A 72,089-nucleotide genomic window follows, 5' to 3' on the forward strand; every position below is an offset into this window, starting at 1 on the left:
TTAAATCGAACGTTACTTACATATTAAAATGTCTATGCTAAGTCAGGAATATGATAGTTGTTATCCATTAGTTTGATATATATTATTGAGCTTTTGATTTTACCATTTCATTAATGAATTTCCGTTATGAATTTTTGTCGGCGTTCGGTGTTTTTGTGATTTTACATATTATTAGTAGATAATTAGATTGATAGTAATAACGGATGATGCTGCTTGACGACACCGATTTCCTGTTGCTAGTCACAACAAAACAGTTATCATTGCTTAAGTGTATATGTTTAATGTTTTATTTTTTGATTGTTTACACATTATTGAACATTTGAATTCCAGTTATTAAATAGTCTTATTGTCAATACAATTAGCTTTTAGTTTTTAATGGAAATATTCTTTGGGATTTATTAAAAGTGTTTGATTTTCATTTATCATTTCATTTTCCCCCGTATAAATATTGGAAGACCAGTAATGATCGTGGGCCGTATTTCTTTTTATATCTATTTAGTTTTGTCACCCGGAATGTTCAATTTGAGGATGGTACGATTTGAGGTACCAAATGATCAAAACTTGTTTTTTATCACTTTCCTCTGTTATGTTCTCTTTGTTGCAGGTAAGATAATTATTTTTTTTTAAAGAAAAAGGCTAATTTTTTCAGACATGCTTGAATTTCCTTAAATTCGTCATTAAGGGGCAATAACTCTTGTAACATTGCGTCTGTAATAGCAATAACTTAAAAAAGTAGTTAAATTATTCCAAGTCAGGAATATGACAGTTGTGTTTTATTCGTTTGATGTTTTTGATCTCTTGATTTGCGATATGATTAGGAACTTCCCGTTTTGTGTTTTCCTCTGAGTTCAGTATTTTTTGTGATTTGATTTTTTCCCTATCCACTTTGATCTATGTTTGATATTTGTCTCATTGACAATCATACCACATGTCTATTTCGTATACCTGAGTGTTAGTATAATTGCTTTAACATTTTCGATTCGAGTATCACTATGGTAAACAAACATGCCACGAAACCAATTAGAATATAGTTTTACATGTGACAATAAAAAAGGATGTCTTTCTTGCAGGGCACACCAGACACATATGCCAGTTTGAATGGGGCGCCGTTTCATGCTCTATGTATGGTTCTGTTTCGACGATTTTGGTTGATAGCGCCACCTATGGGCGATATGACGGAACAACCTGTGGAACGTCTTTTTTTTCGTCTCCATGCTTCGAAAATGCTACAGAATTTTTTATCAATTTTTGTCAGGATAAGAAGAGCTGTGATGTTTACCCGAATTTTATTAAAACTGACCCATGTTCAGGTTTACTCAAGTATCTATCGATTTCGTACGAATGTTCAGGTATATACCTTTAAGATTAAATAGCGTACACATATGAATATTTCCAATTACTGTAAACTAACTTATTTTCGCGGATACTTTATTTCGCGTTTTATCCTTTCTTGACCACTTCGCAGCTATTCAATTTCGCGATTGTCTGATTGACTTGATGAAGTTAATTAAGAAAAGATCCAAGTTGTTCACATCGATTTATATTCGCGTTATTATTCTACTCGCGAAAATAAGTTGGTTAACAGTATTGAAATTTTTATTTTGATTTAAAGTTAATGTTCGCAATTGCATGCTTTGGAAAAGAGGACGATACATTTAAGAATAAAGGACATGCAGTTTTTGAATTTTCCTTAAAGATCGATATTTTTGTTATTTTACTTTTCGATACAGGTTTATTTATTGCAAAATTGCTATTCGGCAAGATTTAATATAAAACATCACAGAGCCAAAAATACGTGAAGTTTATTTCGTATGAAAAACATACATTATCTGGAATCAATAGACAAATTCAGTGTTATGCTTATAATTGTATAACAACATAATAAGAATATTCAGTGTTGCGCCAATAATTGTCTAACAACATACTAAGAATATACAAAAAAACCTTTATCTTTCATTCCACATTTTGAAGCCACAAAACGTTAGCTATGTAGTAGAGAATTGATAAGAAGTAGTTGATTCGAAAACATCGAATCAATTCTCTAGCTTAACCCATTTTTAGTAAAAATCTGTTTCATGATCTGACAATGAATCAACGGAATTTCATGAAAATAATTTCGTTTTTTTGTCTTTTTTCTTCTCTAATAGCTAGAAATGATTAGATCCACATGGTTCACATTTATATTTAACTTAATATAAGTTCAATTTAACTTAAATGTGTTGTTATATCCCCTTTTTATTACCAGAATTATATATTTGTGAATAATTATTTCATTGAATGTTTAATCATTACAAATAATAAATATTGATTAGATTTTAGTATTTATAATTCATTCAAAAAGACATATAATTGATAGATGGATTTTTTAAAATCTTGTTTGGAAAGTTAAAAGAAATTAATTACCAACATTTATAAACCTTTAATAATTACATAAATAGTATTTAGCAACCTATTGAACAAGTCATTGTCGTCAATATGTCTATTTGTTTGAATTTACTACACACAATTTAAATGACTATAATAATTTTACATCTAAATGAAGTGATAATTTCATAATAATACCACTTCACTAGACACCAATTGAAGATAAAATAGATACAATGATTGGTCTTAATTGAAAAATTATATATATAAAGTATTTGTAAACTGGTTCTCTATCATTATGGTTTGATTATTTTAACGTTATTACATTTGGCATCCATTGTCAATCAGTTAATGAAATAGTATTATTTGTGGTACGCATTCTGAAACTCAAGCAGAATTGCTTTTGCTACAAATGTACAATGTATAATTATGTCAATTTTGCAATGTAAAATGTAAGCTGTTCATAGCCGTGATCGTCTAGTCGTTGGTACCGAAAGAAATAACTGTGATATTAAACAGTGCCAAGTTCAAGCCTAGTACACGGAATGATTTTTTTAATTATGTTTTTCTACCAAAATATTGTTTTTAATCTTAGAGGTATCTATATTTTATTTTTACTATAAAGTTGACGATTTTATTTCTGGTTTTACCGTCAAAGAATTAGTTTTACTGTCGTAGCTTATCACACTTTATTCACATAAAAGTCAGTTAAATGTTGATTTATATTTGGACCATTTATAATCAAACAAAAAAAAACTAAGTGATCATAGTATGATATCATTATAATCCGATAACCAAAAGTAAGCATTTGCTATGATGAAAAGGGAAAGGCCTTGCACGTTAAAAGTGATAAGTGTAATGTGTACATGGATGTTTATTTTATCAAGGAATTGTATTAATAAGTAATATTTACAATTCCTTGATTTTATAGTGTTTATATATTTTATTCAATAACAAAAAGCCAGACATACAGTTTATTGACATGCATTGACAGATATACGCTATACGAGTGATATTTAAATAATAATTAATATCAGCACTCGTGTTCTAGTGGTATCATGCATAGACTACAGACTTTACTGTTGAAAATACGCGCGAGTTCAAACCTTTCATAAGTCACTCGTTTTTGAGAGGATAACATATCGTAAGCTAAAAGTTTAAAGTTATGATATAAGTTATCTTAAGTTAACATGTTAGTCAGTGGATTCTTGAAAAATAATCCACTGTTAGAACAATATACTGACGCGTCAGAGAAATGGGTTAAGTACAGTCAGAGAAATGGGTTAAGTACAGTCAGAGAAATGGGTTAAGTACAGTCAGATATGAGTCAAATATCAAGAAGAACTTGCAATAAAAAAGTCCTTATTCGTTTTCCTGTTACTTCTTTTATTAGAAGCCGTGCTGAGGTACTGACATCAATAAGGCAGTTTATGAATCAAGCAGCCAAGCATCATATTATTACTGTGATGTCAAAACATAACAAATGAATCTCAATTAGATTTGTTTGCGTTTGAAAGAAGTAAAACAAAAACGAAAAAGATTCATTTGCCCTTTGTTTGGTCATATAACCAGTATTGGTCAAAGTCTCAGTTATAGGGGCATGCAGTATAAAAATAACATTGTATAAAAAAATTAAAACAAAATTATCTAATTCGTTTGTTCGATGCACCTTTATAGATATATTATCATCACATTTGCTCAAATAGAAACATATTAAAAGCCAAGGTGTTGAAAATATCCGAAAATGTTTGGATCTGTATGACAAAAGAGACATACAATTAAAAAATAAAACAACAAAAATATCGAACTTCAACGATAATTCTAAGCGGATAGTCTTTTATGGAATGGCAAAATAAAATGCTCAAAAACATCAAACAAAAGAAAAATAACACTGACACTTCCTTATGTTTATGTAGATGGGTTAGACGTGTTTGATCGCTAACTTAACCTCTTACTGAATGACAGATAAAAAGTAAAATCACAAAAATACTGAACTTAGAGGAAAATCAATTCGGAAAGTCCATAATAACAAGAACTGTCATATTCCTGACTTGGTACAGGCATTTTCAAATGTAGAAAATGGTGGATTAAACCTGGTTTTATAGCGCTAACCCTCTCACTTTGATGACAGTCTCATCAATTTCCGTTATATTTACATTGATGCGTTAACTAAGTTAAATTCCATTACATTGAAAACAATATGTGAATAATCATCTTGGCTCAACAAAGCCTGCAGTATTTGTTTTCAATTGTGAATGTCGAATAGTTTTACAAATAAATCAATTGTAACAAAGAACTATTCCAATTCGTCTATTTTCTCCCAAAGTAAGGCACTCTGTCGGTCTGACTTACAAAAACGTCGATTGTAGTACGAAACGATTTATCTTTATCTATGTTGATAAACTTGACTACATGGGCATTGCTATTAATACATGTAATAGAAAACAGTTAATAAAATTATGTGATCTTAATTACTCATCAAAACAAAACAAATAGATTAATGTTCCCTTATACAAAATGTATGAATTTTAAAAGCAGGTTCTTATTCTCAAATGTATAGATCCTGTGGACGATTGCATATCAAACCCATGTCAAAATGGTGGAGTTTGTAACGATGGTATTAGAAGTTACAGTTGTATTTGTCCTCTAGGATTTACTGGAAACAATTGTGAAACAAGTAAGATGCAATGTTATGATGATCCCTTAAGGAGAACAGTAATCACTAAGCGGATCAAGTTGTATACTTGTTTGCGTGCTTTAACATACAATTGTTTTATGATTATCTTTTTTAAACATTGCCTATGTTATTACAATGCCTTCTAATGCATGTCAAGTTATATATATTTCTAATTTCACTTTTGCCGTACCCGAGTTTTAGTCCTAATTCCTTGGAAAGTCGCGTGGTGTTTCCATAAAATTGTTTTAAAATGCTGTAAAGGATGATAAAATGGAGATCAAATTCCATTTTGAAGATGGTCTTTTGATTATGGTTCTTGTTTGATAAGCAATGTGTACGTTGTGTCGTTTCCATAATTACCATTAAAAATAGCATTCAACAAATCATAATTAAATATCACTATATTAGTGTTGGAAGAAAAATGGTGGTAAAATTTTAATGATGTTTTTTCATTTTTGTCAATCTACAGTTAAGTTCAGCCGATTCATTGCATTAAATCGTATGAACCGTTAGCCTGCTGTTTCTAAAATTCGAATGTTACATTATTTTGTAATACAAATAATCAGCTGCGGTCAATCTTTTATTTATTTTTGTTTTTTTAGCAATGTTTAGACAGTAAATATGTCCTATGCAAACTATTTATTCATATTATCAATTGCATATGCTGTACTATGTTACATACTGTCATTTCAGGAAATTACTTAATTGATGTACGATACATAAAACAGGTACACACCCGTGGCAAGCAAGTGCTGCAAACTGTTGATGCTGTGTCAGCCTTAGATTGTGCAAGATTGTGTACCCTAACAGTCGATTGCTATGGGTATCAGTACAGTAGTATTGTCAAAACATGCCAGAGAGTTTCATCTAACCAATCGTCTTTGTTTGAAAACGTGACCTATTTTGTTAAAACAATATATAATCATTCTTTATAACTAGTGAAATGTCCGATGGCATTCATCACTTTTTACATATTTAACACATACTTTGTGCGTTTCAACAATATGGATATTATAATATTTTTTTATATTACATTATCATCAAATTTGGTTTTGAAAACACGATGACATTGAGGTCAGATGTCATTTAGTATTAAAATAGCATAGAAAAAAGTCAGATCACAAAAATACTGAACTTAGAGGAAAATCAACTGGGAAAGTCTATAATCACATGGCAAAATCCAATAACAAAACGCATCAAAAACGAATGGACAAGAACTGTCATATTCCTGACTTGGTACAGGCAACCACCCTAAATCACTGTATACGTTTTGATTAAACAGTCATCATGATGTCCACTAAAATAATTTCAATGATGATGATTATGATGATACCCATATAATACTGCTTGTCATTATCGTAACATACCTTACTTCAAAATTTACTTGTCTTACTCCATACCATATCCTGAGCTAAGTTAAGACTTCAATCAAGAAGAAATTTCTCACTTATGAGGTGATATTGATCATGATTCAATACGTGTTTCCACAGAATGCATAGGATGCTAATTAAAAAACACATTCGTCAAAATAAAAAAAAAAAAGACACACCTTTGTACAAATGAAAAAAAAAATAATACAAAACCGTTAACAAAAGAAAATAAGCCACCACACTGGTTAAAATGATGGAAAAAAATCCAGACAAATTCAGAAACTGACAATACCGTAGACAAAAGAAGACGGACAACACCGGGGATATAAAAGAAAATGAGACAATACTGTGGACAAAAGAAGACGGACAACACAGGGGATATAAAAGAAAATCAGACAATACCGTGGACAAAAGAAGACAGACAACACCGGGGATATAAAAGATAATCAGACAATTCTGTGGACAAAAGAAGACGGACAACACCGGGGATATAAAAGAAAATGAGACAATACTGTGGACAAAAGAAGACGGACAACACCGGGGATATAAAAGATAATCAGACAATTCTGTGGACAAAAGAAGACGGACAACACCAGGGATATAAAAGAAAATCAGACAATACCGTGGACAAAAGGAGACGGACAACACCGGGGATATAAAAGAAAATCAGACAATTCTGTGGACAAAAGAAGACGGACAACACCGGGGATATAAAAGATAATCAGACAATTCTGTGGACAAAAGAAGACGGACAACACCGGGGATATAAAAGAAAATCAGACAATACCGTGGACAAAAGAAGACGGACAACACCGGGGATATAAAAGAAAATCAGACAATACTGTGGACAAAAGAAGACGGACAACACCGGTGATATAAAAGAAAATCAGACAATACTGTGGACAAAAGAAGACGGACAACACCGGGGATATAAAAGAAAATCAGACAATACTATGGACAAAAGAAGACGGACAACACCGGGGATATAACAGAAAATCAGACAATACCGTGGACAAAAGAAGACGGACAACACCGGGGATATAAAAGAAAATCAGACAATACTATGAACAAAAGAAGACGGACAACACCGGTGATATAAAAGAAAATCAGACAATACTATGGACAAAAGTAGACTGACAACACCGGGGATATAAAAGAAAATCAGACAATACTATGGACAAAAGAAGACGGACAACACCGGGGATATAAAAGAAAATCAGACAATACTATGGACAATAGAAAACAGACAGCACCATGGACAAAATAAAAACTGACAACACATTGGTCAAAAATGAAAAACAGACAACTAAAAAGAAAAACAGACAACACATTGGTCAAAATAGAAAAAAAAACACAATAGATTGGTCAAAATGAAAAAAAAGCAAGAATATCGTCAAAAAATGATAACACCGCGGACAATAAAAAAACAGACAAATCGTGGACAAAAGAATGACAGAAAAATAACGTGGAAAAATTAAAACAGACAACACATTGGTCGATACAAAAAAAAAAAAAAAAAACCAATGACGCAAACAAATAAATAAAACAGCAACAGCACAAAAACAATTTAATAATTAACAAACACCGAAAAAAAAATGGAACAGAACTAACCATCGGGTATTGATGCGTATGTTCCGGACGAATAGGCATTTCTTTTATCTGCTACAAAGATAATGTTTTCTTACAAAACAATTAAATGATGTGGGACTATACTTATTGGAAAACAAAATCATGGTATTTCTATTTGCCCTGAAACTGAAAAATAAACACATTAACGTTTAGCTTAATATTAAAGATAAAATTAATCACATAAATGATGAATACTTGTTTTTGCTGTAAATTTTGATTTTGTCGTGGTGAACACAACATAAGCATGATGTTTTGCTTAACCTATCAGTATGTTCACATGTTTGAGTGACTTTTTGAAATAGATATAGAAAAGATGAGGTATGAGTGCCAATACCACGAACAAGATAACACTCAATCCAAGTCACAATTTGTAAAAGTAAACCATTAAAGGCCAAAGAACGGCGTCTAACACGGAGTCTTTGCTCGCACCGAATAACATTAAATATTGATGCGAAGCATATCTATTGATAAATCATGTTACAGTTGATATAAAGTGAATTCGCAAAGAGATATTTGTTGTAACTGAATCATAGATTAGTTGGCACACAATCAATTAATACGTTAATTTCATGTTTGTTTCATGAATTTTACAATTTTCTTATGTAAATATTTAGATCATGACAACCTTTATTTCAGGAATATGTCATAGACAATTAAGAGATAACTGTATTGTATTTGAAGCTTTAAGGACGTCCATCGGTAGTTTTACTGTCGCAAATTTAGTTTACCTGGCGACGCGGAGCGGTATTTGCGACAGTAAAACTACCGATGGACGTCCGCAAAGCTTCAAATACAATACAGTTATCTCTATTCTAATGCAAAACAAGTTCATAATTAAATTTCAATCATAATTTCAGTGTAAAATCTTCATTAAAGAAAATTCCGCGAAAAGATGTTATCTTCTTTGGTCCCCTACACTACGTGATGTCATAGGTATGCTTCTGGCGTCTAACATAAACACCGGGCGTTTTCTGGCTTCTGTGCCGCTTCAGAATGTAATAAAATTTGATAAAAAGAAGATTTTTAGGCGCAACAAGTGAGTTTTTTGTTTATTATTGTAGAAATAACATGTCAATACATTCCGAAATTCAAAATGTCGACTTCCTTACATTTGTAGTTACAGACAAGGAGATAGAGAATTTTACGCTTGCTGTCATCCAATCAAAACAATTGTTACAAAATAATTGCATTAGAATAGTAGATTCGCATTACTTATACATAGTACATTTCTATCAATGTCTATATTTGTACATATTTGTAATATCTGCTTAAAAACGATATCATATCATACGTCAAATATATTTTAAGTTATCATACAGTTTGCAATCTTATTCCAAACGCATACATTACCTTATACCTTAAAAACTTCAGTGATTAAAGACTCGATGATGTCTCTTCATTTTAAAATTGGCTTTATATTACTTATATCAGAAAAAAAAAAGAAAAATCGGGAATGTTCCCGGATCGTCACTCTACTAAGACATGTAAGAGTTGGGAATAAAGTTGATTGTAGATTTTGTTGAAATGATTTAATGACGACTTTAAAAGAAATTTATAAAAAAAGACAAACATATACTAGTACATTCATTTATATATATAAAAAAAAACAACGCATATGCTGAAACTGAAATATGACCATTGAATATTATATCAACTATCAGGTGTCGCCCATCATTTCTCTGCTCATATTTGCTTGTTCTGTTATTTTTGTGACTAAACCATAGTGACACTTATAAAACAGTTTGTTAAGACATATCCTCTTCTCCCACAATGAGAATACACATTGGTCAGATACTTAATTCAACCAAAACATTTATTTTATTAATACAATACCAGAGTGTTCAAAAGACATAAATCGATTGAGACAAAACATATCCGGGTTTTAAACTGAAACCGAGGGAAACACATTATTATAAAATGAAAACAACGGAAGATCAAAAACGTTAAAGTGCAACAAATATAAACGCCATGGTACAGACATAGTAACGAACTATTTGATAACAACTGACATATTCATAACTTTGTACAGAAAATGTAAAGATATGCATGCAGTAAACACTTTGGCTTCATTGTATCAGTTCGTAACGTAACAATGTGTAAATACTGGGCATTTAGTCTTACTTTATAGACTGGAGATGAACTCAATAAAAAGGAAGGGTGTACTTAAGGATGAACTTAGGTGACGTTTTGGAATAAGTGTCAAATGTTCGAACTCCTTGGTGTTTTTCATACGATACAAGTTAAAATATATTGCCCCATAACACCTATTTATCTTTTAACATAAGACACTCATAAAAGGTCATTTGACAAAATTTAAGCAGATTCTTGATTTTCTTTCTTTTGATTTGAGACCCGAATAAAACCAATGCAAATATAAGGTAAAAGTCCGAGTCAGCCTTTTCCCGCCATATTTTATAAATCAAATATCTCGAAAAGGAGCTCCATGACCTATTTATATTTTTTTACTTATTTTGATCTTTAACTAAAACTCTTCCAGTTTAAAGTATCAATTCTGAATTCTTGATTTATTAAATTTTACCTTAGACCACCTAAGTACATCCTTAAGACCCCGAATACCATACTGATGCCAAATTTGTTTCTTCTGCAGCTCAGATGATTGACGTGATGGATCCTAGACATGATACAAATAACATGCACCCCTTGTATTGAAAGTACAAAATAAGTCGGTAGTAACTTTTATATGTGTCAGCCAAATGAAATCAGTCACCATTGTCATGTTTCTTTATGTTATTTGCGCAAACTCTGCGATCGAGCGTTAAATTAAATCAACGTTCTATTAATTATTTATAGTTTTCATATTTGTTTTTAATTTGCCTTATGTATCTTAATTTCAAATTTCAGGTTTACAAAATAAGAAATATAACAATTAAATCTAATTAGTCAAAACCGCGTACACAAAGAAATAGTTAATATCACACGTCGATTTTTAAGAGGAGTTTATGTTTCATTATATTGATATTTTTTTTTTATAATTATTGAACATGAGTTCACTGCAATCTATGCTCTAAATTATTTTGTCAGTCTTAATTATAAACAAATAATGGGTTGAATTGAATTTATTCATATAATGATGACGATCATTATAATACTAGAGTCGAAAGTGTTTCAGAGAGATATAGTTTGGGTGAAATAGTTTCAATTTCATTTTACCTTTTACATTTAAATATGCAAAAGTTTCAAAACTTCATCTAATGTCTGCTGAGCACAATGAATAACTTATGGAAAATTGTATAACCGATTAATCTTTTTACCTACCAAAAACCATTCAGGAAAAATAGGGAGGACGTGATAATTAAAAAAAAAAAATAAGAATAAGATAGGAAAACTGAATTTTGATTCGTCATAAGTTAAAATGTACAACTAAAGCTCTCAAGAGCTTTTAACCGAATATAAAACATATACATACAATAGGAACAGTCCAATTTGACATATAAAACAACATGTACTACAAAGTTGAATCTCAAACATATAGCAAGCAATATAAATAGAGCAACAAATTTAGACTGACGTAAAACATGTTTGACCAGAGGAATGAAATGCTACATTAACAAACTAGCTCAAGAATTATCTGCAAACAGAGCATCGACATTCCTAACCGTCCCAGGACTGAATAAGACTTTTAAAATGTGAAAAACTATATTAAGTCTTGAGGTTGAGGAAATATGGATTCAATCAAGAACAATGAACAGCAAGAATGAATTGAATTTAACTTTCTACGTGCCAACAAAAGGAACAATGATATACGGACAAAATTGAAAAAAAGTTCAATTAACTCTGCCGTAAATGATGATAATTTTGATTGAATAAATATAAAAGGAGATTTTAACGACAGACTGGTAAATGTAGCTACCTCCAAATGATCAATATTTATACAAGTGTCGTATTGACGATCTTGTTCATTCTATTGAAAGTCATCAGAACTGATGATTTTAATGTTGTACACTACTGTGGAGTCTGCAACCACTATTAAACCAAACAAGATATCACTGTCGTGTAATGTGGTTAATACCTCAATTAGTTGTGTTTATTCCATAATTAAAGTAGCACAGCTCTATTTTGTGCAATGTCAGTGTTATCATGGCTCACTTTTTTCTCAATCAGGAGTTCATTATAAATCGATGAAAACAAATTTGAAATTAGTTTTACTATTTCAATAGCTATCAACATGATCAATGTATTCACCTTAGTTGCAGCATAAAACAATATTACTGTGGATTCATTTTTATTCGTGGTATACCAATTTTCGTGGGTTTCGTGGGTCACAGCGAACCACGAATTTAAGAATTCAACGAAGAATAATCCCGATAAATGTGTATGGAGTCGGATGTTTATTTCCGGTTATGTTATGCAGTTCTAGTATAGTGTTGACTAGCGATAAACATTGAAACATAACACTTGTTTTTTATTGAAAGAAGATACAAGCAGTTTAATTAATAAATCAATAATAAATATATCGAATATCAGTGATAATTTACTTTTTAAAATTGATTAAAACTGTTCATGGAAAATAACTGCAAGTTGTTAATTACCGTGTCATAGTTTGGTTTAGTAGTGATTGACAATCAATAGGATTAAGTACGGGGATATTGCCCGTAGGTAATATTGTTTATGACAGGAACATTTATTTTTACACCTTTTACTTATATGACTGTTTATTATATCGTGATTAGGGAAATGAGCTTTCAATCATTAAGTTTTTATTGCTTTATAGAATTCCGACAAGCATTTATAAATTGTAAAACAAACAAATAATTTATAGTTGTCTTTGTCCATTATTGTAATAGAAATTTTCAATGAACACTTTAACCTAAAATGACCAACCGAGGATTTTGACAATTCAAAACGTTTTCAATGAATTCCTTCTTTTTTGTTTGTTTTATTATTGATTAAACCAAGGAGGTTATATGATCTCCTAAATCAAAAACAAATCAACGAATTATGTATCTGAATTTATTTTTTTTTTTGTTATCAGCGATCCACGAATTTACGTATACCACGAAACGTCTTTTTTCACTATCCACGAAAATTGATACCCACGAAAATAAATGAATCCACAGTAGGTCAATTTGAGAAACATATAAACTTTTTTGTATTCGGCACATACTCGGCGAAGGGTTTGGTACAACTTCGCCCTAGTCAAGTATCTTAGCCTCATACAAACATGTTTATACTTTTTTTTCTTACATTGACCTAGCATTTTTTACAAACGCACAAACAACCTGTTTGTTTGTCATTTAAGGTGGTACCTAACACTACAGGGAGATAACTCTGTAAAATCAGCAGAACGTTTTAATGACGTTGTGTTGTTAAGGGAATTTTAAGCATCTCAATGATCAAAATAAGTGTTTGTCAAACTGCTATATAACCAGTGTAAATTTTCTGATTAAACGGTTGTTTTTATATTTTTGTCAAAGGTTCAAAGTAAATACTTTATCAAAATTTTAAGAAAATTAAACGAGCCAAATTAATTTTAGTAAAGGTGTTAGGTACCACCTTAAAAGAAGAAAAATAAGCGTCGGATAATGGCCAATAGGGATCTATATATTTGCGCTAAGTTATATTGATTAAATGTATTTACATTCCCTATAACGAGTCAACAACTCATAAGAAAATAAACCTCCATTATTTAATTTGTTGCTGTTCGTGAATCTGTCCTTCCGCCGGATTCAGTTTATAATTTGTTTTCGCTTAATCAATTTATGATTATTGAAAAGCGGCATACTTATATTGCCTTCTTTTTATTTACTTGACATAAATAATTCAGTGCAATTCTTGACCATTTTCTTCCGTAACAAATCTACAAGTACATTACAGAAACCGAAAATAATTGATCAATAATTGATCATTTCAAACCTCATCACGCAAAATCAAAGTACTTTATTTTAGCTGCACCTGTGTTGAAAAAGCCTCAGCTATTTAACTCAGTATTTTTATATCTCCTTTTAGTAAACTACTTCAACTCGTTTGTTCGTTTACATATTTTTAAAGTGCTAAAACAAAGTCATCCTCGTATGGGGTATGGATACAAAAAGACATCTATAAATCGACCAGTAGTTTATATCATATGAAAACGTACATAAATATTTGTTCTATTTAAGTCAAAATTGAATTGTTATTAAGTGAAAGAAAACGTAGATTTGTATTTGCTATAGATTATTTTTGTACTTTTCTAATGTACATCAAAACTGCGACACACCTTATTTCAGAAATTAGTCAAAGACAATGCTACATTTGCACAACTTTTAAATATTACATTGTCAACACATCTTTGTTTATTCTTGCTAAAACTGACATCATATTAAAAGTCAGATAAATAATTTCAGTTTACTTATAATTGGCAATTTCATTCAAACATATACATTAACTACCACGTTAAAAATTTCTGTGACGGAAGACTCAATGAAGTTGCTGTATTTTACAGTTGGCTTTATATTGCCTATATCTGGTGAGTACGCAGATCTTCATTACAAAAATAATTTAAAATAACGTTTTAGGGGCACAAAATCCAAACATGAACATACATTTATACGAAAACAACGCGAATGCTGATACATCTACTGCGTTGCTAAACAAAATCTTCAAATGTTGTTAAATCCATGCAAGATACGTAAACCTTAACAAAAAACTGTGTTTTGTGTATTTAAGGGGGTAGGCCTTGGTAACACCAACATTTTCCTATGTTTAATTTTTCTTATATATACATCATTGAAAAGGTAGGGGTCCATGCATCATCTGACAAAGTCTTAAGGAAATTGACCGTTTCATTTTATGTTTAGGGTATATTGAATATGACCAGTTTTGTGGTACACTAAAAAACGGTCGAAAACAATAGTAAGTAAAAATCATTGAGTGTTTTTTGCACATGTTGTCATTAGAAATACCCCTGACTGTTAAATTGCACAGAAGAAACATATCTTAAAGTAAATCTGAAACATCATGGTTATGTAAACAGACTGAACGTTAAAAAGACCCGGTTTTTAATGATTGATACGGCGAAAGTCTGGCCAGCTCAGATAAAACATTTTTTTTTTCAAATTTAGCCAGAACAAAATTTTGTCGTTTAATTCCTGTAAAAATGGTTTAAACATTTATTTGTAATTAATCTTTACAATTACACAAAAATTAAGGATTTAATTAAGACAATCAAAGGCAGGTATTCCTATATTTTATCACTTTGTTGGTTTTATGATTAATCGACGTTTTTGTTAGCTTGATTTGAAGAAAAATCGTTTTTCACCCTATCATATATTAGATTTTTCTTTAGAAAATAACACTTGCTGAATCTACGGATATTGCAAACTTTATTTTCACATCTGTACCTAGTGCTCAAATGTATAGCATTCTAAATGAAAACTAAAATCCACCTAGTTCTTTTCCTTTTCATAAAAGTGAAGTGTACGGGTTAAAACTATGCTTCTAATATGCGTGGCTGCACAATTTCCCAAGCACTGTCTATTCAACTTCACAGGACAAAATTTATTGCAAATTTTGCGTTTTGTTCACTACTGACGATAACCCCGGACAGTTTGTTAAAAAAAAAGCACGTTCAGAACTGGGTAAAGCAAATGGTGAATGTTAATCTCACAAACAAACAACAAAATACCACCAAACAGCCTTATTAAGATCACAAAACTTTACCAACACACATGATAAGACGCGGCTAGAGAAATAGATGCAAGGAGTGATACAGCAATTGCAAAACGGGTAGAAACAATCTGTAATTAAATAATCAAACTAATCAAAAGTTTATTTAGAGCAACTGGATGAACAAAAAGTGTGCCATTTATTGAAAAGCATATGGTTTGGTATAACAAGAAATAAACTCATCATAGATACCTTCTAAAAAGATACTAGAAAACTTCTCTATTGTTCAAAACATTTCTCTCCCCCTTTTTCGCTTCAAGCTCTAGATATGCGCCTGAGTCATGCTTAGAATTATAGTTCTAGTTAGCATTGAGTTTCGTTTTGGACTTGGAATTTGAGTCACATTTAAAGACAGAGGTCTAGTTACATCTTTGAATTTGAGTCACTTCTTGAGGTAGAGTTTGAGTAAGATCCGGCTTTTGCTCGGGCTTTCGAAAAGAGGGCTCCGGAATATGCGTACTAAATAAACAATGTTGCAGTACACAAAATGCAACAAAGGAGTTGAAAAAAGTTCGATCTGGTGTGATTGTCAATGAGACAACTATCCACCAGAATTTAAATGCATCATACACTCCGTATAGTCAGCTATGAAAGGCCACTGTGCACTATGTGAAAAAAAAAATCTTTTTTATAACAGATTTCAGTATGTCGTTTGTTTTATGTGCTTTGGATGGGTATCGCCAGAATTAAAGTGCAAAGTAATTTAAAAGTTCGAGTGGTTCTTCAGAGTTATTGGTATGAAAAAGGGGAACGACAGACAATAATAAAAAAAAAATAAAATCCTTAAATTTTTACAGTATTTCGGACATAATAAGGATATTCGCAAACCACTTGATCCTATTATTTGATCCCAGTTCTCTAATAGAAGCAGTAGTACAATAAATTTGTAAAATAGTCCACGAAATGCCGTGTCTCGCCTGATATTGCTGCTTTCAGTGTAAAAGGGTAATGTTGATCGGCTGTACATTCATTTTTAAAAAAAGATGAAGAAAAATGTTTTTCTCTAGATACTTTTTCTTGATATTGAGGAAAAACTCCGATACAAATTTTAAAAACACTTCATGGAGGTAATAAATTTATCATGTCAAAACAGTTTAATTCGGTTTTATTTAACTAAAACAAAACTGTATGGTTTTCAATAATGAACAAAACCCATACGGCCACACCCCATAGTAAGCTATAAAAAGCCCCGAAATGACGCCACTTTCGACGATGTTGTTGTGTCTCACTGCCGCTACATTGATGTCAAAGGCTCGACAAAAATCAAAAGACTAACAATTTTTTGTTAAAAAATGAGATACTTCAAATCAACTCACACTTAAGTCACAGGAAAATCGGGGAGGGGAGCTCGAACTAAGCAACAAAGCATCAATACTATAAAATAAGAATTCTCTGATTTTTTTAGCGTTAATGATCATTTGAACATATATACGAATATCAATCTTATACTTTTTTTTTGAATTCTCTGATCTACCTAGCACTAATTGAAAAATAAACTTTTTGAAATCTCTGTTTCACATGTGACGACGAACATGTTCCAGTTGTCGTAACCATAAGACCATTAAACCATCTTTTACCCGAATGTGAACTTCCTAATAAAACCAAATCACTCGGTTTGTAATTTCGCAAATAACACGACGATTGCCACACGTTGAGCAGAATCTCCTTATCTTTCTGGGGAACCCGAGATCACACCGATGGATTGAAATTACCCAGTCATACCGATCTATTGAATCAGCCAATTGAAACAGTTTTTTAAGCCACCGCAACTTTACCGCAACTGAAAGTTGGGGGCATAGTGTTTAACCTCTGTCCGTCCGTCCGTCTTTTCGTCCAATTATGGGTATATAGTTATTTCGCATAACTCCTCCAACAGTTTGAATCCTAGGAAGTTTTCTGTTTACTGTTTGTTTGTACATATATATTGAAGGTGTGCTGCATGTGGTCAGAGTTTAAATGTGATTAATATGTGCCCTTTTGGAAGAAAGTTGAACTTTGTAATTTTTGCATAAGTAGGGTGTTTCCAGAAAACGCCTCCTACAGTTTAAATGCTAGGAATTTATCACTCTGCTAGCTGTTTGTACATGTCTTGAAGGTGTGCATGTGGTCAGGGTTTTTTTTTTTTTTTTTTTATTTTTCCACTTTTGGGAGAAAAATTGAACTTTGTCCTTATTGGGGTAAAAGCGGTTAAATGAGTGGAGTGCGGGGGCATCACTTTGTCCAGTTTACATGTTTTTCTCATGCTGTGCTGTTTCACTACTGTTACAGTCCGATATTAAACTCCGCCACGTACTCTTTCTTTATGTACCTGCCCCAAGTCAGGAACATGAAGTTCAATTGTTGTCATTGTATACATATGTGTCATATTTGTTTTTTTGTAAAATAAGACTATTAGTTTTTTCGTTTGATTTTTTTTTTCACATAATGCATGGTGGCCTTTTGTAGCTGACTATACGCAGTGTTGAAGGCTGTACGGTTGCCTATTTATGATTTCTTACATTCACTGCATTTAAACTCTGATGGATAGTTGTTTCATTGGCAATCACACCACATCTAACTTTATTTCAACGCCTATGTTGCGTTTTGTATACTGCAATATTGTTTATTTAGTACGAATATCCCGGCGGCCTCTTTTCGGAAGCCCGAGCAAAAGCCCTTGTTTCGCGATAGAAAATTTAATAACGAGCTAAAAAAGACATATGAAATAGCTCGAATTTCAATTTGAAATCTTAATTAATCTAAATGAGACATAAATTTGAATCTTACTCAAACTCTACCTCAAGAAGTGACTCAAATTCAAAGTTGTAACTAGAACTCTGCCTTTAAATGTGACTTAAATTCGAAGTCCATTTCGAAACTCAATGCTAACTAGAACTTAATTCTAAGCATGACTTGAATTCGAAAACTAACTCAAAGTTTAACTCAAACAGTAACCCAAACTTTAATTTGAACACTAATTAGATGGATGGCCACACGCATTTAAGGAAAATCTATCTAAAAATAGAACAGATTTTTCCGATTGGTCACGTGGTTTTACCTCATCAAGTAATGGGATAACCACATCAAAGAATGACAGGACCACACCAAATTAAAGAATGGCAAGACCACATCAAATAATGAAATAAACACATCAAGTAGTGTAAAATCGTCAAATTGTGGAACATCATTACGTTATGTTAAAACCATATGAAGAATAGACAAATCATCATTACGAAATAACAAAACCACATCACGTAATGAAACAACTACCTTACGTTAAGTCACATACACATCAAGAAATGTTAAAACCACATTGACTAATGACACAACCATATTAAATAATGGTGAAACCACATCGAGTAATGACAAAACCATATTGAATAATGACAAAACTATATCAAGTCAATACGAAACCATGTCGTGTAATATCGAAATATCATTAAGTAATGACTATTCCATATTGAGCTATATCAAAACCATATTAAATAAAGACAAAATATCATTAAGTAATAATAAAACAACATAAAGTAAAATCAGAGCTCCACATAAGACAGCTGTGGCGTTCCATATAAATCATTGTTTTAACAGTCTGTCACAATCTAAGTACTATCTTTGTGTTAATGTAGATTATCTATTATCATAATCTTGTACCAGGATTGATGTTCAGATCATATCTTCTAGAATATAGCCTCTTATATTGGAAAAAAACCCAAACACAAACAGTAAGTACAAACTCTGTATCAATGACTTAGCACTAAAACCATATTACTTCATTATTTACTTCATATGTTCAAACCTAATTTCCCAAAACTTCAAAGGTTTTTTGCTAAATGATGCCACAAGGTCCTTTAATCAGTAAAGTTACTCCAGAACATCTCAGTTCATTGCCATTGTTGTTAGCTTACTGGTTCTGTCTGCATTATTCTCACAGCCAAATATAAACAACATAAATGCTTGATCACTGTTTAATATACTGCTATGTTAAAACGCACTAATGACTTTAAATACATGTGTAAGAGTTGTCTCCCATATACCTGGTCTACCCCCTTAAGATATATTCAAAATAAATAAAATAAATCTGTTCACTCTGAAAAAGAAAGAAACATGTTAGATAGCTTTTTATGTTTGGATTGTTGACCTAAATAAATCTCAACTTTTGTAAAATTTCCTTAGTCATACTTCCAATGCTGTATGGTGAGGCACCCTGGAAAGCAGTTAAGTAAGGTGTTACCTTTGTAGGTATCCAGTCTGTTTGTACAATTGTTAATTCAAACCCAAAATGATCATTTTGTATCATGAAGTTGACGTTTCGTACCATGATGATAAATTACTATGTACCATACGAAATCATTTCGTACCATATTGAAAAAAAGACTTACCATTTCGTACCGTGTGGAAAAAATGCTTTTTTTGGGGGGGGGGGAGGGATTGTGTTAATGGTTTTTATAATAGTACGAAATATGTGGTACGTAATAGTTATGGTACGGAGTTACCACGATTTAATTCGTATATGCACGGCAAATAAAAAAGTAGAAAATGCAATTATTTTGTATATAAGCATTTTGTATAATCACCACAACTGTATGTTATTGCTTATGTTTAAAACATCATTCAATAAATTTCGACTGTCCAGAAAAAAGTAAAATCACAAAAATACTGAACGCCGAGGACATTTCAAAACAGAAAATCCCTAATTAAATAAAATCAAAAGCTGAAACACATCAAACAAATGGATTACAACTATTGTATTCCTGACCTAGTACAGGAATTTTCTTATATAGAAAAATGGTGGATTGAACCGGGTTTTATAGCTAGCTAAACCTCTTACCTGTATGACAGTCGCATTATATTCCAGGTGATTTCAAATCACAAATTACTATTTACCGCTGCCACACATCGATTATAGATGTCTTTTACAATTATGCGTGCCGTGTGCAGATATTATTTTTCCTCTGTTCGATGGACAAACTTATTTAAATTGCAAATATCAAGCAACATGAAATATAAGATTGTTTACAGAACATTGAGAAGTTTGACACCAATTTTCCAAATGGACTTATCGTACACGTACACCATCCTATAATCAAGCTATCAATATTTGAACAAAATGTTTTTGTGACAAAAAAAAAAAAACAAAAAAAAACAAAAAAACAAAAAAAAAAACAACAACGGACTGAGTACATTTTTTAAATACTATACTGGTCATGTCTTTGTAGTATACAATTACTGACAATTGTAAACAATCAAGGGACAGATTATTTGGCTTGCACATATATGTATTGAATTAATTAATAAAATTCATTATAGATAAAGGATTAAAATTTTTATATTTACACCAGACGCTTTTTTCGTCTACTAAAGACTCATCAATGACGCTCGAATAAAAAATGTTTAAAAGGCCAAACAATTATGAAGTTGAAGAGCATTGAGGACCAACAATTCCTAAAAGTTTTGCCAAATACAGCAAAGGTCGCAAATTGCGAAAATTAAAACTTACCAATTCTGAAACTTATAAAAGCCTTAGTATTTCAAAAATTCAAAGTAAACACCAAAACGATATGCTTTTTGTTGTTGAAGGCCTTATGACATAATATCATTGATTATATAATTTTCGTTAGAACTCTGATTGATAGATGTCATCATCGTTTATTGGTATCATACAATAACTTCTTATTATCTTTTTTTTTTATTAAGATGTCAATGTTAGTGGTTATGGATAATAAATGATAGTATTGATAAACTAAAACTTCTGTTTACGTTAAAAGCACATTGACTTTTTCACTAGACAGTCTAAAATATTTTTCAAGTTTTGACACTTTTGTTTTAAGCTTCCAGCTAATCATCAAACGTGTTTTGTCAATTGTTCTTTCCAGTAAAGATTTGTAATTTAAATGAATAGAAGCTTTTAGTGTTCATTGGACGATTATGTTTACCAAGAAAATGAACGAATGCCAAGTATGTAAAGTTTATACTTCAAGATGATACTTCATCTAATTTAATGATCTTTAGGACACAACTAACGTTTGGAGAAGTGTATGAATGTACATTTTTTATATTGCATGAGTGCTAGTGAGAGGAAAAAAATATCAACCACTAGAAAACATGCGGCCAATTAAATGTAGATAATGATAAAGAACATAATTTTCAAATTTTGTTTGTAGGCCTTGAGCAAATTATTTGTAACGTGGATACAGACACCATAGCATGTGACTTGTATTCAGTTATGACAATTACTAGTTCAACGTATGGGAGAAATGATGGAACAACATGCACTGGTAGCCATGCACCATACTCCAGTGGGTTTCCATGCATCATTGACTCAACAAATTGGGTCAGACAACATTGTGAGAACAAACAAACTTGTTCTATTTGTCCATATGACATTGGTGTGGACCCATGCGAAAATTATTTTAAATATTTGACAGTTTGGTTCACATGTTCAGGTAAACCATTTTAACTTGAATGGACTTTTATTTTAACTTAAATTTGCAGTTATTAGATCAAAATTCATGAAAATCATAATAATAAAAAACATTATTTGATAAACACATGCCATAGTGCATAGTAATTGATTAGTAAAGTAAGCAGTTGATTGATTAGATAATTACTTTTTTGATTGACAGTTAATTAATTGCTTTGAAAACATTGTTTTCATTATTATTTCAGTTTAAATAGTATTACAGTTTCTTTTTGCACAAATGTTATGGTCATGTAAAACCTCAATTTGCTGTTCTAATAATGTGCAATCATTTGGAAGTCATTAATTAAAAATCAATGTATGATATTTATATGATAATCTGAAAATTCTGAAACTTACAAATAAAAGCAGAAATGGATAAAAAAATAGATAATTAAAAATAAAATGACAATAGAGGAAAATAAAAGAGACAAATACACGTATAAGTAAAGAAAACCAGAATAGGTTATATTAATGAAAAACAAATCACACAACTCAAACGATAAAATTTAGTCTGTATGATATGACTAAACGATATGCTTCTTGTTTCAAGATACCTCAGGTGTAAAAAAAGGAACGAAAGATACCAGAGGGACAGTCAAACTCATAAATTGAAAATAAACTGACAATGCCATGGCTAAAAATGAAAAGGACAAACAGACAAACAATAGTACACATGACACAACATAGAAAACTAAAGAATAAACTACACGAACCCCACCAAAATCTAGGGGTGATCGCAGGTGCTCCGGAAGAGTAAGCAGGTTATCTTAAATAATGAAGGCATATTTACCCAGGCACTTGTTTCAGGAACAATCCTAAACACTCTATTATGGTTTTTGGTGTTTTCCATGTTGTTTATTCTTTAGTTTTCTGTGTTATTTCCTTTAATGTTTAAATGAAAAAAAGAGTGTTAATGACATTGATGTAATTTGAAAATTTGAGTTAAAATAGAAACTTGTAACTTATTAGACAGATGTCAAATATCACTTGCTAGAATTGTTTTCACTGAATCGTATACAAGTTTACTGACTTGGTCATAAGTTCTATTTAGACAAGAACAAACATTTTGTTTTCGATAATTTTGATAATTAATCTTTCACTGCGTGTGGTGTATTTCCAAGCTGGTGTAGTTAGAAGAAATAATTACGGTTGACAAATTTGTGTAGGCCTGTTGCAGATGATTCAAACAACAAAACTAGGCGTGTTATACACAATTGTGTAGAAAAATCAATTTAGATTTACGGCATAACACGTTTTAGTGTGGTTGACAACCGAGAAATCGGCATATAATTGATTTTCGCGATCGGGTGACATTTTTCAAAAATGCGAGTTTAGTACCTTGTGTTGCATATTAAGGTCTATAGGGAAAAAAATTCTGAGACAAGTGCATGTGCACCTATCATGAAAATATAAAATTATTCGTTAAAATGATGTATATTTACATTTTACTTATCAGGAACAATGTTGCTGCATCATGTGGTTATTACGATCATTTATGTATTTTGTGTGATCCAAGTTGACAAAATATTTGATTCTCTCAAATTTTATATCAAAGTTGAAGAGCTGATATAACGAGGTAATAACAAAGCCTCCAGACTTTTGGAACTATGGATAATGATACACATTCTTAATTATAAATGTTTTGAAACTGTTTTTAAAAGTAAATAAAAACATAAACAAAAACACTTTGTAAAACGTTAAATGTTGAAGAAAACAATTTCAATCTGTGAATTTATGTCCCGATAACACATGATTGGTGACGTTTTAAACCCTTTTCAATATTTAGGTAATTATGGATATTTAAATTGAATTTTCCAGGTTTTAACTATAACTGATCAAATGCATTTCACTTTCAGATATTGATGAATGTGTTTCAAATCCATGTCAACATGGCGGAGTGTGTACAGATGGAATTAATGGATACACTTGTACTTGTGATTCAGGATATGCCGGTGTAAACTGTGAAGACAGTAAGTAATACGACCAGAACACATATAGAAATTGTATGCTTATAATGTTCTGTGCTAGCGCTGTGAAAGCAAGACCGGTTAAAAGTAGTCATTACAAAAGCTCAAAATTTATTAGAGGTTCATATATTATATATTAAAAAACAAAATTGCTGCTAAAATGAAGATATCAATACAAAATGTGTATTTACTTTTTAATTTTGTAAATGTGAACAAAATGCAACTAAAACCAATTTATGACGCACAATGTATTTAGAGTAATCATATAGCCATGCTCCTATGAATTTGAGATAGGAAAAAGTAAAATCACAAAAATACTGAACTTAGAGGAAAATCAATTTGGAAAGTCCATAATCACATGGCAATTTCAAATAACAAAACGATTATTTAAAACATTCCCTTTAAAATCCGTAAAATATAACTATATTCAGAATTATTGACGCGATTTTCGTCTACAAAAGACTCATCAGTGACGCTCAATAAAAAAATATTAAAAAGGCAAAATAAAGTACGGAGTTAATTTCTTAGTTTACCAAGTACTAAATGTAGCAGATAAGAAAAATATTGCATTATCATAATGAAAAAAATCATCTCACCGTTTAATCTCAATATAAAACAAAGCAACACTTTTAAACGTCAATAACTACTAGTAGTCCGTTGCTAATCTGTGTTGGCATCGTCATTTTGCTTTAGTTTCTTCAGATTACCCTTTCTGACATCAGATTTGAACTTTTATTAATTGTTTTTTTTTTGTTCATATTGCGGTGTGTTTGATTATTCTACTTTGACCAGAGTTTTAGGATAAGAGTTTAGATCTTTCAAATAATGTTAACACACGCTGCTTTTTTGCGTCTCTATTTGTTTATTTTCATACATAAGACACGTAGAAATGATTTTGATAGCAAAAACCAATATAATCATGATAGTTACACTCTAGTTAATATACATATAAATTTTAAAGCAATAATAAAAGTATATCAATGCAATATACTTATCGCCGTATTTTGATTTTTTTTTCAAATTATATGTAGACAGCTGATTGTTTGCATACTATGAGAAAAATATTTCACAAAATTAAAAAAAAAACAAACTAAAATATAGGAATAACCAATGTTTCCTGCTTAATTTTTGAAAACTTTGTGAACTTTGTCAAACTTGATAGTGACCAATAGTGACCACAAAAGAAACACTGCAAAATATGCATACATTCACCTAAAAACACAATCAACTATTTATGTGTATATGATCAGTATAACATATATGTGCTCAAGCGTGTTATGTTCATGTATTTGTTCAACTGAAACTAGTCTTTGGGTAATCATTTTTTACCCAATGTTTAAAATATGAACTTTTTGTTAAAGGGATAATTCGCGATTTTTCACTTATCATCTTATTATGTTCAAAATACCATAAAAAACATATTCGCCAAGTTTTATTTTGAGAAGAAAATTGGAAATTAATAATTTTATTTATCCAAACTTCCTGACTTATGTGACGTAGTTTAAGTCTTTTTGCATGCCGGGAGTGAAATTAATCTCATTTATGTCTTTTCGTTAACCATCTAATAACGCGATTTAAAGCTCATCGACGACTTTCGTTGTAGCTATAAACCAACTAAAGATAGGTGATAGCCATGCAACTTTTAACATTAGATTGTAGGATTTATGTTTAAATGATTTTTTATACGAATTTTAGTAATAAAAGTAAATCATTCAATAAAACATTTGTATGATTTTTTTCCTGACAAAAACCGTTGAAACATATGAAACTGACATGATCGATAGTGTATAAAAAATACTTGTTTGTATTGACCTTTTTGCTTCAGTCCAGCAAATATTACTTGTTGTGTGGAAATACAATGTGTATTGTTATGTGACACTTAGTGAATGTTGAATGTGTGGTTAAACTCAAGGTAATTAAAAGATTAGCATTCTATAATTGTAATCTGTGAATTCTAGCCGTCACGGTTTACCGCTCCAGGTGTGAACAACATTTCGTATAGATGCTACACAGACAGAGAATGTAAAAAAAAAAGAATTAAAATAAATCTAGTGGAGTAATAAAGTCGCAAAACAAGTGGATAGTCGTTGTATATTTTTATATTTTGCGTAAGCTCACTTTTAAATGAATTATGACCACCGATTACTTTTGTAACGATGAAATTCTGAATAAATTTAATTGAATGAATTTATAAATAATCCGTGTATGAACTCAAAATTGTGCTATTTTAAATTAGAAGCGGTAACCTAGAATATTTGAAACAGATCATTACCAATTGCAATTATAGAATTTGGTCCATAAAAAAGATCTTTATTTACATAATAAGGAATTAATGTTCTCATCAAAATATTTTAAATCTCACAACGCATAAATACTTTAGCTATTTCAAAAAAAAAAGATGTTTAAAAAATTGACAAAAAAAATATAAGGATCTTCTTGGAATGGAATCGAAATATTACGAACAAATATTGTTTTCAGGTGTGAAAAACATCAACAAAATTTATATATAATCGGGGATGTCCCTATAAAATAATCTTCGTCCCACAACGTATAATACTTTATCTTTTTGACCAACGATGTTAAAAAGAAAGACAGAAACAATTTATTGTCATCTTTCCCTATTTTTGTATATTATTATATAAGTCTGTTTTAACTGTCAAGAATACCCCATAGCGGACAAGCAGTTTATTCTTTAAATTTCTGTTATTGAAAATATAAATCTGTGATTTTATTATGTCCATAACTTTGATGAACTAAAGCAAGTTAGATATCGACCTGTATTTAATTAAAATTGGTTCTCGTCTTCTTCTTCTTCTTCTTCTTCTTCTTCTTCTTCTTCTTCTTCTTCTTCTTCTTCTTCTTCTTCTTCTTCTTCTTCTTCTTCTTCTTCTTCTTCTTCTTCTTCTTCTTCTTTTGGTATACATTAGTCCATCGACACCCGATAATTACATACTGTTGGCATACATGGAATAGTATATTTACAAAACATTTACCCCAATTTAAACAAAATGTATGTTTCTTTCTTATGTTCAATGTATACATGTACATTTTAAATTGCTACTATCTATAGTACCGTAACTTTCTATCCAGGTGTATAAACGAATGATCGTCGACAAGTGCGTACATTTTTGTTAAATCAATACTTCTTGTATGTTTTAAACTGTCCTTCACTATTGACAACGAGTATATACTTACATTTTGCAAAATACCCTTGGAAAAAATTTGTAAACAGATTTTTTATTTTATCAATTTTTTTAATTATTTAGATTTTTGTAAATAATATTCTTCAACCAGAAATTTTATTTATAAGCAAGCGTATGAGTTTAGTAATGACTAGTAAATGTATATCACTATCGGACACGCAAGACAGAGATATATATTATACACCTGATAGTTCAAAAAAGAAAGTTACAAGTTATAGGCCGTGTACACTGATCAATACCATCAGAAGTCAAACGATGCATGAACATGCAAGCCCAACAGGAAATCGCTTGAATAACTGGACGTGTCATCCCACAATACTTTTGCGAGTAATACCTTTAGCCATGCTTTTGATCAGATAAGGGAAGGTTCAAATTTATTTAAATAAGTTTATTACATATTTGAATTATGAACAAATTTGATTTTCGAAAATGATTTTCACGGAACACTTATTTATGATCATTAATGAATTTGGACTTTGACTTTTTAGCTAATTTCCATATAAACAGTTTAAAAACGACAGACCATGGTTATTTATGAAATAATAACATTTTCCGTATCAAGTTAGTAAGTCGGATAAAACAACCGTACGATTGACAAGATATCGACACGCAATTACGACTACATTAGGTTACTGTAGTTTTGGTCCTTTGTGGTTTATAGACATATCGTGGTTTCAAAACGGAGAAGATATAAAAAATGGCGGCATGCAGAGGATTAATACTCTAATTTTTAAATCGATGGTGATCTCTTATCTAGCAGAATAAAACTTTGATATTTATGAATTTTAGCCTTCTTATACAGAATGGACATAATATAATTTTTTGATTTTTTGGGCGAAGTTTCCCTTTAAAGTTGTAACGTTTGAAAATTTTTCTCTATAAACCTTGTATACAATTTAAAGAATATTTATAAGTCCGCATTCTATTTTCATCATCATTTTAACTAATATTCATAATGGTATTTTCAGATATTGATGAATGCGCTTCAAATCCATGTCAACATGGAGGAATATGTACAGATGGAATCAATGGATACATTTGTACTTGTGATTCCGGATACACAGGAAATAACTGTGAAGAAAGTAAGTATAGTGCTTGAGATACATTTTTGATGTGAGGTTTAAAATCATGCATTCTAATTAATTGTTCTACTGAATTCTGAAATGAAACATTGAAGTTGTTTGCCTAGTTTTTCAATTTGATTAACATGCATATTGATTACATGCGATATCAATTATCTATGTGATGGTATGTAATAGTTGTACATATGTTTTATCAAGTTTTTTTATCTGAAATAAACTTAAATTAAATTTGTCTCGTTGAGTATTGTTTCTTAAAACAGTAATAAAATATTGATACCGTTCAAATGTATTTTAATATGGATATAACGTTTCAAGGAAAGATTGTGACAGTAACCATTTATTTTACGGAAATAACTAGATCAAAATGCAAAAACAAAAACATCATGACTTGTAGTTTTTATGTGCTATTGTACATTATGTTCAAAATGTACTAATAGAATGTGTAATTTACATGAAAGACATAATAACAAAAGTTTTGCATCAGTTATATATCAATAATATAAACAATGTAAACAAGCCTTATTCTGTACAATTTTCAAATGTACCTTTTAGATTTTGATGAATGCGGTTCCAATCCGTGTCAGCATGGTGGTACTTGTACAGATTTGATAAATGGATACACTTGTAGTTGCTATCCGGCATACCAAGGAACTGACTGTGCAGAGCGTAAGACATTTAGTTTATAAATATTTCTGCAACGTCTACATAGAGTGTATGACTGTTTCGTATAATCGAACTATAGTCATGACTGTTTGAATTAAGCCCAATAAGTGTTTTGTCGAGTGTTGTAATAATGAAATGACAATAAATAAATACAGTTAATCATAACTGTAATCATACTAGAAAAGAAACATACACAATAAAAAAAAAAAAGAATGACCAATCAAGTTTTCCCTTCAAAAGCTGTACTATACATAAGGGACAAAAACAAATCATTGTCGTAAAAATTCCTGACAAATCAATAATAAAGGAACAAAAAAAGAGATGAAATATCAATCAATAGCCAACGAAATATTTATAGAAAATGAAGTTCATCCACAAGAATTACGTTACGAAATACCTGCAAATATCCATCGTGTATAGCTCTTGTTTTGTTTTGCTTAACAAAGTTTAAATGGGTATTTGGATAGACTATAATTTTGAGCATCACTTTAGAGACAGTAATTGTCAAAATGCTCAAATGTGGTACTAGCATTTGTTCCGTAAATATTATTCAAACATTTGTAGAGTATTCATTAAATAATATTAAAAAAAAAAAAAATAGTCACAAGTCCAAAGACTAGTGCCATCTTAACCTTCTCTGTTTACCTATTTGTGTTTTGTTTCTCGCTTAAATTCATATTTGTATTTGCAGGTAATGATTTATTTGATGTTAAGTATATACTTGAGGAGCACGAAAGTACCCATTTTTCTATCAAGGCTCTTTTAGTGCTTTCTCGATTAAACTGTGCCAGAATGTGCACTTTAAATAACGATTGCTATGGATTCGAGTATGATGTTATTGACCATACATGTCAGATGATTTCAGCAATTTCAACAATAGCATTTGGAAAAGTGCACTATTATGTCAAACAATTTTAAATGTATCTATTAGCTAATAAAGGAATCAATAGATATGTGGTATATTTGTTGTTACTTTTATTCAATTCACGCCACTAGAAGATTAGGGATCCTTGAATGTTCTGCCGAAGTGTTGTTGTAATTTCCTATTGCATTTATGTATAGGGTAAATAGAATAGAAGACCAGCTTCTGGTTACCAAAAAAAAAAAAACGGTTGAAAATACTAGAAGGCATATCTGAGTGCACGCATTTTTGCACTGTAAACATGCGTAGTAAAACATATTAAAGGGCAAATGTTAAGGTGATATTGTAGCCGGAATGTAAATGAATGATTGAAAATTACTGAACAAGTCGTAAGGTTGACAGCGAATATTCCACATTTATTTTGGCAAACTTAGCCAATTTCAAAAATAACATCTTCGATTAGTGCATCTGTGAGCCAAAATGTGTGCCTTTAAAAAAGGTCCAGTCAACTACTATCACAGGAAGTATGTTTCTTTTTTGCACATATATTTTCTTTATAATTTGTACAATCTCTATGAAATAAGTTCCACACTTTACCTGATAAATAAGTGCTAAGATTGTGAAAATTTGTACTAAATCTTGTGACATTGAGTTCTTAGTTTAAAAGATTTGTTCCTTACCTGGTAAATAAGTTCTTTGTCTGGAGATTTGTTCTTTACCTGATGAACATGATGAAATATGTTCCTTATCTGTGTAATGTGTTCCACTGGTTAAACAAGTAATCATATATACTGAGAATTTATCTTAAGTGAGTTTAAAGTTATCATTATTTCACATTTTGTAAACAATTAGTTCCGGAAATTTTTTTTTAGTGCTGAAACATATTTTCTGTGATTACAATTCCTGTGAAACATATTTTTCTCGGAAATATGATACCTTTTCGTTGTCATTATAATAGAACTTGATGCGAGTCTCATACATGTGAGAGGTTAAGCTAGCTATAAAATCAGGTTTAAGCCACCATTGTCTACATAAGGAAATGCCTGTATCAAGTCAGGAATACGACGGTTGTTGTCCATTTGTTTGATGTGTTTGAGCTTTTAAGTAAGGGAATTTCTGTTTTGAAGTTTCCTAGGAGTTAATTTTTTTTGTGAGTTCACTTTTTCATCAGTGTTTCTCGGTTTTCGTTTATCTTTTTTTAATAAAGATTAAACTGTTGATTTTTCTGTTTGAATGGTTTTATAGTAGTAAGTTTTGGGACCCTTTTAAGTTTGTTGTTCGATATGAGTCAAAGTTAAGTGTTGAAGGCCGTACTTTGACATACGATGGTTTACATTTACAAATTAAGACTTGGATAGAGAGTTGTTTCATTCGCACTTATCCTACATCTTTTGAAAGTATGTGTTAAAAAGTTTTATGTTTATTAATTGGTTACGGTAACACATATGTTTGAATCAGTTCAATAACTATATTCTATATTCATTGCACAGATTGTTAGACTAACTATATTGTAAAAAAAGATATTGTATCACTGTACCATCTTTTGAATGAATGAAATAACATCTGATATGTAGCACTCTTTTAACACATGTTAAAAATATATATTTCCGGAAAAATTGCTCGATTATGTTTTTCAATTCCGGCAACATTAATGAGTCGTATGAAGGCGAAATGCATGTCTCTTATCCTCAATCAGAAAACAAGTCTGTGTTATTCAGTGTTAACTTACATATACAGTTAAAGATAAAAGTCTATAATTCTGTTTTCATTTTCAAACAGAGCATCAAAACATTCTTCACATATTTGTCTAACCCAAATATAGCCTTGTAAAACGTTTTCAAAACAGAGTCGAAATATACCAGAGGGACAGTCAAACTCATGAATCGAAAATAAACTGGCAACGCCATGGCTAAAAATGAAAAAGACAAACAGACAAACAATAGTACACATGACACAACATAGAAAACTTAAGAATAAACATCAAGAACCCCACCAAAAACTAGGGGTGATCTCAGGTGCTCTGGAAGGGTAAGCAGATGTGTAATACCTTAATTTCATTTAAACATATAATGACTGTTACAAAACTATAAAGCTCAGTCATTATTTCCCCTCTCAAATAATTTATTCAAATAGACACGCCAAGAATTTACATTCAGTACAAATAAGATTTCATTATTGTGTGTTATGTATCTTGATCGAAATAGTTTAAGAAAGAAAAAGGGATAAAAAGTCCGATCAGACTCTAGTTTTTTAGTTGTTTACAATATTGATCTTAATGAATCGGAATAATACATTATTCGCAATTAGTCCTATTTATTAAATAACCATTAAAACCCTTTGCAATTGTTTGCACTTGTCCTAAGTTAGGAATCTGATGTTCAGTTGTTATACGTTTGTTGATGTGGTTCATATTGTTTCTCGTTTCTCGTGTTTTTATATATATTAGACCGTTGGTTTTCCCGTTTGAATGGTTGTACACAGGTAACTGTTCGGGACCTTTATAGCTTGTTTTTCGGTGTGAGTCAACGCTCCGTGCTGAAGACCGTATCTCGACCTATAATGGTTTACTTTTATAAATTGTAACTTGTCTCATTGGCACTCATACCACATCTTCCTATATCTATGATAAAGATCTACATCGCAGGACAAAACAAGACAAGGATGATGATAACATTAGTTTTTTATATTCGGTTTATTCGCAACCACGCGATTCATTTTATGAAAACCTAGGATTTTGTGGTGCTTATTCAGGAAAAATCGTCCTACGTGAGACTCTAACAAAGCATATTCACTTACGTTGATATCGTCAAAACATAGGATTTGTTTACAAACAAAACATATTTAATGTATATATTGCGCTAAGTATATTCATATTTTAACAACCAGCTTATTGTTCATTTCTTCTCGCTGAACTGTTATAATACCCATATGAAGCAAAACATACAAAATCTTTTCAAAACCTAACAGGGTAATCGTTTATGTTTTATTATGTCACTTTCAGATATGTCGAGGATCCCTATTCCCATTTAATCAAAACTTTAGTATAAAACACTAAACTTGAAATTAAACAAAGAAGACTACATAAACAAAAAGCTCTGTTTGTTGTTATATAGACACTTCAAACTAGATTACATGACAGACGTGATGATTTTTTCTTTCCAATATTCAACTTTGCATTCTTAACAGCAAACATAATACCATTCCCATAGGACGACGCTTTTCATTTTATAAATAATGTAAATAACGCTTTTGTGTGTTCAAAATGTATGAACTGTATTAGCACGGTGTGTTTCTTACATACCACCTTTTACAACATGGTTATAACATGTATAAGGAAGAAAAACTTAAATAGACGCGAGATAATGTAATATGATTATCTCGTTTTGGTTGGTACTTCTAATATGCTTTTATAAGTTTACACTTTAGTAAACGTGTGTTGCATTAATAATTAGTTATCAAAGGTACCAGGATTATGATTTAATTCGTCAGACGCACGTTTCGTCAACATAACACTCATAAGTGACGCTCAGATCAGAATGATTTGAAAACCAAACAAGTATTAAGTTGATGAGCACTGAGGACACAAACTTCCAAAAGGTTGTTCTAAATACGGCTAATGCATTTTCATCAGTTTTGCTTCACATAATTTTAAAAGATTTAAATCATATCAGTATGCCAATTATGACTGTAGTAGGACCTATGTTGATTTTTATTATATCATCACAAATTTTTGGATTTTCCTGTTAAATTACTTGTCCTTTTGAAGATTTGTTTTTTTTTCTTTCTGAGTTATTGATAGTTTCCCACATCTATGTCAATACAATTTTGATTTACTGTGAACTAGTTTTGCTTCGCATAATTTTAAATGATATCAGTATGCCAAATATGACTGAAGTCGGACTTTTTTGCTTTTTATCATATATTTAGAAGTATATACAATAGTTTTGAATATTTGATAAATATTCTGCTGTTTAATCCATATCGCGCAACTTCGATGCGCACTCTTTATCATACCCTTTATTACACCCCTATCCGTTATCACATCACAGTAGTACTGAAGGTAACCAACAGGTGCTAGGGATCAACAAGCAGTTCATATATACTCTCCTGTTGAAATATATGATAAAGTGTATAAAACATGGCAAAATTCATGTCACATACCGTATCACCCTCGACCAATATCATCCCTCGGGCCTAAAGACCCCCGGGCTGATATTGGTTTCTCAGGATGATACAGCATATGATACGGATTTTGTAATGTATTATTCTCTATTTATCATAGCAATACAACTTTTCTTTATTTTATTATTATATTACTTGTCCTTTTGAAGTTAAACTTTTATCTGAGTAATTGATTTTGTCCCATATCTATGTCAATACTGTCTTAATTTACTATGACAAAGAATACTTATTGGCTTTAAATGTATACATTAATGATATTGGCATCAGTAACATTAAAAAAGTGTTTTACTTTGCTATTCAACACAATCCACTCCTCTAATTAATTCTACTAATGTACATACAATGTCTTAACATAATTGTCATGAGAAATGAAAAACAAAGTTGACTGTCCAAATTACTGTTTAAAATATCATTAGTAAAATAAAATAAATGATTATTTGGATTGAAATGTTGTGAATGAAATTATTCTATCATATTAAATCCCTATAAAACATATTAAAAAAGTATATTAGTAATATAGAATAATTTTTAAAAACAGATTATGACAATAACTGGAAGATTTAATCAATATTTCATGATATAAAAACACAATGCAATTCAACAAGATAACAATCCATTCTTAAATTCAGAACCTATTTATCGTCAATGTTTTAAAGTTTGATCAATAGTCAATAGATGAACTAAATAAAATCATTAATATCAATCATATGTTCATTTAATTAATAAAATCACAGACACATAGTTAGATATCAACTCAAGTATAACTTAATATTTATATTGTTGTCAAGTAGCCAATTTGCAAGTCTTGAAATAACATTTCATAAAACAATACTTGCATGGTTCTAGCCAATGTTTATTTGGTAGTGGATAAATAGTACATGCTGATAACAACACAATGATTATTATTACATCTTATTGCGATTCATATCTTAAGATAATTATTAACATTACAAATTTCTTTCTTAGATTTAAACCTTAGTATAGTTTTATTAAAGGCATTTCCATATTCTTTATCGAAAAAAGACAAGCTATCCAAAATCGTAAAAGCAGTCATTTACTAGGTAATTATACACCTTGTAAAAAATAAGTCTTTTTCATAAAGTAGCAAGAACTTCAAAGTAATATTGTATCAACTGAACGGCATGTGTTTAATATGCACTAAACGTAGAAACTTAAATATTCCAAGTTATTGATAAAAAATTCTAGATGTTTTGTTTCGAGAAAATGTTGAATCGAATATAATATAATATATACTTCTTATCTTATAGGAACTGCACTGATTAACACAGCGCACGTGTAACAATTAGGTGAATTAAAAGAATCATTTTATATTTTTCATGCGGTTCCTTTTGTTTATTAATCTGAACCATAACAGTGGATTCATGCTTTGTTGAGTAAGAGTGTTTTAAAACGCCCGAAAAAATTTTGACGGGAGCATTTATGGGATACAAATTTCCGATGTTCGTTAATCCGTCTGTCAAGCGTAAACAAGTCGCCCAGTAACATGAGAACAACTCATTCAAATTCCATGAAACTTAACATGATGGTCAAACGATCTGTATACTTTTTTGAGAAAATATGATTAATCTTTTTTAAATTACAGTACTTTGTAACTAAAACACATGAGTTTTTTTCACATGTCTCCTCGTATATCAAAAACGATTTATGATTATTGCTTAAAACTTTAAATAATTCTTAGTAATATATCTAAAGATCTCTATTTTTTGGTGATGATTCAAAATTTTTAGAGTTATTGTGTTTTACGAAAAAAGAGGGAGTCACATGCCGCACCGTATCTCAAAAACGATAATTGATTATTGCTTAAAACTTTACTCACTTCTTATTTATATTAGTCTAATAATCTGTATACTTTTTGGTGATGATTCCAAATTTTACTTTGTAGTAATTGAGTTTTTTGTAAAAAAAAAGGGGGGGGGTTAACATGTCACGCCGTATCTCAGAAACTATTGATGATTATTGAATGAAACTTAAGACACAAGACCACGGGCGTATGATGTGCTCGTCGCTCAGCGGTTTATCAAGAATCAGTTATTTACCTTCAATACACGTGTGTAATTATTTTCTCACGAGTGTCTCCCTCACAATTGTACTTTGCGCCAGCCGGAGTTAAAGATAGAGATATCGTAGTTAAGGGTACTGCCTACGAGAAAATTTTGGGGATTAGTTCACAGGAAGGCAATAATGTAAATGCACTACATTCAGCAGATTTTGATGAAATATGTAGGATTTTCCATCACCAGAAAGTGAAGAAAAAAACACTTGTTACGCAGTTATATTTAGCAATTCAAATAATCAAAACAGTTTCAATTTTGGTGGTTTCATTATGATATATGACTTTTATAGGCAATCATAATGTTCCAAGGACACAGTTATCGTCCTCAGATAGTCGTTGTCTACACATATAGTTCTTAGTGTGGACAGTGTATAACTAGCATTTTGTCCATACACTTTTTGAATCTATTTCTTTAAATGTTATGCTTGAATTACTAAGTAAGGGGATGAAATAAAATGTTAAACCAATTGAGTGCTGTATTTTTATGTCAAGTAGTGATTTGGTCCAGTTGAAAAATATTAAAAACTAGTATCTCTGAAGCTGTAAAACTGAATTGTAGACCCCCTTTACAAAGAATTTTCAATATTTTGAATTAATGATGGCAGAAGTTTCTATTATTTTTTGTATTATGTGTCCCAATAGTAGAATTGTAAACAGTAACCATTATCTTGAGATAGAGCAGGTGCGATGTTTTATTTTTATTTGAATTGATTGTATACAAAAAATGCACTGAACAATAATTGTGAACTGCATAACTTTTCAAACGTTTTCAATTTATTTTTATGAATTTTACTGTTCAATAGAAAGTAAATACATGCCTGAAAATTAATTACAACTTTATTCCAAAATCAATTTGAAAATTACTGAAATTAGAACACTTTATTTCAAATATTTATTTTGATCTTCTGATGAAAAAAGAATATCACAATTGTAGAAGACTAACTAATTAGGAAGCACCAATTAAGACTAGACAATTTGGAATCACCAATTAAATGAATCAAAAACCGTTTAGGTATAACGATTTTAATTTGTATTTGAATTTAATTATAATTCAATAATTCCGTATAATCAATATAAATAAGCTCTATAAATCTAGGATTAATTAACATCTTTTTCACTTTCTTGAAGCTTTGTTTATAGCATTGTTAAACCAATTTTTTAAGGTTTTTACCTTATATTGTGACCATGCAGTTTTTATGGATTTTCTATTCTATACATATATATGTTTCAATAATATATGGTAAGCTTGTGCTAATCTTAATTATTTCGTGGATGAAACAAACATACCTAATTTATAATGGTTAAAAAAAATCAACATGTTTCAAAATCACGAAATAAACCGACTTTTTGAAAGGCATTTATAATCAAATCTTTAAAAATCTTCAATTTTCCTCAAAAGAGATTTCTTGAAAATAAAGAAATTGCGCCATAGAGTTAACCTGTTTCTCGTGTATCATTGGTCTAAGTACACATTTTAGGACACATGTTAATAATGTTTGACGGTTGTGCTTTATAAATATTTTGATGTGAGCGTCACTTATGAGTGTTATGTAGACGAAAAGCGCGTCTGGCGTACTAAATTATAATCCTGGTACCTTTGATAACTATTTACACCACTGGGTCGATGCCACTGCTGGTGGACGTTTCGTTCCCGAGGGTATCACCAGCCCAGTAGTCAACACTTCGGTGTTGACATGAATATCAATAATGTGGTCATTTTTGTAAACTTCTAGTTTACAAAACATTTAATTTCTCGAAAAACTAAAGATTTTCTCATCCCAGGCATAGATCACCTTAGCCGTATTTGGCACAACTTTTTGGAATTTGGGATCCTCAATGCTCTTCAGCTTTGTACGTGTTTGGCTTTATAAATATTTTGATATGAGCGTCACTGATACGTCTTAAGTAGACGAAACGCGCGTCTGGCGTACTAAATTATAATCCTGGTACCTTTGATAACTATTTACACCATTGTGGGTCGATGACACTGCTTGTGGACGTTTCGTTCCCGAGGGTATCACCAGCCCAGTGGTCAACACTTCGGTGTTGACATAAATATCAATAATGTGGTCATTTTTATAAATTTCCAGTTAACGAAACATTGAATTTTTCGAAAAAATAAGGAATTTTCTTATCCCAGGCATAGATTACCTTAGCCGTATTTGGCACAACTTTTTAGAATTTTGGATCCTCAATGCTCTTCAACTTTGTACGTGTTTGGCTTTATATAAATATTTTCACATGGCCGTCACTGGTGCGTCTTATGTAGACGAATCGACGTCTGGCGTACTAAATTATAATCCTGGTACCTTTGATAACTATTGTACACAATACAGTTTTCTTAAATTTGAAAGCTGTGGGATATGTGATCAAAATCAAAATTCAAATTATTCTGCAAACAAAATTAGTGAATATGAAAACATTGATTTACTGAGTATTATTTTCACACGACGGGTGCCGTATACGGTCCAGGAAATTCTTACCCTTCAGCATCACCTGATTTCACTCCCTGTTTTTATTGGAGGTCGTGGAGTTTCTTATTTATTATTTATAACTATTGATGTAAATGTACTTTGTTTTTTCGAAACTTTGTTTACTCCTTGGTTTTGATTGTTATTGTCTTTCATCTAGTGCGAAATTATTAAATATGGGAACTAGAAACACCGATACACAGTGTAATGAATAAAGATCAATCATTTATAAATTTTAATTTTAGGCCTTGAACAAACTATTTGTCACATGGATACAGACACCATATCGTGTGCCTTAAATTCGTTTATGACAATAACTAGTTCAACGTATGGGAGAAATGATGGAACAACGTGCGCCGATGGCCATGGTCCATACTCCAGTGGTTTTCATTGCACCATCGACTCAACAGATTGGGTCACACAAAGATGTCAGAACAAGCAGACCTGTTCCTTTGAACCAAGATCCATTGGTATTGACCCATGTCCAAATAAATATAAATACATGACAGTTTCGTACACATGTTCAGGTAAACAATTGAGCGTAATATATTTCTGTTTATATAATCCTAGTGCAACTTCTTAAACAACATTCATGAAGGGACATAACAACTATTTGATAAAAGTACCCACATTCACTTAAAACTGATGAGTGAATCAACGATTAAGTGATTTATATTTAATATATACGCTTGATAGCATATAAGATTCTCTGAAAAAAAAATCATTTCGTGGATTAACGATTACAGTATTTCTTGTCGTTTTCACATGCTTCTGTCTAAGAGTTATGACAGACACGTTATATGACAACATGGTTCATTCATTTGATAAAAGACGAGGCATAGATGTTCGTGTTCCTATGTACTTTTAAGAATAATCTAAAAAAATCCAAACACAATACTTTGTATCTACTAAAAGTATACCGGCATCATTGAAAAATAAATCAATGATCAACAGTATCGAACTGAAATTCATTTCTAGCAAAATTTTGCATTTTGCAAAAAGACAAAAATATTCACCTCAAAGAAGGTAAAATGCAATATTCAAACGCATTATATCTGATATGACATGCTAGAATATCGGTATGTTCGATAAAAAAATCAAAATTAAAAGGGCTTTGAAATTAGATCAAACTCGATTGGAGAAATGTTTTGATATGCGACAAATTGTATATAACAGTAACGACGAGAATAAAGATGAAAACCCACAACTTTCCTATAAAAGAAAAAAAAACTTGAATGCTTTGTTTTGAAGTTACTTGTTAAAAGTTTGAATTTCATGACGATGTGTTTCTAATGGAATACATCTACTTGGTGTTGGCTTATAAGTAAACATGTTTATCGAAACTTCTGAATGCTGAACACAATTTTGACTGTTATGCTTATGCAAAATTTGTTCAACATGAAGATATGATACGGGTAAAAGAAAATTGTACATACATGTTCACAGAAATCATTCGTGTCATTGTTTTGTTTTAAAATCCATTTTACAGTCGGAATCTTTTCAGGTCAACAAGAAAATCCCAACTATCAACAACGGATAGTATTATTTATATCTGACAATTGTCTTTTCATGTATCAACTAAGTTTCATCATATACATTTTAATTTTAGATGTTGACGAGTGTGCTTCACTTCCATGTAAAAATGGTGGAACATGTGCAGATATGGTCAATGGATATATTTGTACCTGTAACTTGGGATACACGGGACTTCAATGTGAAGAAAGTATGCAATATATTTAGAATAAAATAAAAGTATATGCTTGCGCTGATTGTGCTTGAAATCATATTCATATTGTTCCAAGTATTTTTATTTGTGGTATTTATTGAAGAAGTTTATCGAATAGAATTCGAATTGTCTCATTTAAATTAAAAAAAAAGTCGAAGAAGGGTTGTTTAGGTGTTTTCCATGGTAAACCTCCCGACAACATACATGATCATATGGATCTATAAATAAATATAAACCTGAGCGATAGAGGGCATAATTATTTGATGTCCTTTAATGAAATAAAACAATATTACAAATACCATTGAAATGCACGATAAACCTCTCCGCAGTATACATGATCATATAAATGTATATCTAAATAAAAAAAAAAACCAGAGTAATACATGCAATTGAGGGGCGTTTGGTGTCCTTTAGATTTAAAATTTATAACAAATAACGTGGAATAATGACGACGTACAAACCTCTTTGAATTTAAAAAGTTTTCATTGAAATATTATGGGGTCATTGGGTACATGTTTGTATGTAGTTACATCTTATTTTTTCAAAACAATCATCATCTTATAGGCATTTTAAGTTTTATATCAAGATTATACACAGTTTTCTAGGATGAACATTATATTTGTAGAGGGTGTTTCTTTTCCTCTTGGATTTTGGAAAGTATTATGCATTTAATATTATAATGAAATAACACGAATAACGTTGAATGCAGCGTAATGTTTTAAACACATTTCAAAACATATTTTTTTCTGAATGTATAAGAAAATGACTACTTCATTTTTAGATATTGACGAATGCGCTTCAACTCCGTGTCAAAATGGTGGAACATGTGCAGATTTGATCAATAGATACACTTGCACTTGTGATTCAGGATACACAGGAATTCTCTGTGACGAAAGTAAGTGAAACCTTAAAAAAATACATTCCAGGAAAAATCTTGTTGAAGTGTTTATTACAAAAGCGCACCATTGACTTTCAGTTCAATTTTTAAATAATGAATACAATTTTGAAGGTAATTAATATGTAATTAAAAGTCTAACAACTCCATTTAACAGCTGCGAGTATGGTACTTGTACGTTTTAATGATATATTAAATTGCCCATTTGAGAAAGAAAAGTGCACCGAGTTTTTCATTTCTTACGATAGACGAATTTTCAATGATCATGTTAGGTTTTTATATTTATTATCCGGTAGTTTTCAATGCGAATCAGTGGGTATTTCAAACAGAATATAATATTGAAATATATGGAAAGAGCTATATTATCAATTGGTAGGTTTTGACTGAGTAGTAGTAGTTATACATATATTCATCAAGTTCACAGCAAAAGCACATTCTAAATGCATGTGGTCCGAAACCACAATTGTCGTCCCTTGATTTTCGTTGTTCACGAATATAGTCCCTATTGTGTACAGTGGGTTACTTGCCATTAATTTGCATACCCCTTTCAAATTAATTCCTCCATGTTTAATGCCTCAAATTGCAAGAAAGGGGGGGGGGGCGGGGGGTGAAATTACACTGTAAAAAAAAATTAGGTCAGAATTTTAAAGGAAAGTAGTGATTTGGTCCAGCTGATAAAGGTTAAAAATTAGCACTTCGGAAGCTGTCAAAAGATTTCAAGACACCCTAAACATAAAATTGTCCGTATTTTGAGTTAGAGCTGATGAAGTTTTCTATAATTTTGATATAATTTGTCCCAAACGTAGTACAACACATTGTAAAAGTTTCTTTGAGATAGCGCAGGTGGAATTTTTTTTTATTTTCATTTATGTTCTAAAAGAAATGCACTACGAACTAATTGTGGTCTCAGAACATGTGACTGAAGTTCGATTCTATGTCAATCTATCGAATCAATAGATACACTAGTGACTGTTGTTTTTGATATTAGGAAAATGAATAAATTGAAATGCCGCAAAATATTTGGAACTTAGAATTTATAGATTTACGTGTCTGAAGCAGTTTATATAATAATGTTACAATTAACAAATGATTAATAACTTACACTAAAGACGTCACAATCGAAGAGTTCCTTGGTCTTTTAAACAATTATTACTATGTACATCCTGTTCAATGTTCAAATGTATTTTGTAGATATTGATGAATGCGCATCAAGTCCATGTCAGCATGGCGGAATATGTACAGATGGAATCAATGGATACATGTGTACCTGTTTCCAAGGATACTCAGGAAGTAACTGTGAAGAAAGTAAGTATATTGCATAACACATGTTCTATCAGTTTTGGATGTGTTTTATCCCGTGTACTTGAGCAAAATGCAGTTTTAATATAATTGCTTACATACTATGTGATTAACACATCTTTGTTACCAAACATATTGTATTTTATTATAAGACAATTATTTTGCTTTTGATTGCATTTTGAAATGTCTTGAAGTTAGTATCAAGGATATCCAATAATCCACGAGAAACTAAAAATGTATGTAAGAATCTGTTTCTCTAATAATTAAAGAATAAATTAGCTTTTTTGATAAACAAAAATCCCCTTCGAGTGCCTTTTAACATTCCACCAAGTTGTCAATTTCATCAACACCTCATAGCATATGTTGATTCATCGAGTTAGCTAAAAAAAGTTATGACCCTTACAATAATCCAATGATCTATTGAGATCACAGGCATCCACTCGTTGATAAAAAAATACAATGGGTTTGGAAAGGGATAAATGTCTATAGCATTAGTGAAATTGATGTATCCAATGTATTGTAATGAACTACATTTATCTATCTGATTAATCGACAGATACTGTGGATTCATTTATTTTCGTTGGTATCAATTTTCGTGGATTGCTGAAAACTTATATATTCGTGGATATTTGATTTCGTGGTTCTGCCAGTCACCGTATTAAAAGCCTATTGACAAAAATGTTATTCGTTGAATATTTGAATTCGTGGTTCATCTGTACCCACGAAACCCACGGCAATTGATATCCAACGAATTATAATGAATCAACAGTATATCAAATTAATCAAACATATAAGGAAAATGAATTGACTCAAATATTAAAGGCACATCCACTGACAATTTGTAGATCATTAATTATCATTATGCTTAAATTAGTTTAAGGATGTACTTAGGTGAGGTTAGGTAAAATTAAGAAATTAAGAAAATAAAATTAATACTTTACGCTGGTAGGGCATCAATTAAGGATAAAGATAAGCTAAAAATAATGATAGGTCATGGACCTCCTTTTCGAGATATTTGAGATTTAAAACATGGCGGGAAAAGCCTGACTCGGACTTTTACTTTATATTTGCATTGGTACTACTTGGGTCTCAAAATTAAAGAAAGAAAATCAAGAATCTTCTAAAATTTTAGTAAATGACCTTTCGTGATCGAGCTGTTAAGTCTTATATTAAAAAGTAAATGGGTGTTATGGGGCAAAATATTTTACATTGTATTGTATGAAAAAACACCAATTGGTCCGAACATTTGACACAAATTCCAAAACTTCACCTCAGTACATCCTTAAATCAATTCAAAACTTAGGTGTAAAGACGTACCAATCGAAGTCACTGTGGTGCTATCGTTATATAACAAAAGCTAAAATTGTTTTATCATATTCAATTTACAAATACATTTACAACTTTTAGATTATGATGAATGCAGTTCCAATCCATGTCAGCATGATGGTACCTGTACAGATTTAATAAATGGATACGCGTGTAACTGTTATATCGCATATAAGGGAAATAACTGTGAAGAAAGTAAGTGGTGTGTTCAAAAAACGCCTTTGCAATGTATTAGTGTTTTGAGTTACTTCAATAAATGTCATGTCTCATTTTTCAATGCCATTTGTTTTCTTGTCTTTCACCTTTGCTAATGGGCTTATCTTTTTATGCCGTTTTGTGTTTCTTTGATACATTATATTTTTGTAGTGATGAAGATTATAACATAATGAATGGTGTACCCCATTTTTGACCTATGATGTATGTTTGTTTTGTTCACACATCAGATTTAGCTAGCTATAAAACCAGCTATATATTCCACAACTGTCTGACAACGCCGTAGCTAAAAAAAACAAAACAAAGACAATTAAACAGACAAACTATAATACACAAAACACAACATAGAAAAACAAAGACTAAGCAGCACGAATCCCATCGAAAAACGAGGGGTGAACTCAGGTACTCCGGAAGGACTAACAGAACTGAAAAACTAAGGATTTTCTTATTCCAGACATAGATTACCTTTGCCGTATTTTGCACAACTTTTTGGAATTTTGAATCCTCAATGCTCTTCAACTTTGTACTTGTTTGGCTTCATAAATATTTCGATATGAGCGTCACTGATGAGTCTAATGTAGACGAAATGCGCGTCTGGCGCACTAAATTATAATCCTGGTACCTTTGATAACTACTTGCAACACGTGTTGAGTTCATGTTTATACAAACCCATTAGGTACGACTGATATTTTATTGAAAATTTGCGATTATTAACCTTTAAAAAATACTATTAGTTAAGATATTAACATTAGTATCAAGTAACGAATTTTGAAATGTAAATACGTTTGCAACTGATTTTGACAGTTTGTTCTTATGTTGTGTTGTTATACATTTTACAACACTGTCTCAGATTAAGGGGAGGGTTGAGCGTCTACAAATATGTTTAACCCCGACAAAGTCTTAATGTGCCTATCAAAATTCAGAGTTATGTAGTTCAGTGGTTGTCGTTTGATCACATCTGTTTTACGTTGTTTTCGTATGATTTATTCTGTTATTTCTCAACTGAATTATTTAATGTATCCATCTCGGGCCCTTATAGCTGACTATAAGATTATGATTTTTTTCTCATTGTTAAACTGCTGCGGTTGTCTTTAAATTAACATTTGTTTTCATTTAATATGTATATATATAGTCAACGCCTTCTTGCGTGTCTTATATATTGTTTTCATTATGCTGATTGTTGATTCTTTATTTGTTTTGGTGATACATTTACGTTTTGGTCTTGTTTGTAATAATAGCTCTTCGAAGGATGTTTGAATTCTGTTGCTTTGACAATCCATAAAAAAAACGTTTTGGCCAAAGTACTTGACATCTGATTGATATGGTGCAGTAAATATTCATTGGTTACTATATATCTATATACACTTTATAATCATATTTAGTTGAAATTTGTAATTTTAAAAAAAATTTATGATGAGGTGAAAAATGCAATTTTGGGTTTTCCTTTTTACTTTATTATTTGTTCGATAAAGTTAATTTTATGTTTTTTTATTTTTAGGTAATGATTTATTTGATGTGAATTATAAACTGACGGAACACACAAGTACCTATGTGTATATAAAGGCAATCCTCCTGACGTCACGATTGAATTGTGCCAGAAGTTGTACTTTAAATCGTGATTGCTACGGATTCGAATACAATGTTACTGACAAAAAATGTCAAATGATTTCAGCAAGTTCAACAAGTCATTTTGGAATAGTACACTATTATATTAAACATTTTAAAACTTAGATATTAGTCAATAAAACATATGATTTTAAATCAATACGTATCAGTTTACCTCATTTCAATTATCGTTAGTGGTTAAATTTGTCAGAATTTGTGCATTGTAAAGTACTGTTTTTTTGGTTTCTTTTCATTTTTTAGCAATGGTAATGTCAGTTCACTTTCAACTAATGGTTTAAATGTCATTAACTGTCATTCTGGTATCTACAAAAATGTTGAATAACATTCACTACTGTAACATTAATTCTCGTTACTTGTATCATGTGTATTCCAGTTTTAAAACAATAATGTAGAACTTTTCACGAAAATATTACAATTCTTTATTAGTTTGACAATAGTTGTATGTTGACATGAATATCAATAATATGGTAATTTTTGTAAATTTCCTGTTAACAAAAAATTTTCGAAAAACTAAGGACTTTTTTATGCAAGGCATAGATTACCGTATCCGTATTTGGCACAACTTTTTGGAATTTTCGATCCTCAATGCTCTTTAATTTTTTACTTGTTTTTTTTTTACTCGATTTATACTTTTCCTGATTTTTTTTTAATTTGATCAACGTATGGTCCGTTTGACTTTAGTTTGCCATTTGTCAACATTTGATTATGACGTGTAATTGTTTTGCCTTTCTCTAAAAATCCTATGGTGTCTGTATAATAGTACGTTGTAATTGTGCATTTTTTTTATCAACGGTCTGGTTTAGTAGTTAGCCATTTAGCATGTTCAAAGCACTCATGGCCTGGTATACCAAATATTGGCGAAAGGACGACACTAACAAGCCGCCTACAAAAAACCAATAACAACAACACGAATGGAAAGTGTATGTGACTGCCGTACAACAAGTACAAGCAGGAAGTTAAGCTAGCTTTAAAAAAGATTTTACCCACCGTTTGATATTAAAATACTGTACATAGTCAGGCACTTGACAATTGATTTCCATTCGTTTGATTTATATGAGATTTTGATTGTACCATTTGATTAGAATCTTTCTGATTAGTATGTTCCTTGGTAGTTTTGTTCTGTGTTTGTTTACCCAATAAAATTTATTCTTCGAATTACAGACTTCACGTGATAGCAATTACATCGAAAGGATACAATTAATAGAATTATGAATACTAGTTACATAGTTATAAGTACAATGAACAGTGTATTTCATAGAAAGAGCAGAATACATTCTTTATGATAACGATGTTGTAGAAGGGATATTCCTGACAGTTATGGGATATATTTTGGTTCTTTTAGATGATAATATTTCTTGTTTTTACAATTACATATCTTACGTTAGTGGCACTTTGAACCAGTTGATATTGCTCTTCACCTACGCGTTTAGATAAAATATCAATACTTCATATTTTACTCTGATACAAAACACTAAATCTGCCCTTACATTAACATTCTTTTCGTTATTTATCCGTTTCAATAAGAATTGTAATGATTTGGCTATTTACCACTATTTTTTTTAAATGTTTTCGTTCATAAAGTTTTCAAATGATTATCATTTGAAATAAAAAAAAAAGGAAATACTTGAATATTCAAATAATGTCAGCAATGTCAAGTGGAAAAATCTGTGATTTTTTCTGAATGAAAAAGATTCGAATGGATAATTTCTACCCAATAAATCGACTATTAATATTATTATCACTATCAGCACAATCAAAATAAAATATTAAATTCCATTAAATACAATAGATTCTAATTAGAATGTATTATTTTACGTTAATATAAAAACACCAATACATGGTAATTTCAAATTTCAGATGTCTATCCAAATTATCTTCAATCTTTTGTAATTTGATCTCAAGTCAATAGATGAACTAGTGTTCAACCCTTTTAACTAATATTGGGTAACTGTCTATTCAAAATTAAGGTAGGGTTATTTAGATGTGAATACTTATAAATTCCAAAAGACCTTCAACACGGAAACTAAGCATTTTTCAGATTGCAATTGTATTAACGTATTGGAATTTTCTACATTCCAAACTAAAATACAAATTGAAAGAGCTGATCCTTCATTGTTTCGTTAAAAAAGGACCAAGTTGAACTTAGATACAGGTATCTTGACTGATTAAAGGAAAAGTCATATTTAGATGACGTGTTTACAACATACAAATTTCATGAGATTCAACCGATATCTAAAAGTACAATCAAGCTGAAATGCGTTCTTTTGTTCTATGTTTTGACTTCTTGATTCTTTACTCATGTGTAGGTGACTTTATACAGAAGATTTTGCGAAAGAATGAACAGACGATAAACTCATATCGTATAGTCAGGTAAAAACGGAACCGACATTAAACATATGAAACAATCCAAATGAGAAAAGTAATGGCCTGATTTGTTACTAAACGGTTTACGACAACAACTTGTATGATATACCTGATGTATTGTGTCAAAATAGCAAGTCGACGAATCTGTTTCTACTTCTGTAAGTCACACTATTTCCTCAGTTTTTCCTAAAATCAAAACCAAAGATCTCAAGATACTGGTTTTGCAAGCTAAGCTGGTGTTTTGACTGTTTAAAAACCACCAGGTGATCCAACTAGCCTAGATTATTTGAACATCGTTAATTAACTGTTGTTATTCGTGTATTGTTGAATTTTTAATATTGGATCTTTTTAATAAACAATGTACAGTGAAACCTGTTTTAACCGAAACTCTTCGGGACTAAAACTTGTATTCGGTTTTGGCCGATATTGGGTTTTACCAGGTTCAAAATGCATACAAATTGATATGACAGTGCATAAGAACATGTTTGGTTTATAAAGGTTTTTTCGTCCACCCGAGGGTATCACCAGCCCAGTAGTCAACACTTCGCTGTTGACATGAATATCAATAATGTGGTCATTTTTATAAATTTCCTGTTTACAAAGCTTTGAAATTTTCGAAAAACTAAGGATTTTCTTATCCCAGGCATAGATTACCTTAGCCGTATTTGGCACAACTTTTTGGAATTTTGGATCCTCAATGCTCTTCAACTTTGTACCTGTTTGGCTTTATAAATATTTTGATATGAGCGTCACTGAAGAGTCTTATGTAGACGAAACGCGCGTCTGGCGTACTAAATTATAATCCTGGTACCTTTGATAACTATTTACACCACTGGGTCGATGCCACTGCTGGTGGACATTTCGTCCCCGAGGGTATGACTAGCCCAGTAGTCAACACTTCGGTGTTGACATGAATATCAATAATGTGGTCATTTTTATAAATTTCCTGTTTACAAAGCTTTGAAATTTTCGAAAAACTAAGGATTTTCTTATCCCAGGCAGAGATTACCTTAGCCATATTTTGCACAACTTTTTGGAATTTTGGATCCTCAATGCTCTTCAACTTTGTACTTGTTTGGCTTTATAAATATTTTGATATGAGCGTCACTGATGAGTCTTATGTAGACAAAACGCGCGTCTGGCATACTAAATTATAATCCTGGTACCTTTGATAACTATTTACACCACTAGGTCGATGCCACTGCTGGTGGACGTGTCGTCCCCGAGGGTATCACCAGCCCAGTAGTCAACACTTCGGTGTTGACATGAATATCAATAATGTGGTCATTTTTATAAATTTCCTGTTTACAAAGCTGTGAAATTTTCGAAAAACTAAGAATTTCTTATCCCAGGCATAGATTACCTTAGCCGTATTTGGGACAACTTTTTGGACTTTTGGATCCGCAATGCTCCTCAGCTTTGTACTTGTTTGGCTTTATAAATATTTTGATATGAGCGTCACTGATGAGTCTTATGTAAACGAAATGCACGTCTGGCGTACTAAATTATAATCCTGGTACCTTTGATATCTATTTTGGGTTTATGAAGGATTCCATTTAGCCAGGTTTCACTGTATATTTAATACACGGTATTTGATAATCGTACACTTTCTTTGTCATCAACAAATGATAGAACAATTTACCCACTACTTAATGTACAATCTATCTGTTATCTCAAGTTCGATGACATAAATGGCTCCTAAATTTGGCATAGAAATATTGGGAGTAAATGTTATTTTGAAAATATAATTCATATTTTTAGTATTTTGAGATGCTAGACAAAGCGTCTCTGTGGTCATCTCATGGTGTGTTTGATACAAAACTAAAGCAGTTTATTATTAACTGGCATTGATAGTTTTATAAACATGTATTAACTATATGATATAAATGTCATATCACCAAAAGTGCACCTACATGAGCATCAGGACGGTACCACATGTGTATCAGGATCTTTATATATTCGGTTTTGTGGTGTAGCTCAGTTTTCAATTTCTATGTTGTGATTTTTAACTTTTGTCTGAATCTTTTTGTTAGTTTTCTTCTTGTTTTCCCCATGGCCTTGTTAGTTTTTTTTCGATTTTTGATTTTGATATCCTTTTTGTATCGTTCGCTAGTCTTGAATAAAAAGTCGGCTTTTTGATAAATTCGTTTATAAGATATGATATGAATTTACAATTATTTCATAAAACATAAAATTCCTCCCATCTTTAATTGCAAAAGCAAAATGTATCACCATGTCATTGGATTTTGAAACATGTACATGTATTTCCTAACAATGTAAGAAATAAATTAAACAAATGATGATGAAAATGACATCAACGATAATATATAGTCAAATGAATGTATCATTTGAAGAAGTAAAAAAACAAACAACATATAATTCATCTTATCTTTAATTACAAAAGCCGAAAACATATTTGCAAGTAAATTAATCTCAATATGTTTTCATGTATGTCCCCACAAAGTAAAATCAAATATTAAACAAAATAATAATGTTAATGGCCTTACTTATTTTGCCTAATGAATGTAAATATATGTATTTAAAAGCTACCAATGAACACTCTAAACCACATTTTCCCATTATAACAGTAGCCCTTCAAAATGATTTTTAAAAGAAAAGAAAACCATGGTCTGAATTTATTTATACAATATCATGTTGAATCATGAAGTCCAACATCTCTCTTCCTTTATTTCTTACATTAATTTCTTGACAAATGTTTTATATACACAAAACATTTTATCTGAATGGTACGAATAATTGTTTTAAGTAAATTATTAAACCTTTAAGTCCTGTTCAATCAAAGAAAGAAGTGTTGTTTCAAGTAAATAAAAATCAAGAAAGACACACGGTTTATAATTTAATTATTCTAACTTATATAATTTGCATATCTGCAAATATTTGAATTGGATTGGTTCATCAGAAGTTTTTCACTTGTTTTACACTTTGTAAAACCAAGTTACCGTAACTACGTTCAGTGTGATCTATCATCCAATTAGTGAGTGATTCGCCCCATTTTACAAATCAATAACCACTAGAAAACATGTGTTTAATCCTATATTACTACTACACCAGATGTGCGTTCTGTCAACATAAGACACATAAACGGCGCTCGAATAAAATCTATTAGATGACCGAATAAAACAAATCCAAAATGTATAGCTCAATACAGCTAAAGCAATACATGTCTTTAAACAATAAAATGTCTAATGTTTCTACGGGTACGATGAAACTTCAAAGCCAAACTATTGTTTGATTGATATAATTTAGTACATATTTTTAGGAATGTCTATCAAACAAATTCCAAAACTTCAAAATCTATAGTAAATAAAAATCCAAAACTGCAATAGAAAACAAAGCTTTGTTTTTAACGTCGCAACATTTGATTTTAAAGCTTTCTTGTAACTCTTTTAAAAATATATAAAAAAAGACATATTTTTTGTACATTGGATTTACTAAAGGTTTTTACAGACATACCTGCGGTTTATACAATTATAATATTTGTAAGAAATGCGGTTTAAAAAATTAGAATACATCTTATTGTTAAGCGCTTAAATAGCATCTGGGTAACGGACAAGGTCGGTTCTTTTTTATTTTATGTTTTTAACATTATACCTGATTTCTTTTCTGTGCCTCCGTCATGTTTGCACGATTCTGTAAACAGACAGATATAGAAAACAAGAAGATGAATTATAGATATACACATATTATAAACATGTTATTTTTCTTCAAATAGAAATAATTTACTGACAGATATAAAGCATACCAAAGGTCAATAACAGTTGTCAAGATTTTTCCTTCACTTTAAGCTAAATATTTGATACATGTTTTTATTATAATGCTGTCATTACTTTCCAACTCATATTGTTAACTAGCTATATAATTGAATTTGGAATCAATAATATGTATTCATCAAGCGGTTCAAATGTTTATATTTCAACAGTCGTAAAAATCATATCAATGCTAATAATTTATTGTCTGGAGGATGAATTCTTTCTTTATGTCATACGTTTCAAATTGGTATGAAAATAACCTAATAGTAATAAGTTATTAGCTCCGCTGCCTCTTGTATAGTTAACATTATTGCTACATATTGTCCGATTGCATGGATTGCGTAGTAACAAATTTACAAAATGCACAAAATTTATCAAATTATTTATGTTTTAACTATGATATGTCCATGTATGAACTGGTTATCATTAATTTTCATCTCAAAATCTTAAACATGTAAATTTTATGGTGTGTTGATTTGCTAAACCTATTTCATGTTCTTTGAAAAAGACATCACCATCATCTAATGCCATCTTTTTGATGTATAATTGACTGATATGGAATAGCACTCCTTTCAGCTTACTAGACCGAAGTTTATATTTTAAGCTTTACTTTCAGATCAAAAATGTAATGTTATCTATTTGTGTGTCAACATAAGGCACTAAACACAAAATTTGAAAAAAAATGTATATATCTAGAATAACAAATATTATACTATGAACGGGGTCTTGTTTGAATACATCCCTAATGTAACAACATAGTGAATTTACTAAACGATGTTAACTGCATCCTTATATTGGTGCCTTTTGGTGACAACTTGTTTAACTCTTTTTTCCCGAAATCTTTATCGAGTAACTCGCTCCTTCCTCGGCAACCTGGGTTATGGTTTATGATTTTAATAGTCGATTGCAATCGGTCTCATATCTTACATTGATCATATTTTATTTGGAATGCTTACATACTCTACACGTGTACTGTAAGTACCTAATGCGCTTGAACATCTATATTTTAGAATAATAAAACATAAACTAATTGGTCATTTTAAAACAGACTGTTGACATTGCCAAATTATCAATATATGCTTTTGTTTACTTTTTATGTTTGTATTCCATTGCTGTTCACCTATAACGACCTTTTATGTGTATATTCAATCTATACATTGTACGTAAATTATTATTTTACATAACGATCTAAAACATGCAAAACCCTCATATAAAACATCGTTTACTATAGTGTATACATTATATATAAAATCAAGATCCGCAAAAAGATATTATGACACATACGTTTCTAACTTAAAAAAGAGGGACGAAAGATACCAAAGGGACAGTCAAACTCACAAATCTATAACAAACTGACAACGCCATGGCTAAAAATGAAAAAGATAAACAAACAACAGCACACACGACACAACATAGAAAACTAAAGAATAAACAACATGAAAATATTAAAACATGAACATCACTCGTTTCAAAAACATAAAAAAACATGTTTAGTTGATTGCGTTCAAATATGGGTGAACACCATAACAATGACACATCAATGTCGGTTTCCTCAAACTAAATATAACATGTACCTGGACAATCTCCTAAGTGACATTGTGATAATTCAGTGGCATTACCAATACAGTATAGTCCGCCGTCAGAATGCAAAGGGCTATCACACATTCTAATTCTATATTCTGTACCACTTCCACATGTCACGGAACATGTTGTAGACCAAGAGCCCCACTGACCATCAACTGAAATGCAAATATTATAAGAGGAATTCGGAACCATTTTAGACCAATATTTATTTTGTTTGCATTTATGCATTTTTGATAAACTCTTTTCAACAATATATTTAAAAAAATGTAGTAAATTCATTATTTAACATCTACCTGACATCTATATTTCCATTTCAAAGGGGTATGTTCATGTTAATTTTATTGATCGTCAAAGGCTATTTCACCACCATGGACAAAACATAATTTGTAACTAGACACTCGTAGAACCTTCAGACCATCATCCATGCAAATATCATTACACTGCAGACATACTTGTAATTAACTTTTCAAATCGTAAATTCGTAACAACTTCCATGGAACGTCGAATTTAAACTGATACGTGTGTTTATTACAACTGCATATTGTGAACTGACTATCGTTTTTTTTAAGAAAGCAGTAAAATTTTTCATAGGAACATTCAAAACTTTAAAATGTATTTTAAGTATAATTATGATGACTCCTTTATTCTACAAATCGCGAATCAGCATCTGGCCATTGAGTATACTAATCTTTTGTTTGACATTATAGATAAAAAAAAATATGATTAATTAGAGATTTGATGGAGAAGTCTGGTCAGAATGCTAAGCAGGTGACAATTTTTTTTCATTTAAGAGTCACAACCGCCAAATTGCCTCATCGACATTTTGAACCCTCTAAAAAACTATGACGAATAAAATTGAGAATGGAAATGGGGAATGTGTCAAAGAGACAACAACCCGACCAAATAAAAAACAACAGCAGAGGGTCACCAACAGGTCTTCAATGAAGCGAGAAATTCCCGCACCCGGAGGTGTCCTTCAGCTGGCCCCTAAACAAATGTATACTAGTCCAGTGATAATGAACGCCATACTAATTTCCAAATTGTACACAAGAAACTAAAATTAAAATAATACAAGACTAACAAAGGCCAGAGGCTCCTGACTTGGGACAGGCGCAAAAATGCGGCGGGGTTAAACATGTTTGTGAGATCTCAACCCTCCCCCTATACCTCTAACCAATGTAGAAAAGTAAACGTATAACAATACGCACATTAAAATTCAGTTCAAGAGAAGTCCGAGTCTGATGTCAGAAGATGTAACCAAAGAAAATAAACAAAATGACAATAATACATAAATAACAACAGACTACTAGCAGTTAACTGACATGCCAGCTCCAGACTTTAATTAAACTGACTGAAAGATTATGATTTCATCATATGAACATCAGGCACAATCCTTCCCGTTAGGGGTTTAGTATCATACCATCATAACATATATGAGAAGAACATAAGGTGGCACGGTAGTATTTCCTGGCCCATAAGGGATAATGATAGCCTTTTTACAATTTTCACCACTTTCTAACACCGCAAAAAATTCTACATTCACAGTTAACTGAAGTACTTTCATTTTACTATTCAAAAATGAATTTGAATATGTATCATGACCGTTTACTATTTTTGCTATTTTTAAAAACCTAAGGCCACTAGTACTTTTAAGTATTTTATGGTGCAGTGAATACAAAATTTAAAAAAATTCTCAAAAACTCATTTTCATCTGTATGTAAAATTATTTCATATTTTTCTACACCTGATTCATCCCTCAGTTTGGGAAAGTATGTTCAGTTGATACTGTATTTGTTGTCCAATCACACTGTTTAGATACATTTACCTAAGTAGGGTACACAAAAGAGCAACCTAAATTCTGGAATGCAAATACTACCGTGCCACCTTAACCAAGACATAACAAACTTGAAACCAGTCATGACACCTATGATTCATAGACTTCTTACTTTGGAACATATTACAATAAAGAATACTAGTCTGCACTCATTTCTTACCAAAACAAATGAAACATTACATCCCTACCCCATCTGGCAGATTTTCACTTTGTTTTCATTTTACCATTTTTACTTAAGGAGTGAACAAAACCCAACTATATTATGTTTCAAATCAACACAGAAGTCAAACATGGTGATTCAGGAGGAATTATTGGATTGCCAACTATGTTTTTGGTTAATCTGACAAAAAGAAACAGTTTAAGCACCAAATCATGAAAACTGATATTAAAGTCCATTCCACATTTTACAGCATGCCTTATATTACTTGAACATGTTGAAACATTTCCAGATTATGAGGGCAATACAACAAGAGTCTTTAGATTGCAGTTAACTATTATTCCAAAATCTGTTTGACAATACATGTACTAGAATACATCTCTAAGTTGACTGTTTGTCTATTTCTCATGTATGCATTAAGTTAAATTATGTCCCCTTACATAATCAATTTGCCTTTATTGTGCTTTTCACTGTCAGAAAATATTAACAACTAATGGTATTTGCATGGAAAATGAATAAACCATTTAATCTTGCTGATATAGCATCATAAATACATTCTTTGTCAAAAATAATGTCTAGTTAATGTACAGACACCCCTATTTCTATCTCTTTTTCAGACCAATATGAGAGATAAATGACTAAGTAAGAACCCCTTAACCACTTACTGGTTCCCCAAAAGCTCCTTCTGGTGTCATTTTACATTAGAACTACAAATTAAACCTCAAGAAAACTAGTATAGCTGTACTTGTGTTGAAAAAAATAAGAAATTATGCAATTTATTTATTTCGGTGAAAATAATAGGATGTACATGCAACCGAAGAATGTCGCGTCTCAAATTTCAGTGGTTGCACATGTGTCAGACACTGCGAAAAGTTAAAGCGAGCATTTATAATTAAAAATAATTTGCAAGTTACATAAGAATAATGAATTTCTACTTTCTAGGTAAATTTTTACATTATTACCTACACATCAGCCAAAATTTGCTGATTCAGCAATTTTTACTCTCAGTGGTGGAATTTACGGCTTGTTTTTATCAGAGTTGCCCTTAATCAACTTTTTATTGATAAACTTACAAATTGCATGGGTAAAAAAAGTTCCTTTATTGATTTAGTGTAAAAATATATATCCCCCTTAAGGTGGCACGGTAGTATTTCCTGGCCCATAAGGGATAATGATAGCCTTTTTACAATTTTCACCACTTTCTAACACCGCAAAAAATTCTACATTCACAGTTAACTGAAGTACTTTCATTTTACTATTCAAAAATGAATTTGAATATGTATCATGACCGTTTACTTTTTTTGCTATTTTTAAAAACCTAAGGCCACTAGTACTTTTAAGTATTTTATGGTGCAGTGAATACAAAATTTAAAAAAATTCTCAAAAATTCATTTTCATCTGTATGTAAAATTATTTCATATTTTTCTACACCTGATTCATCCCTCAGTTTGGGAAAGTATGTTCAGTTGATACTGTATTTTTTGTCCAATCACACTGTTTAGATACATTTACCTAAGTAGGGTACACAAAAGAGCAACCTAAATTCAGGAATGCAAATACTACCGTGCCACCATAACCCGTGTCATGCCAACAACTGTTTTTAGAATAAATGTGTTTAGTTCCGATGCAAAGACCTTATCAGTGACTCAATATTAACGCCAACATATGCAATCTTTAATGACTTGACAACAGTATCGTAATTATATCTCTTCTTAATAAGTCTATTCAAAGGTTTTGTAAGTTTCTGAGGTGAATACTGACACCTTTGTGCTTTATAAAGAATATTACCATAAAAATTGGATGTGAATGCACATATTTAAGTGTAGAATATAAATAGAGACCTGACGGTTGCTATACGTACTTGTGATGTATTGACAACCCACTCTGCTTTAGAACTCGATTTATCCATCTATTACTGGTGTCGTTAATAAATTTATGGAATGTGTCTTGATATCTGAATTTTTCTCCCCCATTGGGATGGATGAAATATGTTTTCGTTATTATAAACGAGGGGTCCATTTACTCTTTTGTAGGCTTATATTTAAAGATCTTCTGCGTTTATTTTATTTTATTCCAGTACTCTCACGCAATTGAAAATAAAATAACAAAAAAATACCCATTGACAATTTAAAACGGAAAATCCCCTATCAAATGACAAAATCGAAAGCTCAAACACATCAAACGGATTGAAATTAACTATTATACTCCTGATTTAGTTCAGGTATTTCCTACATGTCCCATGTAAACAATGGTGGATTAAAGCTAGTATAAAAATTTCCAAGAAACTAATATTTCAACTCTGTAACGCAAAGCATTCTAAAATGATTCGGGTAAAATGTAAAAGAAACTTACTTCCTCGGGGAAAGCTGACCTAAGGTTGATTTTGAGTTCCTTTTTTGGTTATATAGCTCTTCAACTTTTTTTCTGTTCCTATGCAAGCTTGGCTTTCAAATATTCGACTTGAAATGTTTATCAAGAAAGGAACACAAGCAATTTATAATGTGTGTTTTTAATAGACCATGAAATCTCATCTTCCCATTCTATACCAATAATCATAAATATGTTAGGCATGAAGAATGTACTAGCTATATAGTGATCTCTTTCATTCATAACGACATTCCGATCTGCAAACTAAGGCGATGTACATTTATTGATTAATAGCTCACGTCGAAAAAACAACTGAAAGATTCCACAATAATATCTTTATGCCATCGTCAATGTATTAATTCTATTTTCAGACTGATCTACTGCGGTAAAGTATGTACGGTTCATAAATTTTGCTTGTTGTGAAATAAGATATATTTAGTTCACATTCAGAATGTTTAGTATCTTAAGTTTACCTGTACAACATTCAATACTCTGTAATATATCAAAAGATACCGCCTAGAACGTGAAAGATTGACAACACACATATATTAGATCTTCTATACTAAACAAAACAACAGAAAACAAACTCTCCACAAAAAATAATGTGTTTAATTTCAGATTTTTCGAATGAAATTGAGCGTAGATTTACTCAAATCCATAGCATGCAGCTTTCAAGTAACATTCCTTATTTATATAAAAGCAATACGTACAATAATTCTAGTAACACAGTATCTTTAAACGTATCGGTTACGATAGTTGAAATTTAGTTATTTTTTAAGTTTCTGAAAAAAAAGTTGTTAATATTTAGCCAGTATTACACTTTTCAAATTCATTGAGCACAACATGCTATTATCCCTATTAGACCGGAAGTTATATTCATCCTGAATGCCCAGTGCATGAATGTCCAAACACTTTAAATTAAAATTTAACGTGTAATAATAGTGGAAAAATGTTTGAACCCAAACTGGAAGATGTACAACTTCATAATGTTGACCACGAACATATTATTTTAGTCACCCACTAGATACAAATTATACTTCAAATTTATTTAATAAAACTCTTGTTTTTGATACATTTAGTTGGAAATAACACCCCTTCAATCAAATTTGAGGTGTCATGCATTTTATTCGTAAAAATCGACAACTCAAACACACGAAACGAAATGATTAAAATTTGAATAAATAATCTTCATACAAAAACAAGTTATAATTCATTTTAAAACGAGGAGTCCATTCACTCTTTTGCAGGCTTATATTTAAAGATCAATCGAAATTGCATCGTTGGCCAATATGTCGCAGTTTGACGTCGTGAAATACAACTTAAAACGTTGACTGAGCACTGTTGACAGACAACGAGGTCCTGGCATGCTTCCAGTAGATCTGTTATCAAGGAATACTAGATATAATCCATACATACACTGATCTCAATGACACAAGATCTTTAAACAGGCCTACTGGTATAGTTGAAATTTGATTTCCACCTAATTCTCAATCAAGAATTAACATAATTAATGAATCCTCTGCAGATCGCTTGTGGTATTTCTCAACATTAACTACATTATATTGTTGCAACATTAAAATCTGTAATTGTGGTTTACTAAAAGAGGGACGAAAGATACCAAAGGGACAGTCAAACTCATAAATCTAAAACAAACTGACAACGCCATGGCTAAAAATAAAAAAGACAAACAGAAAAACAATAGTACACACGACACAACATAGAAAACTAAAGAATAAACAACACGAACCCCACCAAAAACTAGGGGTGATCTCAGGTGCTCCGGAAGAGTAAGCAGATCTTGCTCCACATGTGGCACCCGTCGTGTTGCTTATGTGATTACAAATCCGGTAAATAGTCTAATTCGGTAGGTCATATTCATGAAAGGGAAGGGGATTGTAGTTACGACGTAAGGAACATATCCGATATCATTTGTGAAACGGTTATTCCATAACGGTCAACCAACTCGTGATGGCGTCCGTAAATTTTACGAAGGGATGATTTCAACTTCACCATTTGGAACTCTTGGTTTAATAGCTTCCTTGTAAGCAGCAAACCTCTATCAAGAAAATCATGATAGGAAATGCAAGCACGGGAATATCGTATCAATTGGGAGATATATACCCCGTATGCAGGTGCGGCTGGAATGTTGCTACATAGAAATGGAAAGTTCACAATTGGAAAGCTGAAATCATCTCTTTTGTCGTAAAGTTTTGTTTTCAACCGACCCTCATTGTCAATTTCTAGATGTAAGTCAAGATATGAAGCCGACTTAACTGTATCTGTAGTATCCTTTATCTCTAGTTCGATTGGATAGATGCGTTCCACATAGTCACCAAATTTTGAATTGTTTAGTGAAAGAACATCATCTATATAGCGGAAAGTAGAGTTAAAGGATATTGCTAACTTCTTATCTTTCTTCCTAAGAAGTTACTGCTTGAAGTCAGCCTCATTATAATAAAGAAACAAGTCGCGAGTAGAGGGGCACAGTTTGTTCCCATTGGAATGCCGACAGTCTGTTGAAAAACACGTCCTCCGAACGTAACAAATATGTTGTCAATCAAGAAATCAAGCATCTTGATAATATCAGTTTCAGAGAATTTTTTGTTTGAATCAGAGTGATTCTTTACAAAGTAGGATTTATCCCTCCCTAAGACAAGATACTTGTATCTACGTTGGCCATTCTTTTTTTTAAAGCAAAGTAATACCAACTCTTTCAATTTGTCTTTTAGTTTGGAATGTGGAATACTTGTGTAAAGAGTAGAAAAGTCAAATGTTTTAATACTGTTACAAGATGAAAGAGAGTTAGATTGTATGTACTCTAAAAGATCTTTTGAATTTTTAAGTATCCACATCTGATTCACGACATCTCTAGAATAGGCAGTTTCACAATGACTTTGAAGCCCGTCTTTGATTGCTGATAAAATAGTTGTTAATAATTTGGAAAGAGGTTTCGTGGAGCACTTGGAAGACCCAGCAATATACCGTTGTTTGTAAGGACACTTATGCAGTTTAGGTATCCACATTTCGTAGAGAAGTGTTATTAACAATGTTAAGGTCACCGGTAATAACGTGGCCAGCAGGATTATATGTGAATTTGGAACTAGCACAAGTGCAATCAGGAGGTTTAGACTTGAAGTCTTCAATATCGAGATCCTGCAAAACGCGTTTGTAATTGAAAATTTTAGTTGCAATAGGTTTGGTATAGGTATAAGAAATTATTGGTACAGACTGGTTTTTGAAATAAGGAGGTATTTTCGATTACACTAATTTATGATGAAGGATATTGCCTAGGTTGACGCCATCGAGACCTTTGTTGGAAAAGGAAAGATTAAGAAAAGATCTTTTCTCTTTTTCATCTTTTCCAATGCGAATTGGCTTGAAAAGTCTGTGACTTGCAATATCCGAAATTATAGCTTCAAGTTTGTATTGGTTTGAATGAGGGTTTGTATTTGGATTCAAAACATTAATTGAACAGCGAATGAAGTTTTGAAAGAGTTAATGAATAAAGTTTCGTGCGAATGTGATGAATACCTAACGGCTTTTGTATGAATGGCAGCAAGTCATTAATAGAGACATCATGCAGATAATACTAATAATCACGTTATACAAGTTATACTCATATATCAAATTGTATATCTGTTTAAAAAGGAACAGCTATAACCATGATAACATGTTTAACTACATGTCCTTTCTGTGACAATGTTAAATTAATGATTATTAAAAATAGTAATTGTAAGCTTACCCTGGATGCTAACATTGCCTATGTGAAATTTTAAAATTGTTTGTATGAACATTGAACGACAAAAACATATAAACGACGTATATAATTTTCTGACGTCAGACACGCGAATCAATGTATGTGTTTGTAGATAGATGTTTTTGTGTTCTGTTAAATGGTTCCTTTAAAAATTGTTACACGATGATGACTGCCATATTTGGGCTATTTGATGAGACTGTCAACAAAGTGAGAGGTTTAACGCTATAAAACCAGGTTTAATCCGCCATTTTCTACATTTGAAAATGTCTGTACCAAATCAGGAATATGACAGTTCTTGTCCAAAATGATTTGATTTTCCTCCGAGTGCAGTATTTTTGTGATTTTTCTTCTTAATATAACTGAAATTGCATAGTTGTAACATAAAAATGTAATTGTAATACTTGAATGTTTTTTTATTTAAAAGTTTAGGGTGTAATGAATCGTAAGTAGAATAATATCTAAAATAATAGAACACAACACATGTTTTTGTTTGAACCTTTCCAGTTTTCCTTACGCTAATTGTGAGTGATGAATAGAAATAATGTCTGCGCTACGACTTACATTTGTCCATGTTTAAATTTTAAAGAGTGTATGTGATTGAAATTCTATGACAGGAATATTAGAGGGAAAAACTGAAGGACCCTCAATCTTCATACAGTATATGCTTTTTTAACCATTTATACTTTTGAAAAAAAAACCTTACTGCTTCCTGTATTTTAAAAAAAGATGTTAAAACACGTATGTTAATAAATATCAATTATGTAGGTTTCTGGCGTACCGGAGTACCCAGACAGTGATGTCAAAGGGACAAGCATTTGTCAGTGTAAAACAAGAGAAATATGAATCTAATGGTACACAAAATATTCCAAATCTCATAAGTATAGGGCTAAGTTAAGTCTTGCACCTTCACATACGACGAGCTATACATGTGACAAACCTGGACATACAAATAATAGCCAGATTTCCATTTCTATTGCATTGAGTCAGTCAGAACGTACTCTCTAAATATAATCTAAATTTATAAACAGACGATTTCATCAATGCCAAATAGATAGATGATAATTAACATGTCAATTGAGGCACGTTTGCTGTATTAAAGGTTTATAGTAGTAATGCTTATACGAGTTAGTAACTTTGTTTAAATGTAAAATAACAAAAATATCGAACTTAGCGAAAAGTTTCTAAGCAAACGGCAACATCCAAAGTTCAAGCACAACAAACGAAAGGATAACAACTGTCCTATTCCTAGCTTTGGTCAGGCATTTCCCTCTGCGAAAATAGTGGATTAAACCTGTCTTTTTAGCTATCCAAACCTCTCACTTGCTTAAGGAGCTAAATTACTGGAATATAATTTGAAAAGCAAGACCAACTAATTCAAAATGTTATCCTTCGCATTACATTTTAAGTTATTCATTACCTGAATAAATCATACTTACAGCTGTTCCAATGCAACTACATCATTAAATGCGTTTGCTGCGATAGATGAAACTTCGTTTTCTGTTAAAAGTCTACAAATAATAATAACATTCATGAAATGTCCGGAAAACATGATTTATAACCTATGAAAGCGACGGGTGTGTTTGATATTAACTTTTGCACACTGGTATGCGATCGCATTCATAAGAACATCCAAGAGTAAACAAAATATAATGTGTTAACAACATCGATAATCTCCAATGTATATGACAAAAATATACGATCAAACAAGTCATAATGAAGGTCAAAGAAGTAGAATTTTAGTGGTTTTTTATATAATTTTAAAAAATGTACTTACAGGAAAACATAATTCGTAACATATGAAAGCGACGGATGTGTTTGAAATTAACGTTTGCAAACTGGTATGCGATCGCATTCGTAAGAACATCCAAGAGTAAACAAAATATAATGTGTTAACAACATCGAGAATCTATATGACGAAAATATACGACCAAACAAGGCATAATGAAGGTCAAAGAAGAAGAATTTTAGTGGTTTATAATATTTAAAAAAAAATGTACTTACAGGAATGTCAAGAACGCAAGACCTTTAAAAGCATCTGCTGTTATAGTTGAAATTTTGTTTCCAAAAAAAGTTCTGAAAATATGTAAATTTTAATGTGCGTATTGTTATGCGTTTACTTTTCTACATTGGTTAGAGGTATAGGTGGAGGGTTGAGATCTCACAAACATGTTTAACCCCGCCGCATTTTTGCGCCTGTCCCAAGTCAGGAGCCTCTGGCCTTTGTTAGTCTTGTATTATTTTAATTTTAGTTTCTTGTGTACAATTTGGAAATTAGTATGGCGTTCATTATCACTGAACTAGTATATATATTTGTTTAGGGGCCAGCTGAAGGACGCCTCCGGGTGCGGGAATTTCTCGCTACATTGAAGACCTGTTGGTGACCTTCTGCTGTTGTTTTTTATTTGGTCGGGTTGTTGTCTCTTTGACACATTCCCCATTTCCATTCTCAATTTTAAAGATATCAAGGATAAAATAATCACTGGTGAAACACTTTTGATCTTGTCAATACGACACGTGATATTTTTCAAATACATGTTAACATCTTTCTTGAAGTTATGATCTATAAACCATAACGGACTTATTGAAGATTTTCACAGGAAATTAAGAGTAAATAAACATTTTTTCCCATAAAAAAAACTAACCAAGCAATTGAGGACCATGTCAGTCTGGGGTCTCACTGGCAGAAGTCAATTTCATTTACCTATTTCCGTAAAGACAATTTACGGTTATGCGTAATCTGTATTTTAATGCATTTCCGAGATCGGTAATATTTTTGAATTTACCGCCGTATGACACGAGAACGCTATCCCATGATGCTTTTGTACGTTGTTCAGCTTATGGTCGTGTGATTGTGCGGGTCAGAGATCAATGAACACAGGTGAATATTATAGTATTTATCGATTTCCAGGTAAAAATTGTGTTATTATAAGCCAACTACGATTGGCCAACTGTGGAAAACACAATTTATGCAGTGATAGGGTATATTTTTACCGTGATTTTCGATCTTTTCTGCGTTGTTTTTTCCAACTTTTGGAAAGGGGCACGAAACATTTCAAGTGGCGCACGTGGCTTCAAAAGTTGAGCCATTTTAAGAAGTTTACGTGTATGCGTAAAAAAAAAAAAACTAGTGAATTGTGGAAGATAACTCTGTCAGTCTTATAAGATTTAGGTGTTGGGACCATTGAGTCCGTATACGATATGAAAAAAAAACCTCCGTGGAGAATCGACCCGAAGCCCGAGAAATTAAATGAAAATAAGAATTCCGTCGTCATTTTGTTTAACATTTTCAAAGGGTAAACATAGGGCCTACTGAACTGAGCAAGTTAAAATTGAAAAATATTTTGTCATGGTCAGATCTAATCATCTAATTTCTAAAGGGGGAGGGGGCTACATATTTTTGTTGTTTTTTTTTGGGGTGGGGGTGGGGTTGCAGGCCAAATTTTCCTGTCAATTAAATAATAATAAGTCCAAATGATAAATGTTGTTTTGCAAAAGTTAGGTGGGGGAAAACGGGGGAGGGGGGAGGAGGTTTTTTTGGGGGGGGACGGGCGGCTATATGTTTTTTTTCTTGTCCGAGTCAGATTTTTTTTCCACAATTCATGCAAACCATTTAATTTAATTTTTCAACGCTTTCAATCAAATTTGTTTTATGAGGGTCATCAAGGTATGGGGAACATCTGAAATATTTCTTTCGTCATCTGCTTGAACAGAATTTTTTTTAAGAAAAAACATAGATATATATGCTAAAAGTCCCTATCAGTAAGAAAATTGAAGAAACTGCAATATCTTTGCCTGACTAGAGAAAGAAAATAAACACACGTTAAATTAACTCTAAAGAGAAAGATTTTTTTACTTACATAGGTAAATGAAATGAGAACCTGGACAAATATTCTAATTTTATATCATCACAGTTTCATTTAAAATTTGGTTTATACAGATAAGATAAACATTTGTATTCTGCTTCAGCTGCTGTTTATGTGACAATCAAATTTTATTTAAAAGCATTCATTGAATGAAACAATATGAAATTGCGCTATTCTAAATTCTAAATACCCATAATGTTGTCTTGCCAATATGTATGAAATCTTTACCTAAACAGGTAAAAAAAGCTAATCCTGTTCAGGTAAAGAAATGAATTAATTGAAGAAAAGTTTTGATTGAAAATTATTTTGATGAAATATTTGATTCTCACAAATTGTGTTTACCAGCCAAAAAAAAAATGTTGTACATATAAAAAAGAAGATTTGGTGTAATCATTTCTTACTTTTTATTCTTATTAGAGGGAATACCTGGGTGTAAAGGCATAAATTTCCATGTCACTTTTTTTTCTGGGATGTGTTTTGATATGATTTTAGTCTCTGATTTATAATTTTTTTTGTTGATTGTTTTTGGCTTTAACTGCGAGTTGGCCTATTCTCAAATCTTTATTTGTATGTTAAGTTGGTTTTTATACACAATTTATAATGCATATCTCATTATCTGCAGTAATTTCATGTTATCATATTTTGTTATCTATCTTAATTTCTTGTCTTACTAGTTTTGAATGTGTACCACTTTTGATAGTATAAAGTATTATGACCAACTAGAACTTTCCCTTCCATAATCCTACTCTTAACTACAGTTTTATTATCTGTATGATGTATTCAAGATATATATATAACAATAATTTTTCACCTCCATACTCCATAGACTTCAATAAATTGGGACTCAAAACATCCCCTTGCCTTACGCCAACACCTGCTGTAAAGAACTGAGACTTTCATTTTTTTAGTTAACTCCATTATGTTAGTACATAAAATTTTGTTATTGTAGAAGACTACTTTAATATCATATATCTTAATATCACATTTTTAGATACATCAACTTTGGTTCATAAAACTCTTCATTTGAGGTGCTCTTTTTTTTTTAGGAAGATTTTTAGTTACACAAAATATGAAAACTACCTGTTTCTCTCCCCAATCATATATGTATCCCTTTGTTATCAAAGAAGTTGACATACAAAACATTGATGTTTGAGCATCTACTTCTTACATACAGACAAACTTTGTTAAAATAATTTTTAACACTTCAAACATTACTTTCCCACAGATAATATAGCATCAAAAATGCATTTTACAGAGGCTAGAGGTAATCCCAGTGACTGAGTGATAGAAATAAGTAAAAAAAAAATACAAATCATTGAATGGGTTTTATAAAAATGGTCTTGTAGTTAAAGAATATGGGTGTTCATCAGAATATCAGTATGAAAATTGAAGACCTAGGACTGTTTTTATGTCTGCCAAAAAGTTAACTTAGAAACAGGTCCGCTATTGATATAAGTTAACTTCGAACCAGTCCTGTCATAAGTTAACATAAGTTAACTTCGGAACCAGTCCTGTCATAAAGTTAACATAAGTTAACTTGGAAACCGGTCCTGCCACAAAGTTAACTTCTGCTTGAACAAATCCGATCAAAACCAGACCTGTTCCCAAGTTAACTTTTGACTGGTCTGGTCAACACTAAGTTAACTTGTAACCAGGACCGCTCTTCGTTGATTTAAAAAAAAAATATTTTTAATATCTTTGTTTCGTAGTATAAACATCGAAAATAAAGTAATTTGAAAATTAATACTTCCGTTTTATGAACAGGATTAAACACAAATAATTGAAAATAAGTATGCACAGAACGTAACACAAATTTATCTGTGATCTGACAATCTATCTATTATAAAAACGATCTCGGTTACAATGATAACAGGCACTGAATATATATATATATATATTCCGAGATCAAATTCAATCATATTATGTATATTTTTGAAAAGAAGTATATTTGATGTTAGGTGTATACGTCCTTGTTAGTTATACATCCTTGAACTATGCAGCCACAATCAGCAATAGTTTAATTCATTTAAATAATGACTACAAATTTTTGTTCGCCTAAATTAAGGGTGCCAGCATGTCTTCTTTTTACTCAAAATACTGATACGTAACAAAATTTCAGTAGTTTTGATGCCTCCAGTTGACTTGTACAACAAAATTATTTGACCGCATCCACCAAAACTGACCATATATGCACTTTAATTTGTAAATCTATATACCTGCATAGTAAATCAGCAATATTTTTTATGTCAGGATTCAATGTATAATACAATCATGACAATGGACAGCAAAATTGCAATATAATAACAAAAAATTTTGGTTCGCATAAATTTAGGATACCAGCATGTCCTCATTTTATTCAAAATATTGATACGTAACAAAATTTCAGTAGTTTTGATACCTCCAGCTGACTTGTACAACAAAATTATTTGACCGCATTACCAAAACTGACCATATGTGAACTTTAAATTGTAAATCTATATACCAGCATAGTAAATCAGCCTTATTTTTAATGTCAGGATTCAATGTATAATACAATCATGACAATGTACAGCAATATTGCAATATAATAACAACAAATTTCTGTTCGCCTAAATTAAGGGTGCCAGCATGTCCTCTTTTTACTTAAAATACTGATACGTAACAAAATTTCAGTAGTTTTGATGCCTCCAGTTGACTTGTACAACCAAATTATTTGACCGCATCCACCAAAACTGACCATATATGCACTTTAATTTGTAAATCTATATACCCGCATAGTAAATCAGCCATATTTTTTATGTCAGGATTCAATGTATAATACAATCATGACAATGGACAGCAATATTGCAATATAATAACAACAAATTTTTGTTCGCATAAATTTAGGATACCAGCATGTCCTCATTTTATTCAAAATATTGATACGTAACAAAATTTCAGTAGTTTTGATACCTCCAGTTGACTTGTACAACAAAATTATTTGACCGCATCCACCAAAACTGACCATATGTGCACTTTAATTTGTAAATCTATATACCCGCATAGTTAATCAGCCATATTTTTTATGTCAGGATTCAATGTATAATACAATCATGACAATGGACAGCAAAATTGCAATATAATAACAAAAAATTTTGGTTCGCATAAATTTAGGATACCAGCATGTCCTCATTTTATTCAAAATATTGATACGTAACAAAATTTCAGTAGTTTTGATACCTCCAGCTGACTTGTACAACAAAATTATTTGACCACATTACCAAAACTGACCATATGTGAACTTTAAATTGTAAATCTATATACCCGCATAGTTAATCAGCCATATTTTTTATGTCAGTATTCAATGTATAATACAATCATGACAATGGACAGCAATATTGCAATATAATAACAACAAATTTCTGTTCGCCTAAATTAAGGGTACCAGCATGTCCTCTTTTTACTTAAAATACTGATACGTAACAAAATTTCAGTAGTTTTGATGCCTCCAGTTGACTTGTACAACAAAATTATTTGACCGCATTCACCAAAACTGACCATATATGCACTTTAATTTGTAAATCTATATACCCGCATAGTAAATCAGCCATATTTTTTATGTCAGGATTCAATGTATAATACACTTTAATTTGTAAATCTATATACCCGCATAGTAAATCAGCCATATTTTTTATGTCAGGATTCAATGTATAATACAATCATGACAATGGACAGCAAAATTGCAATATAATAACAAAAAATTTTGGTTCGCATAAATTTAGGATACCAGCATGTCCTCATTTTATTCAAAATATTGATACGTAACAAAATTTCAGTAGTTTTGATACCTCCAGCTGACTTGTACAACAAAATTATTTGACCACATTACCAAAACTGACCATATGTGAACTTTAAATTGTAAATCTATATACCCGCATAGTTAATCAGCCATATTTTTTATGTCAGGATTCAATGTATAATACAATCATGACAATGGACAGCAATATTGCAATATAATAACAACAAATTTTTGTTCGCCTAAATTAAGGGTACCAGCATGTCCTCTTTTTACTTAAAATACTGATACGTAACAAAATTTCAGTAGTTTTGATACCTCCAGTTGACTTGTACAACAAAATTATTTGACCGCATCCACCAAAAGTTCAAAACTGACCATATGTGCACTTTAATTTGTAAATCTATATACCCGCATAGTAAATCAGCCACATTTTTGATGTCAGGATTCAATGTATAATACAATCATGACAATGGACAGCAATATTGCAAAATAATAACAACAAATTTTTGTTCGCATAAATTTAGGATACCAGCATGTCCTCATTTTATTCAAAATATTGATCATAACAAAATTTCAGTAGTTTTGATACCTCCAGTTGACTTGTACAACAAAATTATTTGACCGCATCCACCAAAACTGACCATTTGTGCACTTTAATTTGTAAATCTATATACCCGCATAGTTAATCAGCCATATTTTTTATGCCAGAATCAATGTATAATACAATCATGACAATGGACAGCAATATTGCAATATAATAACAACAAATTTTTGTTCACATAAATTTAGGATACCAGCATGTCCTCATTTTATTCAAAATATTGATACGTAACAAAATTTCAGTAGTTTTGATACCTCCAGCTGACTTGTACAACAAAATTATTTGACCGCATTACCAAAACTGACCATATGTGCACTTTAATTTGTAAATCTATATACACCATGATGTACCCGCATAGTATTAATCAGCCATATTTTTTATGTCAGGAATCATTGTATAATATAATCATGACAATGGACAGCAATATTGCAATTTAATAACAACAAATTTTTGTTCGCATAAATTTAGGATACCAGCGTGTCCTCCTTTTATTCAAAATATTGATACGTAACAAAATTTCAGTAGTTTTAATACCTCATGCTGACTTGGAAAACAAAACTATTTGACCAAAACTGATCATATGTGCACTTTTATTTGCAAATCTATATACCGCATACCATTGTACCGAGGGCCTTAATGTCTTCTCCTGGCGCTCCTGTTCACATTTTAGTAGGACCGTAAATGTACACGTAATCAATAATATTGGAAAACCATTAATGCAAAAAATATTCTGAATAAATTGAGAATGTCAGAATTTCATCTCTTTATTTATAATAACAGTCACATCATATATAGGAGTTCATGATGGTGTACGTGTAAAACAAAACTATTATGCCACATCATCAAAGTACCAACACTGACATGTCTGAATTCATTTGTACTGTTTACAATGATTTAATAAAAAAAAGTATACGAGGTTCTCTTCTTGGAATCTATTATGTCGGTTGATTGATTTTGTTTATAGTTAAACGTCAAGTGGCAACTATTTCATTAAAGTGCGCATTGAGTATAATTTTAGGACGTCCCATATAAATATCGGCAATGACAAATCTCTCGATAAATCTGACGAATTTGACGAGATTGTTGATAGTTTTACCACATCGTATGCTTACGGACACTGTACAATTTCTGTTAGAATATTCTGCGGGAAATAGAATAGTAAATCCAATGCAAACAAGTTGAATATCAATGAAATATCCATGCAAGTATAAATTTATGCATAAAGTAAAATTTAGGAAGGGACAGGTAAACAACGGGGAACGAAGTAACGTAGACAATGTTGCCGATATCCCGTGATATAAGAATATTGTTCCGATGCGTTGGATAACCTTTCTATCCGCCTTCTAATAAAAAAAAACTCTGTGTGATCGTATAGCCATTTTTTATTTATATAAAAATACATGTATATCAAATAAAAGAGAGCATTTGTATAATATCTAGTAGAGTCTAGCGAGTAAATAATAAATGATATCTGTGGAAAAACAATGCGAATGTTGTTTACATATTTTAATGAAAGCTCAAGTCTGATATGAAAACTCTTATAACGATAATCTGTCATAAGCAGACCTGTCCTCAGGTCTGGTCAATAGCAGACGTTTCCACAGGTCTGGTCAAAAGCAGACCTGTCCTCAGGTCTGGTCAGGAGCAGACCTGTCCACAGGTCTGGTCTGAGGCAGACCTGTCCTTAGGACTGGTCAAAAGCAGACTTGTCCACAGGTCTGGTCTGGGGCAGACCTGTCCTCAGGACTGGTCAAAAGCAGACTTGTCCACAGGTCTGGTCTGGAGCAGACTTGTCGATAGGTCTGCAGCAGTCCTAAAAAAGCAGACCGTAGGTCTGGTCCACCAACAACGAAGTTAACTTGCTTGACTGCTTAAAAATTCTCAAGTTAACTTAGAAAGCAGTCAACAAGTTAACTCTAAGTTAACTTTTGTCAAGGTTAGGACCGCACCCATCTGTACGGCATAGCTGCAAAGCTATGCCGTCACTCGAAAAAGGTACGTTGACCCATCACTCAAGTATAAGGTTTGACGTCTTCCAACATGACAAAAATTTGTATATAACATGTTAAATTTACTTGAAAAAGAAAGAAAAAGGGGAGCCAAAAACCAAAGGGACGTTAAATCTCATAAGTAAAAAATAATAAACTGATAAAGTCATGGCTAAAAAAGAAACAGATAAACAGACAAACAACGGAACACAAAATACAACACAGAAAAATAAAGACTAAGAAACACGAACCCCACCAAAAACTGGGGGTGATCTCAGGTGCTCTGGAAGGGTAAGCAGGGTAAAAGAAGTGTT

The 72,089-nt window shown here is 31.3% G+C and overlaps 2 protein-coding genes across 2 annotated transcripts; both read left to right on the plus strand.

Annotated features, from left to right (window-relative positions):
• Positions 1–14,426: 14,426 nt before the first annotated feature.
• On the plus strand, positions 14,427–30,006 carry LOC143042142 (uncharacterized). The gene is made up of 6 exons (XM_076214396.1): positions 14,427–14,506; positions 21,846–22,127; positions 24,001–24,114; positions 28,283–28,396; positions 28,949–29,062; positions 29,751–30,006. Exons 1-6 carry the CDS (start codon positions 14,461–14,463, stop codon positions 29,975–29,977), a joined length of 897 nt encoding a protein of 298 aa, XP_076070511.1. The 5' UTR covers positions 14,427–14,460; the 3' UTR covers positions 29,978–30,006.
• Positions 30,007–38,901: 8,895 nt separating this feature from the next.
• On the plus strand, positions 38,902–45,838 carry LOC143043051 (uncharacterized). Its single transcript, XM_076215547.1, has 6 exons — positions 38,902–39,175; positions 40,258–40,371; positions 41,156–41,269; positions 42,461–42,574; positions 43,976–44,089; positions 45,606–45,838. Exons 1-6 carry the CDS (start codon positions 38,917–38,919, stop codon positions 45,836–45,838), a joined length of 948 nt encoding a protein of 315 aa, XP_076071662.1. The 5' UTR covers positions 38,902–38,916.
• The last annotated feature ends 26,251 nt before the right edge of the window (positions 45,839–72,089 follow it).

The sequence above is a fragment of the Mytilus galloprovincialis genome, chromosome 8 (assembly GCF_965363235.1).
Source record: "Mytilus galloprovincialis chromosome 8, xbMytGall1.hap1.1, whole genome shotgun sequence".
NCBI classification, from domain to species: domain Eukaryota; kingdom Metazoa; phylum Mollusca; class Bivalvia; order Mytilida; family Mytilidae; genus Mytilus; species Mytilus galloprovincialis.

Bases quoted from the DNA above. Each gene is read 5' to 3' on its own strand.
- LOC143042142 (XM_076214396.1), top strand. From the start codon at position 14,461: ATGAAGTTGCTGTATTTTACAGTTGGCTTTATATTGCCTATATCTG. The intron at 14,507-21,845 runs GTGAGTACGCAG...TTTTGTTTGTAG, and splicing joins CTTTATATTGCCTATATCTG to GCCTTGAGCAAATTATTTGT. The intron at 24,115-28,282 runs GTAAGTAATACG...TGGTATTTTCAG, and splicing joins CGGTGTAAACTGTGAAGACA to ATATTGATGAATGCGCTTCA.
- LOC143043051 (XM_076215547.1), top strand. From the start codon at position 38,917: ATGGATACAGACACCATATCGTGTGCCTTAAATTCGTTTATGACAATA. The intron at 39,176-40,257 runs GTAAACAATTGA...TTTTAATTTTAG, and splicing joins AGTTTCGTACACATGTTCAG to ATGTTGACGAGTGTGCTTCA. The intron at 40,372-41,155 runs GTATGCAATATA...CTTCATTTTTAG, and splicing joins GGGACTTCAATGTGAAGAAA to ATATTGACGAATGCGCTTCA.